This window comes from Schistocerca piceifrons, chromosome 7 (genome assembly GCF_021461385.2).
Source record: "Schistocerca piceifrons isolate TAMUIC-IGC-003096 chromosome 7, iqSchPice1.1, whole genome shotgun sequence".
In the NCBI taxonomy this organism is placed as follows: Eukaryota; Metazoa; Arthropoda; class Insecta; order Orthoptera; family Acrididae; genus Schistocerca; species Schistocerca piceifrons.
In genome coordinates this window covers 28,050,966-28,123,054 of record NC_060144.1, presented here as the reverse complement: position 1 = coordinate 28,123,054, position 72,089 = coordinate 28,050,966, and positions in this window count along the sequence as shown.

Sequence of the window (72,089 nt, the reverse complement as noted above, 5' to 3'; positions counted from 1 at the left end):
AAGTTTTTATTTCTTCTCCATGGATTTTAATACCTACTCCGAATTTTTCTTTTGTTTCGTTTACTGCTTGCTCAATATACAGATTGAATAACTTCGGGGAGAAGCTACAACCCTGTCTCACTCCCTTCCCAACAGCTGTTTCCCTTTCATGCCCCTCGACTCTTATAACTGCCATCTGGTTTCTGTGGTGACGTATAGTGGTACGTATTTTGACACAGTATTCTCGGGATGCGATTTTTTTGTCTCTCTCGGTGAGGTAACGGCAGTTTTGATGCTTTTTGATCAACTTCTTTAGTGGAGTGCATTAGAGTGAAATCCTATTTTGGAAATTTATTTGCAATCCCAAATTTTCCTCTGCCTTTTCTTTTCATGCATTATTTCGATTTATCTGTAGTGTATGTGATTTAAAAACTGAAAATTAAAATAAAGATGTTTTCGCTTAGGGAGAGGTCGCCACGACGTTCGGACTATCTTTCGGTGCAGTCTTTTCCGCTGCGCCAACCGCTGCCTACAGACCACTTTGAAGTCAATCGCCCGCGTCAAATATGTTGTCTCTTTGTAGAAGACTGGCCACGTGGAATACCAGGTCCTGTCACTTTCATTTCCGGCCAAGCCCTGCATATACCACAAATACTGCAGAAATTTGTGGTAACGAGTACGACTGGTCCCCTTGGAAGCCTAAAGATGATAGTATTAGACAGATATGGGATATACGCTCAAAACTGTTTATTACTTTATTGGGGCATAAGATGTGTCCCATTAACCATAAAATGGTTAAAGAAAGTAACAAATAAGCTCCAAGAGTTATCTGTCAAAGCAAATAAGAACCTGCACATTTTGAAACTTTCACAGGACATAGAAATTAAAGAAAATTCGAATGTATAAAGATGTAACAGAACGATGCGTGCACTTATTCGCACTTCAATTGTACCCACACCATCTTTAATGGTGTTAAACTCCTTTTCTGTAATAAGGGTTCTGCTGTCAACAAAATACTTCTTTTGGATACATTACAGATAACAATAAGGAGGCGATAAAATATTGTGACGCAATATAATGTTTTAATTGAGTAGAGATGTGGGAACTCGGGTTCCTTTCCTTCGTAATTTTGTTTTTATCTAGCGGAAATAATGTGAAATACATGGCACTGCCATTTGAAAATGGTGTGTTTTTTTAACAATGCAATTCATGATGAATATAGCGATTTAAAAGCGGAATTTTCAAGTCCATTCGATAGAGAGGTCCCTCATTAATCTAGAGCGACATTCGTTGCATCGATACGTAGTAGCGCGGACGTTAAAAGTCGAAGAATAAACAGCGGTCCAGCATGCGACTCAGTTGCACTGCATGCTTGGTGCTAGGAGTCAGCGAGTGCCAGGCAGTGCTGTCGGTGGTGGAGTACTGGCTGTTGTTCGAGTTTTGCTGTCCCATTAAGGGTGAACGACAGGGTGATGATAAAAAAAACTTGATTTTTTTTACGGATTTCGATTGTATATACGTTGGAGAATTAATCCCCAAAGTATTATGCGCGAACTCCAAAAAGTAACGATTCTGCGAGCGTTTGAAGCGGAGCGTTCACACGGCACGCCTCGACGTCGGAGAACCGCTTGCCACAAGTCGTTATCTGTGCCATCACCCCTGTTTACACCGATTTGAGTAAACCTCATTTGCTGGAGCGTTGTTTGGGAGGTTTTACTCAAAATGTGAGCCGGTCGCAGTGGCCGAGCGGTTCTAGGCGCTTAGTACTGAACCGCGCGACCGCAACGGTCGCAGGTTCGAATCCTGCCTCGGGCATGGATGTGTGTGATGTCCTTAGGTTGGTTAGGTTTAAGTAGTTCTAAGTTCTAGGGGACTGATGACCTCAGATGTTAAGTCCCATAGTGCTCAGAGCCATTTGCGCCATCTGAACCCAAAATGTGAAAAGTTTCAATAGATACAAGCTCCAAAAATAACTTCCAAACGAAGCGAAATTGTCAGCATTGTCTCAAATTTGGTCGTATATACATTCAATGTAGGGCATACTGCATTAATGCGCGTGCCAAATGTTCTTAAAATCAAAATCTCCGATGAAATACGCAGATTCTGTGAAGACAGAGAGATACCACCGGCGATGCGCTCAGACATGAAAACGGCTTTGAGGAGGAAAATGAGGGCTTATCAGATGAAAGTAGCAGAAAGCGAGCAATCATTAGCCGGGGATGATAGTCATATGGGGCAGGGATCGATGATATCCTGTGTTTCAAGCTTTGTCCCTTTTTTCATATGATAAACACTTGTCAAACTTTAAATGCGGTTTTCTCAAAACCATGTGTTTCGCCATGATTGTCGTCGCCCACGATACAATTTTCATCCGATTTTAATGATTTTTGGTCACCTCTGAAGCAAACTGAATTATCTTCAGTTCATCGTTGCCGATTTTTTTATGTTTAGTATTTTCTCAGCCTAAAAAGAGAGGTTCAAAAATGTTTTTTTCAGATGTCTATAATTTTACCAAAAACGTTTTTTTTAATCCCTACGTCAACTAAAATTACATCTGAAAGGATCAGTGTGATATGTTAATTTCGTGTTGCAGATAACCACAAGCGGAGTTACCTCCTTTAAGACCTGCCTCTGGAGAATCCCAATTACACAGTGAAGATATTAATATTTTTGAATAAAAATACCTATAAAAACTTCAGTGTATAAGTAATTATTGAGAACATTTCTCTTGGAGCCGAGCGGTTTTTTTATTGCTTAAAAATGAACAGTCACAACCGCAAGAAACTTCTTTTTTTATGAAGAAGTTTCTTGGGGTTGTGACTGTTCATGTTCATTTGTAAGCAACTGCAATGTTTGCTTTATTCGTTGCAGCAAACCCCATTTATCTACGGCATTCCTGTACGGAGGAAAAAAAAAAAAAAGGACGGAATATTTTCGTCCGTCACCCTGTCGTTCCTCCATAATACATATCGATGGAACAAATGTCGCACTAGACTAATCTGGGACCGCTCTGCCGAATGGACACTTAAAATTCCGCTTTGAAAATCACTTTGTAACCGGAAACAAACCGACGCTTTCCGTCGTAACTGAGCGTCACATGAAAGACGTGGTGAGCACTGTTTGTTAGGGCTGACTCCAACGACACAATGCAGAAACGAAATTGCCAGTATCTGCTGAAACACCAGAGAAAATGCGCCTGGAGACTCTTCGGAGAGGCAACCTGTGTATTTTCTCTAAAAAATTGATGAAAGATTTGGGCGACATTTTTCCTGTTCTTTCAGTTCTCAGGGATGTAGAAAACTTACCGTACGACGATTGTGAAGAACGTCCAATACGAATTTTGCTGAGGTCATTAATAAGTTCCATTGTCATTGCTTGTTCGCACATTCTGTTACTACATATTTCTCGTAAATAGGATGATCCCTGATAATGTCAGTTTCACCGTTCTGGTGCCAAACTGCACAGCAGACATCTCTCACAACACACGCAACTCTGGCGCTGACGTGTAAACGAAAACGGCCAATCGCGATATGACAGACTCAGTGCAGGAATAACACGCCAAGGGCTGTAGTAGACTTAATTGGCGGGTGTCAGACGAGACGAGAAAGTCGCTCGTTTAAAAGGGGATTAAGCCACGTGGCGATGGCGCCATTAGGCTCCTAGCATCCCCAGCGAGAACCACCGAGTTCTGCTGCGCGAGTGGTGTGGGCTGAAGCCGTCGGCACACGGACCGTGCATCCGAACGTTGAGCGTGCCGAGTTTCTGACGTCATAGCACGTTCGGGAGTTTTTCAGAACGTGCAGAGCAATATCTGGCATGTCAGATATTCTGAGCGTGCGTCTGAGCGTTGACCAATGAGATGGCACAACGCCACCTACGTCACACGCACGCCGTTTCCCTTCAGTACAGAGTTGTGAGGCGCCATATTGGCGTTCATTTCAAGCCTATATGTATATATGCCGTTTCTGAGCACCAGCAAATTGAGAATCAGTGGAAAACCCGTTGTTAGTTGTGTGATTCGTTCCAATAAATTAATGAGAAACATCATATTCGTGGCAAAAGAATTATTGTAACTTGCGTATCATGAGAGTAGGCTATTTGAAGGCAGCGACACCTGAAGATCCACTCAAAACGCATTGTTCTTGGTGCAATTTGTTATAATTAAATTTCAATTAGTATCATAATTATCTACTATTAACGTTTTTAGCAAGAGTAAGACATGATGATTAAGCAGACGGACTGCCTTGTTGGTTTAGCGTAATCAGTTGCATGTCTGTTTTGTAATGAATTTTCGTTGGGGCGGTGGTTCGCGTCGTAACACTTCCATATTTTTTTCCCCTAACATTCGCGTTTTTATTAGGTTCTGATACTTTATTATTAGTTTAATATATGCTATAATGTTTGATGTTATGTAAATGTATGTTACCTTTTTTTGAGGGGTGACTGTTCGATTGGCTTAATCTACAGGACAGCTTGCGCTACTTGTATAAAGATATTTTGCTCCTTTTTCTTTTACGCTTTGTAATTCACATGTTGCAAAGATTCTGCTTCTAGGTAGGAACAGTGATCAAGTAAGACTGACCTTGGGGTTTTACTAAAATGTGGGAATGATGAAATAATGTTTATATTATGCGGAGAAGTATTCTAAAATTGTACCGCACTGTTTGTAATGGAACTTTTATAAGCCTGTGTCCTTATGGAATGGACACGGTACTTTCCTTTTCTTGGGCTATGGAGTAAATGTGCGTTTTAATAGAGCTAACGTGGGAATTTTACGCGCGTCTGTTGAGTGTCATTTACGAACCAGAAACATCCCTCAACTGCCGCTGGAGTGCGTTGCGATCGCGTATACCACGTTGGGGCCCACGTACCGTATGCACAAGTCGCATCGTTCCAGAGCGTTCAGCAGCACGTTGAACTTGACACGCTCAACGTTAACGTTCGGCAGCACGGTCCGTGTGCCGACGGCTTAAGGGAGGCAGCGAGCGAGCGCAGCGGGTCACGTATCTGTGCTGTGGCGCCCCTGGACTGCTGTCGGCCGTACAGCGCTGTGGACACGGCGGTCGGCGGTTGACGGAGCGGATGGCGGTGCGCCGGAAGTTGACTCCGGGCTTTCCTTCCGGGAGGTCAGTGGAACACGCGAGCGTTCTCTTGCTGCCGCCGTGGTAGTTCTCCTGCAGTCCAGGAGCGCACTACCAAAACAGCAAGGGGCGCCGCTTGCTTCTTGCTGCTCGCTCTGGGAACCGTACTGGCGTAACCACAAGCGCCGGAACGAAGGTGAAGAACGCAAGAGAAAAGAAGGCGGTGAAACGACGTCGATAGCAGTTATTAGCGATCAACAAACTGTGTGTCGAACTTGCACGATCAATGTATATAGCAAAGGACTCGGATTTAAGTTGCATGTCGCCCATCGCTTGCGACACCATTGTCAGTTCCAAGTATTGTCAATCTCCTTATTTGTAATAAAAACTATTAATGAAACTTCCTGGCAGATTAAAACTGTGTGCCCGACCGAGACTCGAACTCGGGACCCTTTGCCTTTCGCGGGCAAGTGCTCTACCATCTGAGCTACCGAAGCACGACTCACGCCCGGTCCTCACAGCTTTACTTCTGCCAGTATCTCGTCTCCTACCTTCCAAACTTTACAGAAGCTCTCCTGCGAACCTTGCAGAACTAGCACTCCTGAAAGGAAGGATACTGCGGAGACATGGCTTAGCCACAGCCTGGGGGAGGTTTCCAGAATGAGATTTTCACTCTGCAGCGGAGTGTGCGCTGATATGAAACTGAGTCGTGCTTCGGTAGCTCAAATGGTAGAGCACTTGCCCGCGAAAAGCAAAAAGATCCCGAGTTCGAGTCTCGGTCGGGCACACAGTTTTAATCTGCCAGGAAGTTTCATATCAGCGCTTATATCCCGGACAGCTGGTGCCACGAGTTCAAGTCACCTTCCACCGTAGGCGTAGGTCATGCCAGTAGAGTGATGTGTATGTGCCAGACGGTTGTTTGGGATCTGCATAGTAAGATCGGTGGACGTTCAAACGTGGTGGAATGGAGATGGATACCTTTACCATCCACAGTAAACGGTACCCCTACATACCTACTCCGCGAGCCACGGTATGGTGCGTGCCGGAGCATTCCCTGTTCCGCTACTAGTCCTTTCCTTTCCCGTTCCATTCGCACATACAGCGAGGGAAAAATGACTGTCTGTATGCCTCCGTATGAGCCCAAGTAGAATCACGCGGCAGTCAGCTTCACGTGCCGGTCGTAAAACTCGGCACTGCAGTGTACCACTGCTTGTCATTTCCTTTCCTGTCCCACTCGAAAATAGAGCGAGGGACAAACGACTGCCTACACGCCTCCCTATCACCCCCAATTTCTCGTATCTTATTTTCGTGATCCTTACGCGCAATCTACACTACTGGCCATTAAAATTGCTACACCACGAAGATGACGTGCTACAGACGCGAAATGTAACCGACAGGAAGAAGATGCTGTGATATGTAAATGATTAGCTTTTCAGAGCATTCACACAAGGTTGGCGCCGGTGGTGACACCTACAACGTACTGACATGAGGAAAGTTTCCAACCGATTTCTCATACACAAACAGCAGTTGACCGGCGTTGGCTGGCGAAACGTTGTTGTGATGCCTCGTGTAAAGAGGAGAAATGCGTACCATCAGGTTTCCGACTTTGATAAAGGTCGGGTTGAAGCCTATCGCGTTGGTCGACATCCAATGACTGTTAGCAGAATATGGAATCTGTGGGTTCAGGAGGGTAATACGGAATGCCTTGCTGGATCCCAACGGCCTCGTATCACTAGCAGTCGAGATGACAGGCATATTATTCGCATGGCTGTAACGGATTGTGCAGCCACGTCTCGATCCCTGAGTCAACAGATGGGGACGATTACAAGACAACAACCATCTGCACTAACAGTTCGACGACGTTTGCAGCAGCATGGACTATCAGCTCGGAGATCGTGGCTGCGGTTACCCTTGACGTTGCATCACAGACAGGAGCGCCTGCGATGGTGTACTCAGCGAGGAACCTGCGTGCACGAATGGCAAAACGTAATTCATTTCGGATGAATCCAGGTTCTGTTTACAGCATCATGGTGGTCGCATCCGTGTTTGGCGACATCGCGGTGAACGCACATTGGAAGCGTGTATTCGTCATCGCCATACTGGCGCATCACCCGGCGTGTGGTATGGGGTGCCATTGGTTACACGTCTCGGTCAACTCTTGTTCGCATTGACGGCACTTTGAACAGTGGACGTTACATTTCAGATGTGTTACGACCCGTGGCTCTACCCTTCATTCGATCGCTGCGGAACCCTACATTTCAGCAGGATAATGCACGACCACATGTAGCAGGTCCTGTACGGGCCTTTCTGGATACAGAAAATGTTCGACTGCTACCCTGGCCGGCACATTCTCCACATCTCTCACCAATTGAAAACGTCTGGTCAATGGTGCCCGAGCAGCTGGTTCGTCACAATACGCCAGTCACTACTCTTGATCAACTGTGGTACCGTGTTGAAGCTGCATGGGCAGCTGTACCAGTATACGCCATCCAAGCTCTGACTCAATGCTCAGGCGTATCAAGGCCGTTATTACGGCCATAGGTGGTTGTTCTGGGTATTGATTTCTCAGTGTCTATGCACCCAAATTGCGTGAAAATTTAATCACATGTCAATTTTAGTATAAGATACTTGTCCAATGAATACCCGTTTATCATCTGCATTTCTTCTTGGTGCAGCACTTTTAATAGCCAGTAGTGTATGTTGGCGGCAGCAGAACCGTTCTATTGTGTGCTTCAGTTGCTGGTTCCCTTAAGTTTCTCAATGGTGTTTCTCGAAAATAACCTCGCTTTCCCTCCAGGGATTCTCACTCAACTTCCCGAAGGATCTCCGTAACATTTGCGTGTTGTTTGAATCTATCGATAATAAATCTGGAAGCCCGCCTGTGTATTGCTTCGAAGGCTTCCTTTAATTTTATCTGGTACGCATTGCAGGCACTCGAGCAGTACACAAGAGTATGCCCCACTAGTGATATGGGCTGGGCAAATGCACAGTGGGCAGGGCATTTGTAAATAGGCATTTGTCAGGGAATTTGCCTAAAGCAGTTTTAAATGCCCAAAACATGGGCATTTATATTAAAAAGTACTTTTTTAAAGTTTTTCCTGCTAGAATGTATAATTTACCAATTAAAGTAGAGGAATGGGTCGATACTCCCGATATTAAAAGTTAGTAAATGTTTTCACTTGCCTTTTTTTTACTAAGAACGAAAGAAAGGAAGAGAGAATTATTTTTTTTTCCAAGCACTCTTCCATCTTACTGTGCCAAGGAAGGGCGCGTATTGCTGACGCTGTTTATTATTTATATGTCTCTGAACACTATGGGACTTAACATCTGCGGGCCCGCCCAGTTGGCCGTGCGGTCTAACGCACCGCTTTCCGGGCGGGAAGGAGCGCCTGGTCCCCAGCACGAATCCGCCCGGCGGACTTGTGTCGAGGTCCGGTGAACCGGCCAATCTGTGGATGGTTTTTAGGCGGTTTTCCATCTGCCTCGGCGAATGCAGGCTGGTTCCCCTTATTCCGCCTCAGTTACACTACGTCGGCGATTGCTGCGCAAACAAGTTCTCCACGTACGCGTACACCACCATTACTCTACAACGCAATCATTGGGGTTACACTCGTCTGGTGTGAGACGTTTCCTGTGGGGGTCCACCGTGGGCCGAACCGCACAATAACCCTGGGTTCGGTGTGGGGCGGCGAAGGGGTGAAGTGGACTGCGGTAGCCGTCGTGGGGTTGTGGACCACTGCGGGTGCGGCGGAGACGGAGCCTCTCCGTCGTTTCTAGGTCCCCAGTTAACATACAATACAATACAACACCTGAGGTCATCAGTCCCCTAGACTTAGAACTACTTAATTCTAACTAACCTAAGGACATCACACCCATCAATGCCCGAGGCAGGATTCGAACCTGCGACCGTAGCAGCAGCGCGATTCCGGACTGAAGCGCCTAGAACCGCTCGGCCACAGAGGCCGGCTATTATTTATAATAATGTAATTTTTACCATTTCACACACACACACACACACACCGCGTTAGCTGTGTAGTGATAAGCCAGTACATAAAAAAATTGTTGTTAGGTTATTGCTTTGTAATGTAACACACTTAATAATGCTTCTCAAATCTCTGAATATTGTTGAAGAATAATTATTGATGACAAAATTATTTCTGAATGTATTAAACAGCTGGCATGTATTTCTTGATGGTAAATGTATTCTTAAATGTAAAATTGCTTTCAGTGAAAAAACAAATATATATATGTTTACTGTCAGATGCAGGACTATGAGAGACGGACTATAGTTTTCTGTTGTGCTCCTTTCTTTATCTACTTTCGTATGACTGAACTGCTGTGAAGATAAAACGAGAACACTTACATAAAACAGATTTAATAACAAAGAATCGATGACCAAAAACTGTTGGTTGGAGAAAATCGACAAGTGCATCCTAAATGTGACAACCATGCATCAAGTGTCATGTTGCGATCGCGGGGAACGAGAAAACTGACCCATTGGCAAAGAGCGCAACAGAGATTGGAATGGGTTGGAATGCATTCTGGCTGAAGATGTAACTGCTGTAGTCAGTGAAATGGTCAAAAGCGAATGGAGCATGGCGCGGAGGTCCAAGTGCTGCACAAGAGCACCTTGTACAGACAAATCCACCCACATTTACCGAAGGCGCAGTGGTACGCTGAAAAATCGGATATGAAATTTAGCTCAACTCACCGGGAGTACAAAGAGGCCGCTTGTAAGGATTGCAACTTACGTCCTCAAGTATTTGGTGGATATATTCCAATCTACAGCTTCCTCTAGGACCACTAAATTGTTATCTGTAGCCTTAACAGATGTCCTATCGTCCTGTCCCTTCCTCTTCTCAGTGTTATCCATATACTCCCGTTCTCTCCGATTCTACGCGGAACCTTCTCATTTATTACCTTATCAGTGTGCCTAATTTTCAGCATTCTTTAGTAGCACGACTTCTCAAATGTTTTGATTCTCTTCTGTTCCAGTTTTCCCACAGTCCCTTGTTTTACTACCATACAATGCTGTGCTCCAAACGGACATTCTCAGAAATATTTCCCCCAAATTAAGGCCTCTGTTTGATACTAGTAGACTCCTCTTGGTTAGCAATGCCATTTTGCTAGTGCTAGTCTGCTTTTGACATCCTCCTTGCTCCGTCCGTAACGGGTTATTTTATGCCTAGATAACAGAATTCCTTGACTGCACCTACTTCTTGACCGTCAATTCTGATGTTAAGTTTCTCGCAGTTGTCATCTCTGCAACATTTCATTACTTTCGTCTTTCTTAGATTTACTCTCAGTCCATATTCTGTACTCATTAGATTGTTCATTCCATCCAGCAGATCATGTAATTCTTCTTTACTTTCACCCAGGATAGCAAAGTCATCAGCGAATCGTATTATTGGTATCCTTCCAACTTGAATTCTAATTCCGCTCCTGAACCTTCCTTTTATTTCCGTCATTGCTTCTTCACTGAACAGGTGGAACAGTAGGGACGAAAGACTACATTCCTGTCTTACATCTTTTTTCAACCCGATCACTTCGTTCTTGGTTGTCCACTCTTATTATTCCCTCTTGGCTACATTGTATGCTACCCGTCTCTCCCTATAGATTACCCTACTTTCCTCAGAATTGTTACCGAGTTGAAATTCAACCGCAGCTGCTACCGTGAAGACTTATATGGAATTATCGTCATACCGTCACCGTAGTGCGTCTGTGGGCAGACCAGGACGTGAGCAACATCCAGTTTGGCTGCCCTACGTACGGAAGAAAATGACAGTGTCTACATAAGGAGCTGGTCCACTTGAATCCAGAAGATGCTGCGAATGTGTTATCGTTCTCGACTGCAATAACAATTGCCAATTGCTTTTCTAATTTCGTGTTAAAAGTTTAAATTGTAGCCGTTCGATATATGTGTATGTATGTATGTGTGTGTGTTTATTACGATTTATTAGCTGGAGAGGCCGCTGTACATACACTACTGGCCATTAAAATTGCTACACCACGAAGATGACGTGCTACAGAGGCGAAATTTAACCGACAGGAAGAAGATGCTGTGATATGCATTCACACAAGTTTGGCGCAGGTGCTAACATGAGGAAAGTTTCCAACCGTTTCTCATACACAAAACAGCAGTTGATCGGCGTTGCGTGGTGAAACGTTGTTGTGATGCCTCGTGTAAGGAGGGGAAATGCGTACCATCACGTTTCCTACTTTGATAAAGGTCGGATTGTAGCCTATCGCGATTGCGGTTTATCGTATCGCGACATTGGTGCTCGCATTAGTCGAGATCCAATGACTGTTAGTAGAATATGGAATCGGTGGGTTCAGGAGGGTAATACGGAACGCCGTGCTGGATCCCAGGCATCTTATCCGCATGGCTGTAACGGATCGTGCAACAACGTCTGGATCCCTGAGTCAACAGATGGGGACTTTTGAAAGACAACAACCATCAGCACGAACAGTTGGACGACGTCTGCAGCAACATAGACTATCAGCTCGGAGATCATGGCTGCGGTTAGCCTTGACGCTACATCACAGACAGGAGCGCCTGCGATGGTGTACTCAACGACGAACCTGGGTGCACGAATGGCAAAACGTCATTTTTTCAGATGAATCCAGGTTCTGTTTACAGCATCATGATGGTCGCATCCGTGTTTGGCGACATCGCGGTGAACGTACATTGGAAGCATGTATTCGTCATCGCCATACTGGCGTATCACCCGGCGTGATGGTATGGGGTGCCATGGGTTACACGTCTCGGTGAACTGTTGTTCGCATTGACGGCACTTTGAACAGTGGACGTTGCATTTCAGATGTGTTACGACCCGTGGCTCTACCCTTCATTCGATGCATGCGAAACCCTACATTTCAGGAGGATAATGCGCGACCGCGTGTTACAGGTCCTGTACGGGCCCTTATGGATACAGAAAATGTTCGACTGCTGCCCTGCCCAGAACATTCTCCAGATCTCTCACCAATTGAAAACGTGTGGTCAATGGTGGCCGAGCAACTGGCTCGTCACAACACGCCAATGGACTGTGGTACCGTGTTGAAGTTACACGGGCAGCTGTACCTGTACACGCCATCCAAGCTCTGTTTGACTGAATGCCCAGGCGTATCAAGGCCGTTATTACGGCCAGAGGTGGTTGTTCTGGGTACTGATTTCTCAGGATCTATGCACCCAAATTGCGTGAAAATGTAATGTCAGTTCTAGTATAGTATATTTGTCCAATGAATACCGGTTTATCATCTGCATTTCTTTTTGGTGTAGCAATTTTAATGGCCAGTAGTGTATATAATTACGTATTATTAATTATATCAATGAAATGTATTTTAAATCTCTCCACAATTGAAGAGACGACAGACTCATGCCTTCGAATGATAGGTAGGACGGTAAGCGTGGACTGGCTGTATTGATGTAGAAAGAGGCCAACTAAGAAGTGCTGCCTAAATATGACAACCAGTATTCGAGTTTCTGCACGACTGCTGGTTGTCTGCACGCTGGGGACGAGAGAGGTATTCCTCCTGGACGAAGCGACGGGAGAAGAGCGGCGAAGCGATGCAGCCGCCGGCAGCCGAGTAGGCGGGGACACGTGCGCCGGCCCGGCCGCGAGATAATTGGCTTCCGGCGGCGCGGGGCGCGGAATCGCGTCCACCGCAGCGCAGCGCCGCGCGGCTCTGCTCTGCCGTCCGCAGCCAGCCAGCCAGCCCAGCCAGTGGCGTGCTGCGCTGCCCTGGGAACCTCGCCGTGGGCTCTCAGCGTCCCACTTCACCTCTCTACCCCCCTCCTCGTGACCCAGCCGCTGCGCAGCGACACTGTTGCGCATGTGTACGGAGATAACTCGAGGCAGTATGTTCTTCCTGCGGTGGTCGTATGTGGGTGCGCTCCCCTCTTTTTCCGCTCTCGCTCGGAGTACATTTACAAAGCGTGTTTCGATAAGAAAATTACAATGTGTGTCCGGAAGTGCTTGCTTTTCGAGTTATGACTTGAATGTTGTTGTGGTCTTCAGTCCTGAGACTGGTTTGATGCAGCTCTCCATGATACTCTATCCTGTGCAAGCTTCTTCATCTCCCATTTCCTACTGCAGCCTACATCCTTCTGAATCTGCTTAGTGTATTCATCTCTTGGTCTCCCTCTACGATTTTTACCCTCCACGCTGCCTTCCAATACTAAATTGGTGATCCCTTGATGCCTCAGGACATGTCCTACCAACCGATCCCTTCTTCTTCTCAAGTTGTGCCACAAACTCCTCTTCTCCCCAATTCTACTCAACACCTCCTCATTAGTTATGTCATCTACCCATCTAATCTTCAGCATTCTTCTGTAGCACCACATTTCGAAAGCTTCTATTCTCTTCTCCTCCAAACTACACTCCTGGAAATTGAAATAAGAACACCGTGAATTCATTGTCCCAGGAAGGGGAAACTTTATTGACACATTCCTGGGGTCAGATACATCACATGATCACACTGACAGAACCACAGGCACATAGACACAGGCAACAGAGCATGCACAATGTCGGCACTAGTACAGTGTATATCCACCTTTCGCAGCAATGCAGGCTGCTATTCTCCCATGGAGACGATCGTAGAGATGCTGGATGTAGTCATGTGGAACGGCTTGCCATGCCATTTCCACCTGGCGCCTCAGTTGGACCAGCGTTCGCGCTGGACGTGCAGACCGCGTGAGACGACGCTTCATCCAGTCCCAAACATGCTCAATGAGGGACAGATACGGAGATCTTGCTGGCCAGGGTAGTTGACTTACACCTTCTAGAGCACGTTGGGTGGCACGGGATACATGCGGACGTGCATTGTCCTGTTGGAACAGCAAGTTCCCTTGCCGGTCTAGGAATGGTAGAACGATGGGTTCGATGACGGTTTGGATGTACCGTGCACTATTCAGTGTCCCCTCGACGATCACCAGTGGTGTACGGCCAGTGTAGGAGATCGCTCCCCACACCATGATGCCGGGTGTTGGCCCTGTGTGCCTCGGTCGTATGCAGTCCTGATTGTGGCGCTCACCTGCACGGTGCCAAACACGCATACGACCATCATTGGCACCAAGGCAGAAGCGACTCTCATCGCTGAAGACGACACGTCTCCATTCGTCCCTCCATTCACGCCTGTCGCGACACCACTGGAGGCGGGCTGCACGATGTTGGGGCGTGAGCGAAAGACGGCCTAACGGTGTGCGGGACCGTAGCCCAGCTTCATGGAGACGGTTGCGAATGGTCCTCGCCGATACCCCAGGAGCAACAGTGTCCCTAATTTGCTGGGAAGTGGCGGTGCGGTCCCCTACGGCACTGCGTAGGAACCTACGGTCTTGGCGTGCATCCGTGCGTCGCTGCGGTCCGGTCCCAGGTCGACGGGCACGTGCACCTTCCGCCGACCACTGGCGACAACATCGATGTACTGTGGAGACCTCACGCCCCACGTGTTGAGCAATTCGGAGGTACGTCCACCCGGCCTCCCGCATGCCCACTATACGCCCTCGCTCAAAGTCCGTCAACTGCATATACGGTTCACGTCCACGCTGTCGCGGCATGCTACCAGTGTTAAAGACTGCGATGGAGCTCCGTATGCCACGGCAAACTGGCTGACACTGACGGCGGCGGTGCACAAATGCTGCGCAGCTAGCGCCATTCGACGGCCAACACCGCGGTTCCTGGTGTGTCCGCTGTGCCGTGCGTGTGATCATTGCTTGTACAGCCCTCTCGCAGTGTCCGGAGCAAGTATGGTGGGTCTGACACACCGGTGTCAATGTGTTCTTTTTTCCATTTCCAGGAGTGTTTTTATCGTCCATGTTTCGCTTCCATACATGGCAACACTCCATACAAATACTTTCATAAATGACTTCCTGACACTTAAACATATACTCGATGTTAACAAATTTCTCTTCTTCAGAAACGCTTTCCTTGCTATTGCCAGTCTACATTTTATATCCTCTCTTCTTCTACCATCATCAGTTATTTTGCTCCCCAAATAGCAAAACTCTTTTACTACTTTAAGCCTCTCATTTCCTAACCTAATTCCCCCAGCATCACCCGAGTTAATTCGACTACATTCCATTATCCTCGTTTTGCTTTTGTTGATGTTCATCTTATACCCTCCTTTCAAGACACTGTCCATTCCGTTCAACTGCTCTTCCAAGTCCTTTGCTGTCTCTGACAGAATTACAATGTCATCCGCGAACCTGAAAGTTTTTATTTCTTCTCCGTGGATTTTAATACCTACTCGGAACTTTTCTTTTGTTTCCTTCACTGCTTGCTCAATATACAGATTGAACAGCATCGCATATAGGCTACAACCCTGTCTCACTCCCTTCCCAACCACTCCTTCCCTTTCATGTCCCTCGCCTCTTATAACTGCCATCTGGTTTCTGTACAAATTGTAAATAGCCTTTCGCTCCCTGTATTTTACCCCTGCCACCTTCAGAATTTGAAAGAGAGTATTCCAGTCAACATTGTCAAAAGCTTTCTCTAAGTCGACAAATACTAGAAATGTAGGTTTGCCTTTCCTTAGTCTTTCTTCTCATGAAATAGGGTAGCAAGTAAGTAGCCTGGAGTGGCAAGGCGCCAAGTCACAAAACGTAACATTTCAACCAGAGAAGAGAATTTGATTTATAAAAGGGTACTCAAATCTTTAACATGAGAAACTCAAACGAATGCGAGCAAAGGAACAGTGCAATTTAGAACCGGAAACTTAATAATGTAACGTAAGATTTCAAACTGTTGAGTTCCACTACAGTCTCTTGGTTCTGTTTGGACATAGATTATATAAATTAGCCGTGCGGTTCTAGGCGCTGCAGTCTGGAACCGCGAGACCGCTACGGTCGCAGGTTCGAATCCTGCCTCGGGCATGGATGTGTGTGATGTCCTTAGGTTAGTTAGGTTTAAGTAGTTCTAAGTTATAGGCGACTCATGACCTCAGAAGTTAAGTCGCATAGTGCTCAGAGCCATTTGAACCATTATATAAATTATAATATGAACTACGAGACAAAAAAACATTTCAGTTAACAGGTATTCCAATAATATTAGATCGTATTAATTGTAATTTTAATTTTAATAATGAACAGCCTCAGTTGCTCCGTTTACCTAGAATTTTACCTAGGTTTGAGTCGGGATAACCCAACCTTCTTCAGAATGACAGTATCCACAGTTCGTCCATGGTGGATATTGTCAAGCTAAAACTACAAATCCATAAATTATCGTCAAACAGTAAAACCTATCTGGCACTGCCTCGGGCCCACTTCGCGACAGCGGCAGCGACGAGCGCTGCACTGGAGTTCCAGTACAGCACTCGATATCGATGATCAACGTCTGAAGGCGTTAAGTCGGCTCGACAGAGGAACCTATCGGCCTCTGGCGGAATGCGAAAAAGGCGGTTGCTTAATTACGGGTAAAGAGGTTGTATCGCGCTTTCGATTACTTGTCGAAACACCGTACAAGTCAACTGATACTCACTGGAACGTTTTTTTTTTCTTTTCCATAAGTAGTTTCCTTTACAGAGGATGTCCAAACTGTCAGCCTCCTCCTTGATGCCTCGTAACCCTGCGAACACTGTATCAAATTCCAGGACTGTTGCGTATTTCCTCACAGACTGCCACAACGCTATTCCGAAAGGTATTCCGTACCAGGCACCGGAGACAAATACACTAATGATTTTAAATAGCCCAACACCTAGATATCTGCAGAGTTCAAATCAGGTGAGCGTGGAAGCCAAATAATTGGTCCACCTCCAGCCATGCATCGATCAGGAAACATTCGGTTCAAGCGCAGGTGAGCCGTGCGACTGAAATATGCAAGAGTGCCTTCATGCAAGACGTGAGGTTGTTGTCGAATGATCGGTGGAGAGTCTTCAAAAGCACGAGGTGTGGTATTTTTCGGTAGCTTTGTGTACATCTGTCCCTTAAGTCTATTTACAACGACATGGAGACAAACTAACCGATCGGCAATGACACCGACCCACATTTTGAGGGAGAACCGCACTTAGTGATGACGTAGAAAAAAATTCATGTCAGTTTTCGTATACCCATACAAGCTGGCCATGGAAGTACGTAATGCCATCTCGTGTGAACTGTGTGTAATCTGTCAATAACATTAAGGGGGGAACTTTCGGATTTGTAGCACACATTGCTGCAAGATCACTGACCAAACATAACTTACGTTGGGTAATCCGCTGGTGACAGGGCCTGTACACGTAGCAAATGATAGGGATATAACTGTTGCTCCTGTAACAGCATCGTATCAGGGACATTCGCTTCCGGGCCACACGCTCGTTGTCTGGTAGAAGAGGTCCTACAGAATCTCCTTCCTTTACATCTGGAGTTGCAGATCTTGCTTGTCCCCTCTCCAAACCATGACATTTAGACTTCCCATGAGCAGACAGACGGCTCTGGACACCAGCGCTGTGGGTACCTCTCTTGGTACAAGCAGCGCAGCGCTTCCGTCCGCCTTCCTGTACACGGAACGAGCTCCTGTCAGCTCCAGACCTGAGAATACATCGAACACCTAAGGCAACACTCAGTGCACCCTTCTCGTCGGAATTAAATGTCCTGTTAATTTTCTGAAAGAGAAATCTTGCGATGAATATCACTGTTTTGAAGGCCGCATTTTCGGACACGCGTTGTAATGAGCGTTTCTATTGTCTACGTATACGGAATACATACCTGAAATATGCCTTCAGTTTCAGAAACACCCCTTATAGCCTGTGGTAAACTGAAGAGCAATCAGCGCTTTGCTGCCCAAATACACTCCTGGAAATGGAAAAAAGAACACATTGACACCGGTGTGTCAGACCCACCATACTTGCTCCGGACACTGCGAGAGGGCTGTACAAGCAATGATCACACGCACGGCACAGCGGACACACCAGGAACCGCGGTGTTGGCCGTCGAATGGCGCTAGCTGCGCAGCATTTGTGCACCGCCGCCGTCAGTGTCAGCCAGTTTGCCGTGACATACGGAGCTCCATCGCAGTCTTTAACACTGGTAGCATGCCGCGACAGCGTGGACGTGAACCGTATGTGCAGTTGACGGACTTTGAGCGAGGGCGTATAGTGGGCATGCGGGAGGCCGGGTGGACGTACCGCCGAATTGCTCAACACGTGGGGCGTGAGGTCTCCACAGTACATCGATGTTGTCGCCAGTGGTCGGCGGAAGGTGCACGTGCCCGTCGACCTGGGACCGGACCGCAGCGACGCACGGATGCACGCCAAGACCGTAGGATCCTACGCAGTGCCGTAGGGGACCGCACCGCCACTTCCCAGCAAATTAGGGACACTGTTGCTCCTGGGGTATCATCGAGGACCATTCGCAACCGTCTCCATGAAGCTGGGCTACGGTCCCGCACACCGTTAGGCCGTCTTCCGCTCACGCCCCAACATCGTGCAGCCCGCCTCCAGTGGTGTCGCGACAGGCGTGAATGGAGGGACGAATGGAGACGTGTCGTCTTCAGCGATGAGAGTCGCTTCTGCCTTGGTGCCAATGATGGTCGTATGCGTGTTTGGCGCCGTGCAGGTGAGCGCCACAATCAGGACTGCATACGACCAAGGCACACAGGGCCAACACCCGGCATCATGGTGTGGGGAGCGATCTCCTACACTGGCCGTACACCACTGGTGATCGTCGAGGGGACACTGAATAGTGCACAATACATCCAAACCGTCATCGAACCCATCGTTCTACCATTCCTAGACCGGCAAGGGAACTTGCTGTTCCAACAGGACAATGCACGTCCGCATGTATCCCGTGCCACCCAACGTGCTCTAGAAGGTGTAAGTCAACTACCCTGGCCAGCAAGATCTCCGGATCTGTCCCCTATTGAGCATGTTTGGGACTGGATGAAGCGTCGTCTCACGCGGTCTGCACGTCCAGCACGAACGCTGGTACAACTGAGGCGCCAGGTGGAAATGGCATGGCAAGCCGTTCCACAGGACTACATCCAGCATCTCTACGATCGTCTCCATGGGAGAATAGCAGCCTGCATTGCTGCGAAAGGTGGATATACACTGTACTAGTGCCGACATTGTGCATGCTCTGTTGCCTGTGTCTATGTGCCTGTGGTTCTGTCAGTGTGATCATGTGATGTATCTGACCCCAGGAATGTGTCAGTAAAGTTTCCCCTTCCTGGGACAATGAATTCGCGGTGTTCTTATTTCAATTTCCAGGAGTGTATATGCGGCCATGGGATTTACGGAGACCGGAGATTTGCGGAGCAACAAATACTTAGTAGTTCTTAGACATCTTGGCTTCTTGAAATCGTGTTTCGAAACGAAAATAATGACGTAACTGCTGATAGTGTGATGGAGACTTTAATAGAGTGAAGAACTGGCAATACAATATTCATATGAACGTGTGGACGCCCGTTACATACTGGCGGCATCTGACACCGCTAGGTGGAGGACTGGATGTGTGTTGCAGCTACCTGGAACAGCTAGTGTCTACAAAGATCCAGCAAAGCCCACTGTTCACATACCTCCGCGTCTGCATATCTCTGCCTTTCAAGCGCTTCTGGTGGATGAAGAGATCTTTCCCAGAAGAACGCCGAAATTGCTGCACAGGAAGACTGAGAATCCGTTTTCTGTATAGCAACGTAGTGCGTTACTTGCAATAGTTACCAAATTTCTGTTTTTCGTACAGCGTCCACAAATTTATTATTATTATTATTATTATTATTATTATTATTATTAGGTACTACTATTATTAGTCACAGGGCGTGACTTGTTTCACTCTGACGTGACTTATATTGAGTTATAAGTGACTTAGAAATGAAGTAATTAGGAAGTGCAGGGAAGCCAAGGCGAAGTGGCTGCAGGAAAAAATGTGCAGAAATGGAAAAAGAAATGTGGACGGAACGACTGATTCAGCTTAGAGAGAAGCCAAAAGAACATCCGATAAAATTAAAAGTAATTGCATCAGCAATAAGAGAGCAACGGGAATTCCACTGTGAAGTGCCGAGGAGTAGATAGGTGGAAAGAGTACGTTGAAGGACTCAGAGCTTAATAGACCTTTGGTAGACTTGTGAACAAATAAGAGCTGCAGGAGAGGTAAATAATGTCCCTTCGAAATTTCTGAAATCATTGGGGGATGTGGCAACCGAACGGCTACTGAAGTTAGTGTGTGAAATTTGAGAGACAGGACACATACAGTCAGCCTTTCGTAAAAGTGCCACCCACATAATCACGACGATTGCAAGGGCAAATTAAGCGCGAGTACTATCGAACAATCAGATTAACGGTTCATGCACGCAAGTTGCGTTGCAGAGAAGAATAACATGCAGAATGGTTGGAAAAGAAAATTTAGGATCTGTTGGATGGTGATCGCTTTGGCTTTCAGAAAGCTAAAGGCACCACAGAGGCGACGTTTCGATTTATAATGGAAGGAAGACTTCAGAAAAATCAAGAAACGTCTATAGGATTTATCAGTCTAAAAAAAGCGTTCAGCAGTGTAAAATGGTGCAAAATGTTAGAATTTGTGAGAGAAATGGGAGTTGGCATAAAGAAAGATGGATAATATGCAGTACGTACAAGAAGCAAAAGGAAAGAATGAGAAGATAAGACTAAGAGCGAAGTGCACGGATTACAAAGGCTGTATGACAGGGACGTAGTCTTTCTATACGACTACATCGAAGAAGCCATCTCATCCCGTAACTTTCCGCCTGAACAATGTGCACTATTCGCATGGGGCAAAAATATAATCGAAAATAGACCACCAGATGAAGAACAGGATATTGTCAAAACCGGTCATAGTTAAACGAAAAAAAGTTCATTAAGCACAGCTTACTCTTTTGTCAATACAGTAAGTACTGATGAATTGTTGCAATATCGTCTGTGACAGAGACGGCAATAGAAAGCACACAGTTAAAGTTTAATTTATCTTCTGGTAAACCTTCCGGGATGTAAGGTCGTGGTGCATGAAACTCTTCAGCTCCTAACGTTTCGTCCAGAGCTGCGCTGGACATCTTCAGAGGGGTGTTTCTCCTCCGGTGAGTCTTGCCGGAGGAGAAACACCCCTCTGAAGATGTCCAGCGCAGCTCTGGACGAAACGTTAGGAGCTGAAGAGTTTCATGGACCACGACCTTACATCCCGGAAGGTTTACCAGAAGATATGTCATCCGGTCGTGAAAGCCTTCATACTATGATAAAGTTTAATTTATTTCACTGTCACACTTTTTTACGAATGATTATTGTGTTTGGAGCACGTGTCCACCTTTGGAGCCACTGAACACATTATGTTACGAAGTAACACGTAGCAATACAACGCTTGGTAGTCATCACCCGACCTCTATGAAAACCGCAGTACAGCCAGCTGTACTCAGCCAGTAAGTACTCGCACCACGCTGCTCAGAAGAAAGTACAGAGGGCGTGGGTCATCCCCTCCGCCCCTTCCATTTAACTCACTGAGTGATGAATACTTCAGAACAGCCGCTGATTTACTGGAGAGACGCACATTACTAGGGGCACATTCTACGTGCAGTTCTATGGATAATTAGGTATTTCGAACGGGGACGATTCGCAAACGCTGAGACGATCGCGCTGCTGCAGCCGACGAGTATAAATCACATCTTCAAAGCACGCCGCAAGCAAGCGCTGAAGAACCCCGCGTCAGCTAAGAATCTCGTTCACACTGGATCGATCCTATCCGGGTGGTAAGTACAGGTTTGGAGGAGTACGTCATTAGATTTGAGCTGTCCGAGGCGCGGTCACGTGGCGGAGAATCATCGTAAAGATTTGTGAGGGCCAGCACTGACCTGACAGTTCATTATTCATGCTTCCCAGAAGTGAGTCTGAAGGTAAATTGGCGCGCGCTGCCGCTTAAATAACGACCGGCAGGCCTCGCTCATGATTTTTGTAGGCGCCTCAGGAAGTCGGCGACAAGGCGGTGAGCACGTGCAGCAGCTGCGCCTCCGGGAATCCTTGACCCGCGGCTGGTGACCACGTAATGAAATCGGATTCGTGCAGCCTCGCCACGGCGTGGGGCGCGGAAGTAATCAATAGCGTTCGGTTAATTAGCACGCCACTGAATCATGCATCTCCTTTGAACGACTCCATTCGGCTGGCGTACCCCGAGCATCGGCCGTAAGTGACTGCCAGTGGCGCTGATGGGTTATATGCCACGTTTGCGTCGTGACACCGCCTGCACGATAATGTCTCGGCATGCGGTAAAGCCTGTCCCCGCAAGACGCGGCGCGGTATGCGGTGGAGGGTGCCATATTCCTCCTTTCATAATCAGTTCTTAGACTGGCGCAAAAGACTTCCACTACACCACCGTGAAAGCAAAAATTTCTTTAATTCTGTCGTCGTCGTCATCATTAAGCGAGATGTAGTTTGAACGAAGTGGTCTGTCAGCGACACGAGTTGTAATGGGATTTTTGCTGGCTGCACTTTGGGACACGAATTTATACAGCAAACGTCATTGGGAGCGCTTTGGGACAGTTGCAGTTATACGGCCACTCAAGTTTGGATCTTTGATTGTGGCCACCTTCCAGAGTGTCCTTAAAAACAACAATATTTAAGTTCTCTGTGAAAACCCCATGAAAATTGGTCCAGCAGTTTTGGAGAGCAGCGTGTTCAAACAGACAGAGTCGACGGTTTTACTGTTTTATTATTAGTACATGCAGCCAGTATACGCAGTCAGAATCAGGCATCCTCGTTGGCCATTTCCTGCTCACAACGCTTAGGTAAGGTGCTTTCTGCTGGCACGACTTGAGGACTTTTTCTGCAGCTGATGCTGGAAACACTGGCCGCCACGGGGAAATTACTCTCCCTGTAGGCTCCGGCCGCGACCAACTTAGGACGATTGGGGAAAGACCGACCCATCAGCTCCAGGCTGAAGAACCTCATCCACCCAGAACCCGAACCTGTCATAGGCAACAGCCATACAGCCATGGCCAGGAAATGGGATGTTACACTGTCAGTAGCGAAATATGAATATGCAGCCTAGCAACTGAATGCTGAAATATGGCTTTATTAGCATGTCACAACAATACGTGGAGAGTTACAGTCATGATAAGAGCAAGATATAGGAGAGATGGTCTTAATTTATCTTTAGCAACTAAAAGTAGGAACACGAGTATCTCTCGTAATCGATGCTGCTGTTATTGTTTGTTGTGTTCGGCCCAAAGCCTGCTTTGAAGCAGCTCTCCACGCCAGACTATACCTACACTGTGAATTTCTATTCGTCTCTGCACTCTGCATGACTACTGCAATCTACATCCAATTGAACCTGCTCACTCTGTTCTAGCCTTCGTCTCCCTGTACAATTTTTACCCTCCACACTACTCTCCATTATCAAAGTGACGATTCCCTAATGCCTCAAGGTATGCCCTTCCATCCGATCCCTTCCTTTAGTCAAGTTGTGCCATAAATATGTTTCTCCCCCAATTAGATTCATTGCCTTCTCACTAGCCTTCCGTCCTACCAATGTAATCTTTAGGATGCCGTGCAGTACCACATTTCAACAGCGTCAATTCTGTTGTTGTCTCAACTGCTTATTGTCCACGTTTCATTCCCGTAGATGGCTACACTGCAGAAAAATACCCACAGAAAAGACATCCTGACACTTAAATCTATGTTCGATTTTAACAAATTTCTCTTTTGCACAAATGCTTACCTTGCTATTGTCAATCCGTATTTTATAACCTCTCTGCTTCGGTCATCGTCACTTATTTAGCTGACAAAATATGAAAACTCACCTAGTACTCTTAGTATCCACTCTCTTAAGCCGATTTCTTCACCATCGCCAAATTCAATTCTATTACATCCATTGCACTTGTTTTACTTTCGTCGTTATCATTCATAAATGTAATTTTTGTCAACTTGTTTCTCTAGCTCGATAACGTAATAAACCGAGCACCACATAAATAATCTCTCAAAGTGCAATTTTTTTACTTGATCTCCGGAGTTTGTACTCTATTTATCGATGTAAGACACGTGTTGACATTGTATTCTTAATTGCAGGGTGAAAATACATAAAGGCATGTTTACGCATTTAAAAAGCTCAACCTGTCACAATTATCCCCATAGTAAATTATTAACAAATAGCATTCAAGTGCAACAGACATTTTTTGTTCTACCAATTCACACTATTCCTTAAATTTAATCATAATCGATACATAAAAGTATGAATACTATTAAGACATAAAGATTTTTCCCTATACTCTTAAGGAAATTAACAACCACTTTACAAAGAGGAATGACTTTATTAAATAAATTAAAAGAAGCTAATTGAGGGAGATAAAAACCCATATTCATCAATTTCTTCAAAAATTCCGATCTTTCTCAGCCAAATCGGGCCACGTAAACTAGATGTTGTTTACATAAGCTTGTAACTCAGAATCACACTCACATGCAGGAGGAACGTAAATGTTAATTGTATGTACATCTAGAGGGAGGGAGGGACATGGTTAAAGCGATGTCGGTTGATGACCGAAATCGTTTCTCGGTCTAAATGTGTATTGCCGTATACTATGCACCTTTCGTTTGTTTCGATACGTTCCACAATTCTTGCCACTGCTGACCGTGTCACTTGATCTAACTTAAGTAGTCTGTACAGTTCTCATACATACAGCTTGCTTCGTTATACGTCAACTTCCTCATTATAGCACGTACAAAAATGGGAATACACCCACTGTAGACGGATTTGCATAACTGCTTCCCCGTGTATTTCCAATCTGCATTCTATAACCTCTCCATCTCCGATGGCTTCTTCTAGTCAGGTAGTGCCACAAATTTCTTTTCTCCCCAGTTATATTCAGTGCCTCCTCATTAGCTAGGTGATCTACCTACCTAGTCTTCAGCATTCTTCTGCATCACCACATTTCAAAAGTGTTTATTATCTACGTTTCACTTCCATACATCGCTACACTCCAGACAAATATACTCTCAGAAAAGACTTCCTAACAGTTAAGTCTATATTCGATATTTTTATATTCTCTTCGGCCATCATTAGTTATTTTGCTGCCCAAATAGCAAAACTAATGAACTACTTTAAGTATCTCGTTTGCTAATCTAATTCCCTCGGCGTCACCTTATTTAATTACACTACATTCCTTTAATCCTTATCTTGCTTTTGTTAATGTTCAGCTTATATCCTCTTTTCAAGACAGTCCATTTCGTTCAACTGCTCTTCCAAGTCTTTTGCTGTCTCTGACAGAATTACGTCATCGACAAACCTCAAGATTTTTATTTCTTCTCCCTGAACTTAATCCCCACTCCAAATTTATCGTTGGTTCCCTTTACTGCCTGGTTAATGTACTGTTTGCTCAATGTACAGATTTAATAATATCTGGGATAGGCTACAACCCTGTCTCACTCCCTTCTCAGCCACTGCTTCCCTTTCATGCCCCTCGACTCTTGGAACTGCCGTCTCGTTTCTCTACAAATTGTAAATAGCGTTTTGCTCTCTGTATTTTATCTTTACTGCCTGCTGAAGATATCTGAACGTAGCAACTCGAGCGTAAATTTGCGCGTCTTGTAGGCTATATTTCATCATATCAGAAAAAACAGATATCGTAATATAAACTCTGTCTGTTACGTTTTTTCGACTAGACCTCCGAACCGATTTTCGTGGAATGTGGTACGGAGGTAGCTTGAACACTATCACATAGGCTACTTTACAAAGTGTATACTAAAAGATATTTATTGATTTGATGAATATTACACGAATTAGTCAACAATAGTTACTCTCTGGAAAAGCTGTTTGGTCTGCGCCTTTTTAACTTTATGATATTAGTAATTGCAAATTTGTAGTAAGGTCTTATGGGACCAAACTGCTGAGGTTATCGGTCCCTAAGCTTACGCACTACTTAAGCTAACTTAAAACTAATTTACACTAAGGACGACACACACTCACACACACACACACACACACACACACACACACCCATATGATATTAGCGAAAATGTTTTTATTGGTTGATATGGTCTTCGGAATATTATTCAACGTATTGAGTACAATGCTGACATAATCCTCAACATGTTTGATCCGTACTGCCTTACTAATGTTATTAAGTGAGAAAGTAACTCTTGTTACGTTTTCACGACGAAACCGCTGAACCGATTTCGATGAAATTTGGTGTGGATATAGTTCGAACCTTGAGAAAGGACATAGGCTATCGTAGAAAAAAAAAAAACCTCTAAGAGGGACTGGAATACTTTTTTTGACATGACATAAGCCATGTAAAAATGTTATTAAATTTGCAGTTAATGTACACGTTGAATAAAGTGTAGCTCCTTCAGCAGCATGATGCATAAGATGCGCGCTCCTGCGTACGCCATTTCGCGCACGCATTGCTCGGAAGCGACGTGGGACGCCGTGCGTGCCGTAGCGGGGGATGAGGCACGTCACGACTATGCTTAATGCTTACACGAACAGACAGAAATGTGAGGGGAGCTGACGTTATTGCACATACAAGAGCTTTCCGACTCCCCATTCATAACAAAACTACTGACACGCGAGTGCAGTTGCGGGTAATAGCTGGTGTCAAAACTTTCGTGGAGCAGTGTGGAGGTCGCGAATGAGAGGGTGCTGGCGTGAGCCACCATGGCGGTGAGACAGCGAGTTGTGGGCCCTCTGGGACGGAGTTTGTCTTATTAAGTGCTTATCGTTTCGAAAGTCTTGGGTCTGTGATCAACGAAATTCTTTCTTCACTACAGAGAGCTTACATAGCATTCAAAAGTGTTTCCCAATGCGTGCACGTCGAATTCTGCTTTGGCAATTTTACATTTTCTCTCCGCAAGTGTGGCGGATTAATGGTCATGGACTTATTCGGCAAAAGAAGGCTTGACAGAACAGTATGGAGACATCTACATCTACATGACTACCCTGCAATTCACATTTAAGTGCTTGTCAGAGGGTTCATCGAACCACAATCATACTGTCTCTCTACCATTCCAATCCCGAACAGCGCGCGGGAAAAACGAACACCTAAACCTTTCTGTTCGAGCTCTGATTTCTCTTATTTTATTTTGATGATCATTCCTACCTATGTAGGTTGGGCTCTACAAAATATTATCGCATTCGGAAAAGAAAGTTGGTGAGTGAAATTTCGTAAATAGATCTCGCCGCGACGAAAAACGTCTTTGCTTTAATGACTTCCATCCCAACTCGCGTATCATATCTGCCACACTCTCTCCCCTATTACGTGATAATACAAAACGAGCTGCCCTTTTTTGCACACTTTCGATGTCCTCTGTCAATCCCACCTGGTAAAGATCCCACACCGCGCAGCAGTATTCTAACGGAGGACGAACGAGTGTAGTGTAAGCTGTCTCTTTAGTGGACTTGTTGCATCTTCTAAGTGTCCTGCCAATGAAACGCAACGTTTGGCTCGCCTTCCCCACAATATTATCTATGTGGTCCCTCCAACGCCCAGGTACTTAGTTGAATTGACAGCCTTGAGAATTGTACTATTTATCGAGTAATCGATTTCCAACGACTTTCTTTTGGAACTCATGTGGATCACCCCACACTATTCGTTATTTAGCGTCAACTGCCACCTGCCACACCATACAGCAATCTTTTCTAAATCGCTTTGCAACTGATTCTGGTCTTCGGATGACCTTACTAGACGGTAAATTACAGCATCATCTGCGACCAACCTAAGAGAACTGCTCAGATTGTCACCCAGGTCATTTATATAGATCAGGAACAGCAGAGGTCCCAGGACGCTTCCCTGGGGAACACTTGGTATCACTTCAGTTTTACTCGATGATTTTCCGTCTATTACTACGAACTGCGACCTTCTTGATAGGAAATCACGAATCCAGTCACACAACTGAGACGATACCCCATAGGCCCACAGCTTGATTAGAAATCGCTTGTGAGGAACGGTGCCGAAAGCTTTCCGGAAATCCAGAAATACAGAATCAACATTAGGTAACTGTAGCTGTTGTTGGATAATAGTGTCAGACATGGCAAGTGTAAATTGATGCAAATAAATTTCATTTGTTAGTGTGTGAGTTTGAGCATCATGTTTTTTGAGTGATTGTTGACTGAACTGTTTTTCTATTTTTGTAGTTTACGTGATTGTCGGCATGGGTCGCTACTAACCAGCTGGCTTGACTGATAGATTGTGCTTATGTCATCCAAATGAAGCAGAACTGATTCATTTGCAACCGCCAAGAAAAGAAAGTCATTACCAGTGGAATTTGAACAATGTTATCAAAGAATTTTATGCAAAAGATAAAATTTGTGAACTGATAAACAAGTATGATCTACTGGAATCAACAATCGGAACAGCTATAAAAGGTAAAGAACAAATTCTCGAAACTGTGAAAGATGCTCAGTCTTAGAATTCTAGTATCACATGTAAATGCCATGGTATCATCGGCCAGATGGAATTAATGTTAAAATTGTATTGTGATAATCAAATAAGAGTGAAAAATTGTACTGTTAATGAGAACACAGTGTGTGCTCATGCAAAGCTGAGAGATTGAAAGCAGAATCAGGGGAAGCAGCCAAAGGTGAAATGTTTAAACAAGTAACGGTTGGTGTAACCGATTCAAAAGTCGTCGTCATTGCCATAACATCGCAGAAAGTGGAGAGGTGACAAGCGCTGATAAAAAGACTTTGTCGGCTTTCTATCTTTTAAGACAATAATAGAAGAAGGTGATCACGCGTGAAGAGAAAAACTTTCCAGGTTTTAAATCCGCGAAAGATCGATTGACATGGACATATCTGGTGATTGTAAATTAAAACTTCTCTCAGTCTATCGCTCAGAAACGCCTACAACTTTAAAAAAGATATCCAAAGATGGTTTCCCCAGTGATTTGGAAGTCGAAAGCTAAAGCATAGGTAACAGCTTCCATATCTGTAGGCTGGTTTGGTCACCACTTCATACCTGAAGTCGAACATTATTGCCAATTAACACAAATCGCATTTAAAGTGATGCTATTAACTGACAACGCACCAGGTCATCGTCTGTTACTCTAATTAGTTTTGACCTCGTCTGCAAGTTGAATTTTTATCACCGAATACAACCAGCTTGCTTTAGCCGATGGACAAGGCTGTCCTTAAAACGCATAAAGCTTACTATGCGAGTCGATAATTTGCGCATATGTATGAAGCTATGAGAAAAAAACGAACTCTCTGTTAAATAATTTTGGAATTCAATGTTTTAGATGCCGTGAGAATTATTTGACAGTCTTGCAACGAAATTTCATAAAAAAAACTTTAAATGGCGTCTGGAAAACAACTGTATCCATTTTTTCAGCATTGAAACCAAAGGGCAATCAGCACCAGATGGTGACCAAATTGATAATGTAATTGAAGGAGTGGTCGATGTGGCCAAACAATTAAATTTAGAAATGGATGATGATAACATTCAAGAAATGCTAGATCCACATAATCTGGAACTGACAATTGTTGAGCGTACAGAAATGCATGAGCAATAGCAAAGCATTGAACAGCCTTATTCTTTAGACACAGTTCAATCAGAAAATCAAATGACGCCTCAGTTCAATCGAGAAAGCGGTAAAAATTTTAGAAAAAAATCAACGATGTGCGTATTTCTGCTACAAAACGAGGATTGACAAATTTATTAGCATGCTAAGATGGCGATTTGCGTGAGAAGAAGCAAAAATTTTACTCGTCAGACGACATATTTAGATTTTATGAAGTCTTCTTACGTCACAATAACTTCGGTTTACATTGTTGCAATGCGTGCTACTATATTCTAATACAATTTACTGTGTTGTTGAACTTTTCATTAAATATTTTTCTCCTACATTTCGTTCTTGTAAGTAGTCGCTGGTCCAAATTGAACATAATTTGTGTGGACCCTCGAGTTACGCGAATTCGACTTAATAGTGGTATCGCTCGGTCCGGCCGACCGCATAATACCAGCGTATTAATGCATTGCCTTTGTAATGGTGAGAAGTTTAACCCTGTGTCGCAGGTCAAAACGAGATTGGCGACCCTTATTCTTACATGAGTAATAGTGCAGAGGGTTAGTCCGGGTCCGCGGATAAACGTTTGCGATTAAATCTCTGGAGCAGTATATCGCATAATGTGTATTGTGCGACAGGTATGGGCAAAAATATCGATATATCGAAGTAAGACATTTCTTCGTAATGGTATAGATATTAATAGGGGACATTTAAGAAACTTCCTGGCACACTGAAACTGTGTGCCGGGGCGGGACTCTAACTCGGGACCTTTGCCGTTCGCGGGCAAGTGCTCTACCACCTGAGCTATCCAAGCACGACTCACGCCCCGTCCTCACAGCTTTACTTCTGCCAGTTCCTCGTCTCCAACCTTCCAAACTTTACAGAAGCTCTCCTGCGAACCTTGCAGAACTAGCACTCCTGAAAGAAAGGATATTGCGGAGACATGGCTTAGCCACAGTCTCGGGGATGTTACCAGAACGGGATTTTCACTCTGCCGTGGAGTGTACGTTGATATGAAACTTTCTGGCAGATTAAAACTGTGTGCCGGACGGAGACTCGAACTTGGGACACTCCACTGCAGAGTTAAAATCTCATTTTCGAAACATCCCCGAGGCTGTGGCTAAGCCATGTCTCCGAAGTATCCTTTCCTTCAGGAGTGCTAGTTCTGCAAGGTTCGCAGGAGAGCTTCTGTAAAGTTTGGAAGGTTGGAGACTAGATATTGACAGAAGTAAAGCTGTGAGGACGGGGCGTGAGTCGTGCTTGGGTAGCTCAGATGGTGGAGCACTTGCCCGCGAAGGCAAAGGTCCCGAATTCGAGTCTCGGTCCGGCACACAGTTTTAAGCTGCCAGGAAGTATCATATCAGCGCACACTCCGCTGCAGAGTGAAAATCTCAATCTGGAGGGGACATTTAAATTATCTATATGTCGATTTATTGACATTAGACAGAGAACAGCGAAACATATTTTTAATTTCTGTTGGTCCATCACGGCCAAGTGACAGCTGGTAAGTACTTTTAATGTTGATAAACTTCACCAACAGCCATACACTTTAAGATATTTTAGTTTACTTTGAAAGCAATAAGTTTCGGCAATTCATTTTGCCATCTTCAGGCTCCATACGCTGTCATCCAAATAAATGAACTTATTGTATAGCACCATAAAACACGGTATATCGTGAATTCAAACCCTTATGCTGTCACGTTTTCGTGTGAAGCATTTGTATAACGGTTTGAATTCAAGATATCCAGTGTTTTATGGAGCTATATGGTAAGTTCGTTTATTTGGATGAAAGCATATGGGGCCTGAAGAAGAAAAAGGAATTGTCAAAACTGGTTGATTTCAGAGTAAAATAAAATATCTTAAAGTTTACGGCTGTTGGTGAAGTTAATTGACACTGTGAAGTGATATTTTGTTCTCTGTCTTTTCTTGACTTATAGGCACTGTAGGTCTCATCAGTAGATTTCTCACCCAATCCAGCCACTACCAGTCTTCACAATCTAGCAGTAAATCTCTTACAATGCCCTTAATTTAATTTCATAATGAGTAATACAACTGAGCACCAGGTCTGAACATGGAGTATCTGTACTGCATATTCATGAAAGTCTGTTACTTCCGTGTGTCAGATCCATCAATGCAGATGATAGGTACAAGGTGCGAAACGAGCACGTCTAGTGACGAAGTACTGTATGAGAATGGTGAAAATTACCACTCGAAAATTACCACACCCTGCTCCCAGCTATGAGGCAGAATGTGCACTCTCTTTACCCCCTAATTGCAGCTCGGCGCAAAAGTCACACACATTACTGCACTGTTGTTTAATGGAAAATGGTCTTATTGTCTGAAATGCTTAGAAGTACGATATTTCGTGCACAGAAAACGTATCAGAAGTTTTTCATTACCAACACTACTCTCGCATAGGGGGATGTGCTAAAAATATCGATATACAAAAATATGATATCGATGAATTTCAGAAAAGTCGGTACAACATACACTGAAGAGCTAAAGAAACTGGTACACTTCCTAATATCGTGTACGCAACACGACGTGGCATGGACTCGACCAATGTCTGAAGTAGCGCTGGAGGGAACTGACACCATGAATCCTGGAGGGCTGTCCATAAATCCGTAAGAATACGAGGAGGTGGAGATCTCTTCCAAACGGCACGTCGCAAGGTATCCCAGATATGCTCAATAATGTTCATGTCTGGGGAGTATGGTCGGCAGCGTAAGTGTTTAAACTTAGAAGAGTGTTCTTGGAGCCACTCTGTAGCAACTCTAGATGTATGGGGTGTCGCTTTGTCCTGCTGGAGTTGCCCAAGTCCTTCGGAACGCACACAACTCTAGATGTATGGGGTGTCGCTTTGTCCTGCTGGAGTTGCCCAAGTCCTTCGGAACGCACAATGGACATGAATGGATCCATGCTTACGTACGTGTCACCTGTCAGAGTCGTATCTAGACGTATCAGGGGCCCCATATCACTCCAACTGCACACGGCCTACGCAATTACAGAGGCTCCACCAGCTCGAACACTCCCCTGCTGACATACAGGGTCCATGGATTCATGAGGTTGTCTCCATACCCGTACTCGTCCGTCCGCTCGATACAATTTGAAACAAGACACGTCCGACCAGTCCAATGTCGGTGTTGACGGACCCAGAGGAGGTGTAAAGTTTTGTGTCGTGCATTGATCAAGGGTACATGAGTCGGCCTTCGGCTCCGAAAGCCCATATCGAAGATGTTTCGGTGAATGGTTCGTACGCTGACACTTGTTGATGGCCCAGCATTTAAATATGCAGGGATTTGTCACGTTGAACGATTCTCTTCAGTCGTTGGTCCCGTTCTTGCAGGATCTTTTTCCGGCCGCAGCGATGTCGCTGATATTTTACCTGATTCCTGATATTCAGATGCTGTGTCCCATAGTTGGTGCGCCGACTATAGCACCACGTTTAATCTCACTTAAATCTTGATAACCTGCCATTGTAACAGCAGTAACAGATCTACCAACTACACCATACACTTGTCTTATGTAGGCGTTGATGACCGGAGCGCCGTATTCTGCCTGTTTATATATCTCTGTATTTGAATACGCAGTGAAGGAAACAAAAGAAAAATTCGGAGTAGGTATTAAAATCCAGGGAGAAGAAATAAAAACTTTGCGGTTCGCCGATGACATTGTAATTCTGTCAGAGACAGCAAAGGACCTGTAAGAGCAGCTGAACGGAATGGACGGTGTCTTGAAAGGAGGGTGTAGGATGAATATCAACAAAATCAACACGAGGATAATGGAATGTGGTCGAATTAAATCAGATGATGGTGAGCAAATTAGATTAGGAAATGAGACACTTAAAGTAGTAGGTGAGTTATTAGGAAATGAGACACTTAAAGTAGTAGGTGAGTTTTGGTATTTGGGGAGCAAAATCAGCGATGATGGTCGAAATAGAGAGGGTATAAATTGTAGACTGGCAATGGCAAGGAAAGCGTTTCTGGAGAAGAAAATTTGTTAATATCGAGGATAGATTTAAATTTCAGTAAGTCGTTTCTGAAAGTATTTGTGTGCAGTGCAGCCACGTATGGAAGTGAAACATGGATCATAAATAGTTTAGATGGTTCAAATGGCTCTGAGCACTATGCGACTTAACTTCTGAGGTCATCAGTCGGCTAGAACTTAGAACTAATTAAACCTAACTAACCTAAGGACATCACACACATCCATCCCCGAGGCAGGATTCGAACCTGCGACCGTAGCGTTCGCTCAGCTCCAGACTGTAGCGCCTAGAAACGCACGGCCACTCCGGCCGGCTAAATAGTTTGGACAAGAAGAGAATAGAAGCTTTCGAAATGTGGTGCTACAGAAGAATGCTGAAGATTAGATGGGTAGACCACATAACTAATGAGGAGGTGTTGAACAGAATTGGGGAGAAGAGAAATTTGTGGCACAACTTGACTAGAAGAAGGGATCAGTTGGTAGGACATGTTCTGAGGCATCAAGGGATTACCAATTTAGTATTGGAGGATAGTGTGGAGGGTAAACATCATAGAGGGAGACCAAGAAATGAATACACTAAGCAGATTGAGAAGTGTGTAGGTTGCAGTAGGTACTGGGAGATGAAGAAGCTTGCACAGGATAGAGTAGCATGGAGAGCTGCATCAAGCCAGTCTCTGGACTGAAGACGACCACAGCAACCAGTTTCTTCGACGCTTCAGTGTATATGTATGTATATTTTTAAAAATTTGCCACGTCTCTATCGCGCGAACCACCCGGCCAAGGCTGTGTGATTCCTCACCACGGCCGCAAGTGTGATTTCGCGCTTCGCCACAGACGCTTCGGCGAGGGGTGGAAGTAATGTTGTAAAAGCTGGTACGAAGTACTGTCTGACGTGAGCACTGCATACGATGACAGCTGGGCCTTGTTAGCCAGACCTGGGCTATCGTGCGGGCTTATGAAGCTGCGCACCGCACCCAGCAGCAGAGCCAGCCCGTGGGAAAGTGACCTGATTAGTGTGGTCTCCAGGGACTGCGCAGTTCCGCGAAGGCCAGAGGGCGTGCTAATTAGCGGAAGCTGCGATGTGCCGGCTTGCGTGACGAAATCGTCTGCGACTGCACGAATGCTGCGCGTGCGTGTGCGCGCAGCGACGCGCCGCGGCAAACACAAAGGCCCGGCAGTGGCTGAGTTACGTGTTGCTCAACTCGGCGTCGCCCATTCAGGCTGCTGTCGCAGGCGCTGGGGAGAAACTGAGATTAGTCCAGCGCATCCGACGAGCAGTTCTCGCTATATTCGGTGTATAGCGTATCTACATACGGGGTGACAATTATTAAACCCCTTAAAAAAAGTAAATTAGTTACAAACTACGGCGTGCACACACTTTATTCAATGTGTAAACGTCACTCCAGATATTCGGATTTACGTTATGACGTGGTCGATATGCCTGCCATGATTAGCGATGATGTGGCGCAGACGAATAGCGAAATTCTGCGTGATATCCTGAAGTATGGGAACATCGATGCTGTCGTCGACCTCCTGAATGGCTGTTTTCAGCTCAGTATTGGTTTTGGGATTATTGCTGTACACCTTGTCTTTAGTATAGCCCCACAAAGAGGAGTCACATGTGTTCAGATCCGGAGAAAATGGCGGCCAATCGAGGACCATGCCAGTGGCCTCTGGGTGTCCCAGAGCCAGAATGCGGCCCCCAAAGACCTCCTCCAAGATATCTCCTGCTTCGACGGGGTCGAGAGCTCTGTCTTGCATGAACCACATATTGCCGAAATCAGGGTCGCTTTGAACAATGGGGATAAAATCATCTTCCAAACCTTCACGTACCTTTCGGTAGTCACCATGCCATCAAGGAATATCGCACCGTTTCCAGAATGAGATGTTCACTCTGCAGCGGAGTGTGCGCTGATATGAAACTTCCTGGCAGATTAAAACTGTGTGCCGGACCGAGACTCGAACTCGGGAGCTTTGCCTTTCGCGGGCAACTGTTCTACCAACTGAGCTACCCAAGCACGACTCACGCCCCGTCCTCACAGCTTTACTTCCGCCAGTACCTCGCCTCCTACCTTCCAAACTTTACAGAAGCCCTCCTGTGAACCTTGCAGAACTAGCACTCCTGAAAGAAAGGAGAGCTTCGTATCACTCGCTGCCCAGATGACAGGCATCTTATCCGCATGGTTGTAACGGATCGTGCAGCCACGTCTCGATCCCTGAGTCAACAGATGGGGACGTCTGCAAGACAACAACCATCTGCACGAACAGTTCGACGACGTTTGCAACAGCACGGACTATCAGCTGAGACACCATGGCTGAGGTTACCCTTGACGCTGCATAACAGACGGGAGAGACTGCGATGGTGTACTCTACGGCGAACCTGGGTGCACGAATGGCAAAACGTCATTTTTTCGGATGAATCCAGGTTCTGTTTACAGCATCATGATGGTCGCATCCGTGTTTGGCGACATCGCGGTGAACGCAAAGTGGAAGCGTGCATTCGTCATCGCCATACTGGCGTATCGCCCGGCGTCATGGGATGGGGCGTCATTGGTTACACGTCTCGGTCAACTCTTGTTCGCATTGACGGCACTTTGAACAGTGGATGTTACATTTCAGATGTGTTACGACCCGTGGCTCTACCCTTCATTCGATCCCCGCGAAGCCCTACATTTCAGCTGGATAATGCACGACCGCGTGTTGCAGGTCCTGTACGGGCCGTTCTGGATACAAAAAATGTTCGACTGCTGCCCTGGCCAGCACATTATACAGATCTCTCACCAATTGGAAACGTCTGGTCAATGGTGGCCGAGCAACTGGCTCGTCACAATACGCCAGTCACTACCCTTGATGAACTGTGGTATCGTGTTGAAGCTGCATGGGCAGCTGTACGTGTACACGCCATCCAAGCTCTGTTTGACTCAATGGCCAGGTGTATCAAGGCCGTTATTACGGCCACAGGTGGTTGTTCTGGGTACTGATTTCTCAGGATCTATGCACTCAATGTAATGCGTGAAAATGTAATGACATGTCAGTTCTAGTATAATATATTTGTCCAATGAATACCCATTTATCATGTGCATTTCTTCTTGGTATAGCAATTTTAATGGCCAGTAGTGTGTTAGTTGGAGGTCATAGCGTACAAAACTTAAAGGGCAGGATAGTAGTAATACCAGAGAGCACAGCAGTTTCTAAAACACAGTGAAAACAAAAATTACAATTCAGAAACAGTTTATTCTCTCGCATAAAGCAGTTTAAAAACAAACGCAAAATTACAAAAAAGCCAGATAATTTATCGGCTCCTGATACGATTATAAGTGAAAGCTGGGCACAGCGTTAACCATGAAAAATGTTTAGAGAGAACGCTGGCCAGCAGGTTAGCACAAGTCACTTCAAAAAACACACACAGCGGAGAGGGCAATAAAATTGTCCCAGTATCACTTATAGTCAAACAACAAAGGCGTGCATGATGACTCAGTGAACAGCTTGCAGAGCGGGCAATGGGTGCACAGACGTGAGTAACCAAATACGTGCGGCACAGGCGAACCAAAGCTTTGCCTTCTGCCCAATCCTGGCGGAGAAAAGTGGACGATGACCGGCAGAAGAAGTCGCGCCGGTGCGCGCCGCTTGTCCTTTGACTCGAGCACTGCCGCTGGCGCCGTCCGCACACTGCACGGAGACAACACACGTGAAGTACCTGCACTGCGCTGTTCCAAGGCCTTCCTCCACGCCGCTCTAGCGGTCTATTTTGAAGCGTAGCCGAGGCAGCGGTAACCGCTAAAGGGAGTAATATGCGCCAGCTGGTGAGACGGCAGCTAGAAGCTATCCATAACGAGAAGATGAAATGAGCCGTCGCTGCTCTCCAGGCGTCTGGTGTGAGCTACGACACTTGATATTTTTAAAAATGTTGGGAATCCTATACAGGGTGTTACAAAAAGGTACGGCCAAACTTTCAGGAAACATTCCTCACACACAAAGAAAGAAAATATGTTATGTGGACATGCGTCCGGAAACGCTTACTTTCCATGTTAGAGCTCATTTTATTACTTCTCTTCAAATCACATTAATCATGGAATGGAAACACACAGCAACAGAACATAGCAGCGTGACTTCACTTTCTTACAGGAAATGTTCAAAATGTCCTCCGTTAGCGAGGATACATGCATCCACCCTCCGTCGCATGGAATCCCTGATGCGCTGATGCAGCCCTGGAGTTTGGCGTATTGTATCACAGCCGTCCACAATACGAGCACGAAGAGTCTCTACATTTGGTACCGATGTTGCGTAGACAAGAGCTTTCAAATGCCCCCATAAATGAAAGTCAAGAGGGTTGAGGTCAGGAGAGCGTGAAGGCCATGGAATTGGTCCGCCTCTACCAATCCATCGGTCACCGAATCTGTTGTTGAGAAGCGTACGAACACTTCGACTGAAATGTGCTGGTGCTCCATCGTGCATGAACCACATGTTGTGTCGTACTTGTAAAGGCACATGTTCTAGCAGCACAGGTAGAGTATCCCGTATGAAATCATGATAACGTGCTCCATTGAGCGTAGCTGGAAGAACATGGGGCCCAATCGAGACATCACTAACAATGCCTGCGCAAACGTTCACAGAAAATCTGTGTTGATGAAGTGATTGCACAATTGCGTGCGGATTCTCGTCAGCCCACACATGTTGACTGTGAAAATTTACAATTTCATCACGTTGGAATGAAGCCTCATCCGTAAAGAGAACATTTGCACTAAAATGTGGATCGACACATTTTTGGAGGAACCATTCGCAGAAGTGTACCCGTGGAGGCCAATCAGCTGCTGATAGTGCCTGCACACGCCGTACATGGTACGGAAACAACTGGTTCTCCCGTAGCACTCTCCATACAGTGACCTGGTCAACGTTACCTTGTGCAGCAGCAACTTCTCCGACGCTGACATTAGGTTTATCGTCAACTGCACGAAGAATTGCCTCGTCCATTGCAGGTGTCCTCGTCGTTCCAGGTCTTCCCCAGTCGCGAGTCATAGGCTGGAATGTTCCGTGCTCCCTAAGACTAAAATGAGCTCTAACATGGAAATCAAGCGTTTCCGGACACATGTCCACATAACATCTTTTCTTTATTTGTGTGTGAGGAATGTTTCCTGAAAGTTTGGCCGTACCTTTTTGTAACACTCTGTATATCGATATTTAGAATGGCTATTGAAAGTATCCATATTTAAAAAGGTATCGTCGACGGCTATAGGCATATCCAGGAAAAGTATCGTTCTATCGATATTTCGACTGAAGTAATATCGACGTATGGGTCTACAAATATATCGGCTGCACATTGTGAATATATTCTCGATTTTAGAGTTGTTTATTTAAGTATTGATTTACTGTCATATATTTTGTACATCAACAACCCTTAGAGCAAGAACTGAAAGGAAAACGATGCACGTTCGCAATCAGCGATTATCACTTTGCTAAGGATGGTAACTGCATGTAAGTAGCACAGTACAACATGTCCAGTGGATCCGTCGTTCGGTTTCGTCACATGTCGGATTTGTCCCGAACACTTCACGTCGACCTCCGTTTTTTCGTTCCTGCTAAGGCCAGCGACCTAGCAGTTGTAATGTCAAAACTGCGTGATGAAATTACACGTTACACTTTCTGTTGGTAGCGTCGAGCACCGATTACGTCAGCATTTCTCCTCGCACGCCTCCTCCTACGGCAAAGATTTTTGTTCATCGGTTTCAGCATCTGTTTTTGAGGAATGCCGATGTGAAGAAATAACACATTATTTGCCTTAAAATTTTTTTAACGCAACTGGTGTGTTATTTCTTCACATCGGTAATCTTGTTGTTATTCCATTAACATGGCCACCCCCACCTCAGTGCTATGGGATTACATCTTTCTGCACCAATAGTTGCTTCACACAGTAACAGAGGAAGAATGGTCATCAGGAAAGCCTGAAAGTAGCAAAACACCTTCACACCGTGAAAGTAAAATTCTGCTCTACTACAATTTCAAAAGAAGAAACGTTTACCGAAAATTGCGAGAAAAATATAATATAAAATAAAAATATTGGCACTCGATATTGCGATTTCGGTATATCGCGACAGAATGTCGGCGATACATATCGATAATTTTTCAAAGGATACCGATATATCGATATTTTATCAACAGCTCTAGTGTAAACCCACTGCAACATTCCTGAAAATGAGACAACAGACAAGCTGTCCAAAGCAGCCACTTACGAGGAAGAGAGGGAATACGTACGAGTGGTAACGAAGTCCCATGCTTCTTGACAGAGCGTATGGGAACGATGCGGGAGACCCGCGCCGCCGTACTAGGCAAGGCCGTAGGAGGTGGTTTGCCGTTTCCTTCCTCCAACCGTAATGGGGATGAATGATGATGATGAAGACGACACAACAACACCCAGTCTTCTCGGGCGGGGGAAAATCCCCGACTCCTTTGGGAATCGAACCCGGGACCCTGTGCTCGGGAAGCGAGTACCGCGAGACCACGAGCTGTACGAGTACCAGCTGAAAATCTTTTAAAAAAGCTCACTGTAGCAATGAGAGAGAAATGAACCTATAATGACAAGTCATCCAAAGGCAGAGTTCATACCAAAATAAGCCATGTTGCTATGGGGGCTTAATTAAAAATGATTGAAAATATTTTTAGTTTTTTAGTAGCTGTATGTCCGATTACGCTGTGTCTCGTAATCGGTTGGCCCTGACTAGTATTATTACGCAATCTGACTGCAAAGAACAACAACAAAGAATGAAATGAAAATTTTCATAAACACAGTTAATTAATTAAGTCCCCAGCAACTATAAAACCTACTAAACCAAAGCACAAGTATAACTGTTCTGTATGTGGGAGTGTGACTCAACGTACATCTCTGGCACGGTTCTTCTTCAACAAGACAAGAATTTTTAAATACCAATTATACTGACGTGATAAAAGTAAATTAGAAATACGATAATTGCGTAAGGAAAGCAGAATTACACTCTAATACAAGAACACACGCCAGATGCTTTGTTGACTGAACCTGTAATGACGCATTATTTAGGACACTGAAATAAAAACAAACGTAGTTACCTCATTTATATTGATGAAAATCATTCTAATCCTTACATTATATCTCAACCAGAACTCTCCAATATCACATCTCAGCAAGCACTGCCTAATAGCACATCTCAACAAACACTCTCTGCTACAACATCTCAGCACAGACTACCACGAGACCTCGACAGGCACTGACTGCTACGATTTCTTAACAGGCACTGACTACTACGAGTTCTTAACAGGCACAGACTTCTACGAGCTCTCTCCTAGCACTGTGGAGGCGGCTTGATAATACTCTTTGGCGCAATCTCTGGCGCAGTGGCTCAGTGTAGCCACCTTTCAATGTATTATGGTACAAGAAATATCACTGCCGCAGAAAATTAAATATAATAAGCCTCCCGGCACAGCTATGCCTGCTACAGAAAACGCCTTCATCGCATTTGCTTGGTGACCTCCCCATGAAGCGACACTGCGGTATAGAAGAGAATGACAACCATATCGTTTTGGTTGCCCAGACAGATACATCCAGTAACCCCCTTCCCCCCCACCACTACTCAGTTGCGATGCGTTGAAGGAGGCACGGGCAACCTCTGGTGACCCGCGGGCCTCATTCACTTACGTGATTCAGCTCGCGGGCCTCCTCGTCACGTGACGCAACAGCAGCGCTCGTAGCGCATCAGTTGAAAACTATAGCGTCCGTGACGTTAACATGTTTGTGTAACGCACCGATGTGACGGGTACCCCTTTCCCGGCACGCCACGCCACCAAATTATGTCTCAGAACACGCGTTTTTGAGAGGACATTCGTTTTATGTTCTCCCCGTTTTCAAGTGTTTACATGTTTTTACGTGTCTTTATTTAACTACGTTTCGCAATAGATGTCGTAAAAACTTCCGTTGCAAAATTCTGCAACGTCGTTAGTGAACAAAAACTTTCGACACGTCAATAAATACAAACATCTCAATGTGGGGTGCCAGTCACTTTGAAGTGTTATCACGAAAAAATAAACGCCTTTGACAACAACTGGTTGCGGCCAATTCATTACAGATTACCTTTTCAACAGTTGCAGTATTCACTGCATCTCTCCCATGAATTGCCCACCCGTGCTTCAACGAGTCCACATCTCGTGCACAAAAAAGCTTCAAACGTTTCTACATCCCTTTCTACGTGACTACTCTGCTATTCACAATAAAGTGCCTGGCAGAGGGTTCAATGAACCACCTTCAAGCTCTCTGCCGTTCCACTCTCGAATGGCGCGCGGGAAAAACCAGCACTTAAATTTTTCTGTGCGAGCCCTGATTTCTCTTCTTTTATGGTGATGATCATTTCTCCCTATGTAGGTGGGTGCCAACAGAATGTTTTCGCAATCGCGGGAGTAAACTGGTGATTGAAATTTCATGAGAAGATCCTGTCGCAACGAAAAACGCATTTGTATTAATGATGGCTGTGGTGTCACCGCCAGACACCACACTTGCTAGGTGGTAGCTTTAAATCGGCCGCGGTCCATTAGTACATGTCGGACCCGCGTGTCGCCACTGTCAGTGATAGCAGACCGAGCGCCACCACACGGCAGGTCTAGAGAGACGTACTAGCACTCGCCCCAGTTGTACGGACGACGTAGCTAGCGATGCACACTGACGAAGCCTCGCTCATTTGCAGAGCAGATAGTTAGAATAGCCTTCAGCTAAGTCCATGGCTACGACCTAGCAAGGCGCCATTAGCAGCATATTGTCTGAAACTATAGAGTCTGACTTGTATAGTCAAGAGCGATGTACCAAGGATGGATTAAAGTTAAGTATTCCAGAAGCTACGTACTTTTCTTTATAGCATTCATTACGTATCCTGTTACAGACCTATCTCTTGCCTGCGTGAGCTAAACGCGTGCCTTTCGGCTTCCTCGCATTGTGTCTAGGCCGTCTTGCCTAGACACAACAATGGCCATTCCAATTCACGTATCATGTCTGTAGCACTATCTCCCCTACTTCGAGATAGTACAAAACGAGCTGCCCTTCTTTGTACTTTTTCGATGTCATCCGTCAGTCCCATCTGATGCGGATCCCACACCGCACATCAAAAAATGGTTCAAATGGCTGTGAGCACTATGGGACTTAACATCTGAGGTCATCAGTCCCCTAGAACTTAGAGCTACTCAAACGTAATTAACCTAAGGGCATCACACACATTCATGTCCGAGATAGGATTCGAACCTGCGACCGTAGCGGTCGCGCGGTTCCAGACTGAAGTGTCTAGAACCGCTCGTCCATACCGACCGGCACACCGCACAGCAATGCTCCAGAATAGGGCGGACAAGCGTGGTGAAAGCAGTCTCTTTAGTAGACCTGTTGCACCTTCTAAGTCTTCTGACAATAAACCGCAGTCTTTAGTTACTTTACAAATTAATTGAAGTCTTACATATCTATATCTAAGTCTGTAAGACCTTTATGAACACACACAACAGTAATTCCGTTACTTTTATTAGTTTGGGAATATTCACCCATGGACTAATGAAAAAGTCGGAACGAAAACTTTTGTGGGGCTACAAGCGAGGTAAAAGCTTGGAAAAGGTTTGGGATTATGTTTGAAGTTTGCTGGAAGTTCCTAACGCGCAAACCTCCAGATGTGAGACACTCAGATCGGTGTCGAACGTTGTGCGTCGACAGAGTACCAACCAAAACACCGATTTAGTTCGTGCTGTGCGCTGTCGTCGAGTAGAACATGCGTAAGCGGCAATTCAAAGTGACGGAGCACAGGAAAAGCATGTCAGTGAGCGTTAGTTTCGTAGATCTCGCGTGGGCTAGTTGTTAGCGTGTGACACCGTCGTACCAATAGCCCCACGTCCAAACTGCGCTGGTGACAGTTTGTGTTAACTATTTACGCGTGGAACTATTGTAAGGGAGAACACTTTCCTGATATGTAAAGGGACTTCGGAGTTTGTGCCAATGTTCATTTGGCAGTCTGCTTTCGCTTCGTTAGTTGAAAGTAGCAAACCTGTAGACTACATTTGTAGAGACGGGTGTGGTATTCTGTCGGACAAGTGCGACTGAACAGACGCTACTCGTGATGAAGCAGCTGGTGCATTTGTAGTTTCACAGAATAAACATAAACAATCCGAACAATAGAAAACAACTGCATCACACGTGCGGAAGTATTAATAGTCCCTTATAACACTTTCACGCACGATACAGTAAAAAAAGTTATCGTTATAGTTTGAACCCAGGACCCTCTAGCAACTTCCCCACGGAAGCTACATGAATAAGTTATTCACAGTTGTGTTTTCTTGTGCTCCATATTTCTGGAATTACTTTTAATTAACGTTTACGCCCGTTCTGCTGCACGAAAGCACATAGTACGAACTACTAATTTGTAGTTTTGGTTGATACTCTGTCGACATACCACGCTTGGTACCGAAGTGAGTGTCTGACAACGGGAAGTGCTCTGAGTATCAAACACTGGATGAATGTGGTCTGGGTAATTTGTGCTCCGTTTTAAGAAAACGTTATATTTGTGACGTCATATGTCTTGGACAAAGTGCCGTGCGATGATATGGTATTGCAGGTAAATTCAGTGATATATGTGAAAACTGTCTGCAAAATGTATTGCCAATAGAGTTAGAAGTAATGAAGTAATAAATTAGAACGTCATACCTGATGCTGAAGTTTTAACGCAAGAACAGCGAAAATGTAGTAAGACATAAACTTTCTTCCTCCATTATTTGGGGACGGTGTCAGCGAGAAAAAGATTCGAAAAGGTTTGAAGCTATTTGTAAAATTTGTTGGAAGTCGCTACGAGCTTTCACTACCAAATAGTGGACGAATATAGTCTGAATAATTTGCGCGTACTGATTTACGTTGTTTGAAGACATACACACTGTTTCTAACTGCAATACATGTTTTTTTTGTATCAAACCTTTTAAGATTATGCATCTTAATGAGTCAATTATGGCAGCATTTTAAATTAGGTCAATCATTAAATGAAACGCTGAAAATAAATTTTTTGTTGCCACCGGAAGCCATTAGATAGACGGCCCGCAACTCAGATCGGATGCCATGAATCGGCCGTTTCATAATGAAATTTACAAAAATTACGATAAAAATCGGACGCAATAACAGTGACAATACGTGAGGCTCGCGCCACAGCTTGTGACTAGATGCTCGACAATGCGACCCGTCTTCAAAGGTATCACATGTTCTCCCCGTAATCGGCTGTTGCATGAGAAGAGCAAAATATAGTTCTTGTAGTCACATAACAAATGCAAATACTAACGTATCACGCAATTTGTAAAATGCCTTGTACATACATTACACATTACAGGAAGCTAGTGTCACCGATAAATTTTGACACAGCATCAGCCATCTACAGAACTGCATAACTTGTAAGTTTAAAGGTTAAAAGAGAAGTCATAGGGAGGAATTATCATCATAATAAAGTGAGAGAAACCAAAGTTCGCACGGAAAGATTTTAATGTTCATTCTCCCGCGCGCTGTTCGATAGTGGAACTGTAGAGAAGTAGCTTGAAGGTGGTTCGATGATCCCTCTACCACACACTTAACTGAGAGTTGCGCAGTAATCATTTAGATGCAGATGTAATATGCGTTTGTGTTGTCTGAAGTTTACTGTATTCATTTTTAAATGCACGAGTTGAACAGTCAATTCTAGCCTATATCCGGCGCAGCTACACTGTTGAGGTGAGGTCTGGTGGAGTGGTGCCCGAACATGAATTGGTTTTGTTCAGGTACGTGGGTTCTAGGATTTCTGTCAAATAATTCTCATTCAGATGCTTTGTTTTTGCATCCACCGTGTAGAGATAAATACCTACTTGGGGAAACAGTCCTATAGTATTCCCGATCACTCCACGCGTGGAGTTAAGTCAAATTAGTCACACGTGTTACTTCGTGAAGTTGCCTTCTCATGTACTCTGGAGTATAATATATGTCGTGTCACCGCCAGACACCACACTTGCTAGGTGGTAGCCTTTAAATCGGCCACGGTCCGTTAGTATACGTCGGACCCGCGTGTCGCCACTATCAGTGATTACAGACCGAGCGCCGCCACACGGCAGGTCTAGAGAGACTTCCTAGCACTCGCCCCAGTTGTACAGCCGACTTTGCTAGCGATGGTTCACTGACAAATTACGCTCTCATTTGCCGAGACGATAGTTAGCATAGCCTTCACCTACGTCATTTGCTACGACCTAGCAAGGCGCCATTATCATTTGCTATTAATCTTGTGATGCATGTACCGTCAGACCGATGTTTACCAATTATGGATTAAAATTAAGTATTCCAGAAGCTACGTACTTATTTTACTAGTCTTTAACTGTTCCAGACCTCACGCCAGCCTGCGTGAGTTCAAACGCGTGCCTTTCGGCTTCCTCCTAGTGGATTGGCCGTCTTGCCAGTCCACAAAAATATATATGCTGTATTGCCCGTTGCGCTTAATTACACTCAAGCGCCAAAGAAACTGGTATAGGCATGCGTATTCAAATATCTAAAAATGAAGGAAGCGGCGCTGTGGTCAGCAACAAGTGTCTGGCGCAGCTCTTACATCGGTTACTGCTGTTACAATGGCAGGTTATCAAGATTTAAGTGAGGTTGGACGTGGTGTTATAATCGGCGCATGAGCGATGCTACACAGCATCTCCGAGGTAACGATGAAGTGGGAATAATCCCGTACGACCATTTCACGAATGCACTGTGAATATCAGGAATCCAGTAAAACATCAAATCTCCGACATCGCTGCGTCCGGATAAAGATCCTCAAGAACGGGACCATCGACGACCCAAGAGAATCGTTCAGCGTGACAGAAGTGCAGCCCTTCCGCAAACTGCTGCAGATTTCAATAATGGGCCATCAACAACTGTCAGTGTGCGAAACATTCAACGAAATATTATCGATATGGGCTTTCGGAGCCAAAGGCCCACTCGTGTACCCTTGCTGACTGCACGATACTAAGCTTTTACCTCGCCTGGGCGGGTCAACACCGACATTGGAGTGTTGATGACCAGAAAAATGTTGCTGGTCGGATGAGGCTCGTTTCAAATTGTATTTAGTGGAGTGACGTGTACGGATATGGAGACAACCTCATGAATACATAGACCCTGTATGTTAGCAGGGGACTGTTCAAGCTGGTGGACACTCTGTAATGGTGTGCGGCGTGTGCAGTTGGAGTGATATGGGACCCCTGATATGTCTAGATACGACCCTGACACGTGAGACATACGTAAGCATCCTGTCTGATCACCTGCATCCATCCATGTCCATTGTGCAGTCCCATGGACTTGGGCAATTACAGCAGGACAATGCGACACCCCACACGTTCAGATTTGTTACGGAGTGGCTCCAGGAACACTCTTCTGAGTTGAAACACTTCCGCTGGCCACCAAACTCCCCAGACATTGACATTATTGAGCATATCTGGGATGCCTTGCAACGTGCTGTTCCGAAGAGATGTCCACCCCCTCGTATTCTTACGGATTTATGGAGAGCCCTGCAGGATCCATGGTTTCAATTCCCTCCACCACTACTTTAGACGTTAGTCGAGCCCACACGATTTCGTGTTTCGGCACTTCTGCGTGCTCGCGGGGGCCGTACACGATATTAGGCATGTGTACCAGTTGTTTTGGCCCTTCAGTGTATGTGAAGGGGTGCTGTGTGATGACTTCTGTGGTATTGCTTCGGATGAGGTAGCGTTATTAATCTTTAAAGGGGTAATAGAATTTTCATTTCTACTTATGATTATAATATCAGGTTTCGTGCATCACACTATCTCTGAGAGTAATTGATACTTTTTAAACAACACAAACGTCTTTTATATGGTTCAAATCCCTCTCCAACCTTTCATACGATTTTCAGTGGTTTCTCTAAATGACCTCGGGTAAACTCCGAAATGGCTCGTTTGAAAATGCTGCCCCTCTCCTCCAACCTATTTGTCGTATGCGAGCTTGTGGCCCGCATCGACGGACTTCGACGCCAATTTGACAATTCTCCCACCCACCCTATCACCTGTAATCCCAATTTATTTCTACTGCATGCAATTGAGGAAATTCTGCCTTCTCCGTCCATACAATGGTCCAAACCAAACTGGTGTCAACTCGTCATTGCGACTCAGCAAAGTTCGACGTAAGTCGGCTCACTGGTATACGCCCCATCGTATCTGTTCCGCCGTAAAAGTCGAGCGCCGGAACGACGGTCAGGAACGGTGGAACAGAGGGCGCTGTGAAAACGTCGGCCAACAGTACGCTGACAGACCCCTGTCTAGGACGACACCGAGACAGTAGCGGCCTCTAGGCGAAGAGAACATAAGCACCGCAGACGCTCCCGTTTGGACAAAACCAACAACCCTCCACAAAGCCCTGGAGATGGACACTGTTGAAAGAACAGTAAAGAAGCTAGCCACAACAATCTACAAAATGCTGGATATGTACAGAGAAAACAGCAGACACCTACAAAACATCGGCACAATCAAACCCAAGACATGGCGGAAACAGGGAGCATCATAGAGCCAGCAACCTAAAAAACAGGCCCACCAACAGCAGAAGACACCACACTCTCATATGTAATCACCTAGGATAACACTTAAAACTTCCGGGCTGATAGGCCGTGGTCGAAGTATAAAACTCTCTCCTGAAGTTTCGTCTCCGACTGCGGGAGACATCCTCGGCCGCTTTACCTCCGAGGATGTCTCCCGCAGTCGGAGACGCAACGTCAGGAGAGAGTTTTATACTTCGACCACGGCCTATCATCCCGGACGTTTTAAGTGAAGACAATACCGGCTGTGGAAGTTTACATTGTATTACCTAGGATAAGCTATTTACACCTTCATATTAGATGAACAGGACGTATGATAAATTCATTGTTACATAATCACACATAATAGGTTATCTACACACCCACGCTAGAAGATTAGGAAATCAGACCAAGTGCCGGCTGGAGTGGCCGTGCGGTTCTAGGCGCTACAGTCTGGAACCGCGAGACCGCTACGGTCGCAGGTTCGAATCCTGCCTCGGGCATGGATGTGTGTGATGTCCTTAGGTTAATTAGGTTTAAGTAGTTATAAATTATAGGGGACTGATGACCTCATTAGTTAAGTCCCATAGTGCTCAGAGCCATTTGAACCAAGCCAATCAGACTAAGTCATGTGAGATAATAAGTCAAGATAACAAGGGAATTGTGACCTAGTCAACAACGCTAGAAAACGCATGGAGGAAACAAAACGGAAGCTTCATCCCGACGAGGCACAGAACCCCACCTATGGCGGCGGATTGGCGAACTTTTAAGTTCGAAAATTCACGATCATGTCCCCAAAAGTTTAAATGAAAGGTGCCACCTCAGCACACAAAACCAAATAATACCACAAAAAAAAAACACGTCAAACCGGCGAAGTCGGTGTGAATGATCTCCCGTAAAATGACCAAAAAATGTCCGCGGCCATTTGAAGACCAGCCGTTCTACGAGCTCTACAGCAGCGACTTAGGAACTATATTGTTTCACTTGTATTAGGAGTTGTGCATACTGAAGAGACTTTCTTATTTTGCCTGTCGCCCATTTTTGCGACACACCATTTTAAATTCTCATAGTTAAATATTGTCATTTATGTTACTGTAATAAAAATTCATTAATACGAGTTGTTTGAATTGTTGTCTAGCGTATGAGACAGGTGAAATTCCCTCAGACTTCAAGAAGAATATAATAATTCCAATCCCAAAGAAAGCAGGTGTTGACAGATGGGAAAATTACTGAACTATCAGTTTAATAAGTCACAGCTGCAAAATACTAACGCGAATTCTTTACAGACGAATGGAAAACTCGTAGAAGCTGACCTCGGGGAAGATCAGTTTGGATTCCGTAGAAATGTTGGAACACGTGAGGCAATACTGACCCTACGACTTATCTTAGAAGAAAGTTAAGGAAAGGCAAACTACGTTTCTAGCATTTGTAGACTTAGAGAAAGCTTTTGACAATGTTGACTGGAAATTCTCTTTCAAATTCTGAAGGTGGCAGGGGTAAAATACAGGGAGCGAAAGGCTATTTACAATTTGTACAGAAACCAGATGGCGGTTATAAGAGTCGAGGGAAATGAAAGGGAAGCAGTGGTTGGGAAGGGAGTGAGACATGGTTGTAGCCTCTCCCCGATGCTATTCAATCTGTACATTGAGCAAACAGTACAGGAAACAAAAGAAAAGTTCGGAGTAGGTATTAAAATCCATGAAGAAGAAATAAAAACGTTGAGGTTCGCTGATGACATTGTAATTCTGTCAGAGACAGCAAAGGACTTGGAAGAGCAGTTGAACGGAATGGACAGTGTCTTGAAAGGAGGATATAAGATGAACATCAACAAAAGCAAAACGAGGATAATGAAATGTAGTCGAATTAAGTCGGGTGATGCTGAGGGAATTAGATTAGGAAATGAGACACTTAAAGTAGTAAAGGAGTTTTGCTATTTGGCAAGGAAAGCGTTTCTGAATAAGAGAAATTTGTTAACATCGAGTATTGGAAGTGATTCCTGAAGGTATTTGTATGGAGCGTAGCCATGTATGGAAGTGAAACATGGACGATAAATAGTTTGGACAAGAAGAGAATAGAAGCTTTCGAAATGTGGTGCTACAGAAGAATGCTGAAGATTAGATGGGTAGATCACATAACCAATGAGGAGGTGTTGAATAGAATTGGGGAGAAGAGAAATTTGTGGCACAACTTGACTAGAAGAAGGGATCGGTTGGTAGGACATGTTTGAGGCATGAAGGGATCACCAATTTAGTACTTGAGGGCAGCGTGGAGGGTAAAAATCGTAGAGGGAGACCAAGAGATAAATACACTAAGTAGATTCAGAAGGATGTAGGCTGCAGTAGGTACTGGGAGATGAAGAAGCTTGCACAGGATAGGGTAGCATGGAGAGCTGCATCAAACCAGTCTCAGGACTGAAGACCACAACAACAACATGAATTGTTTGAATTGTTGTCTAGCGATCCGAGAAAGCAGGTCTCCTGGGCACCCCATATTCGACAAGTAGGCAGGACATGAGAGTATCACCTGGGGTGGACACTGGATCTTACAGCGAAACCCCTCCTGTACAGAAGTGGATCGGAGTGCTATGGTGCAGTGACGGCGGTCGCCTACCGTCGGACCCCATAGTCATCACGTCCGACGCTGTGTCTTTCCAAACACGTTCTAGCAGAAATTACCAATATTCTCGTGTCATTTACCGTGCCAAACCACGAACGCGTATACCCGCTTAAGCTCTTTATGCATTGCTGATCATTACTTAGGCTTCGATGTGATAAGGTATTCAGGGCTGACGTGTTTCGCGTACTAACAGTGTATTCAAATCTAATTCATATTTTACTGTTCCTTTCAGCTCAGCCCTGTTATTTTGTCCTCGCTGCAACTCTGTCAGAGGGGCGTGTTCCCCCTGTCGTTAGGGCTTCTGAAGTCAACAATGGGAGTCCAACGTTGTCCTGGCTCTCTGATCATGCATGCGAGTGCCGAAGTAAGACTAATGGAGGACGTGACTGAGAGCGAAGATGTTTAGAAGAACGATCCAGGAGAAGGGTTTCCCGTGATCTATGAACTTTATGCATCAGGCGAAACTATTTGTGCATTACGTTGTTTTCCTGCGCTGCTGCTGGAAGATGAAGACAGCAAGGTTCAAAATGGCTTTGAGCACTATGGGACTCAACTGCTGAGGTCATTAGTCCCCTAGAACTTAGAACTAGTTAAACCTAACTAACCTAAGGACATCACAAACATCCATGCCCGAGGCAGGATTCGAACCGGCGACCGTAGCGGTCTTGCGGTTCCAGATTGCAGCGCCTTTAACCGCACGGCCACTTCGGCCGGCAAGACAGCAAGTTACGACTCTACAAAAAATAGGCCTCGCATCGATTAGCTGCAGCCGGCCGGAGTGGCCGAGCGGTTAAAGGCGCTTCAGTCTGGAACCGCACGACCGCTACGGTCGCAGGTTCGAATCCTGCCTCGGGCATGGATGTGTGTGATGTCCTTAGGTTAGTTAGGTTTAATTAGTTCTAAGTTCTAGGGGACTTATGACCACAGCAGTTGAGTCCCATAGTGCTCAGAGCCATTTGATTAGCTGCATAATCAAGCCTGTCAAAACGTGGCCCGCGAGTATTAAAATTTTTATTTCTATTTGGCTATTTCTTTCAAACTTTTATTATGTAAACTTGTGGGATAGATTAGATTTATTTAACTTGGTCTTGTCAAGTTCTACAATGTCGATTTCAATTTTCGTTGTACTGAAACGAATTTCATGTTCCATTGACTCATCTGCCAGTGCGCAGTCTAAGCAAATTTAATGCACTCCACTCAAGAAAGAGTACTTTCACGAATATGTGTTGCTCTGAAAAATGTTTATTTCAAGAGAAGTCAGTTATTGGTACCGATCTTGTGGTATGACTTCAAAAATTGCAAGATGTCTTTCTGTTGTGGATAATATGAACGGATCATTTTTTTAATTGCACAGTTCTTCTTGAAGATCATCTGTATCACTTCCCATACTAATTTTCATTGGATTGTTAAAGACAATCATACCAATTTCTAGAAATTTAATATCTTTAAAACGGTGTGAAATTCATTGGCTTCGTCATCGATACTACAAGTAAGTCTTTGCTTTGAGACTTGATGGTTCAGGGTCTCTTGTAATTTTTTTTAACTTATCCACTATAACGCATTATTCGTCATTGGAATAACGTCTGTGTGTTTCATCATTGAGCGAAGAGAAATATCAAGCAAATTTACTATCTTTTTTTTGACTTAATCATTTTTTGCCTATTAAACATTCGCGTTTATCATAGGATTTATGTACAAAAACAAATACTTAATCTACTACTCCTCAATGGAAAGACGGTTTCCAGTATTTTTTTTATTCTTAAGAATCGTAATACAAAAAAAAAAAAAAAAACCACAGTCACCGTCACTATACAGACCGGAGTAATAGTCAAGAGCAATAATCAAAATGACAACCTGAGCGACAGCACAACATAAAGGCGAGTAATTCTGAACAAGTAAATCGCCGAGAGTACACGGACCAACGAAACAGCGACGCCTGTTAAGATTCGGATGGCGAGTGGTGAACCGTAGGCATAGTGAAGGGACAACCGAATGGTATTAACATCCCAGTTGGCTCTTCGATCGTTTTTTCGTTGAGTCGGTTTGTTAAGTAAAATGAAACAACCGAATGAAACTAGTCGCTGCGGCCACGGCAACGGTGTGAGTGTTTTTCCCTCAGTCTCCGGGTTTGAGTGGTTTAACTTAACTGAGCCAACTGACAGACGCACGTCTCTGACAGTTACGATAGTTAAATTAATGTCTTTCCGAATCTGTGGATCTGAGTGTTTTTTAGCCTTTTGGGTTATACACTGAAGAGCCAAAGAAACTGGCACGCCTGCCTAATATCGTGTAGGGCGCCCGCTAGCACGCAGAAGTGCCGCAAATAGACGTGGCATGCACTCGTAGTAATGTCTGAAGTAGTGCTGGAGCGCACTGACACCTTGAATCATGCAAAGCTGTCCATGAATCCGTAAGAGTACGAGAGAGTGGAGATCTCTTCTAAATAGAAAGTTGCAAAGAATACCCAGATATGCTCAACGATATTCATGTCCGGGGAGTTTGGCGGCCAGCGGAACTGTCTAAACTCAGGAGAATGTTCCTGGACGCGTGGGGTGCCGCATTGTCCTGCTGGAATTGCCCAATGGACAATGCACAATGGACATGAATGAGTGCAGGTGATCAGACAGGTTGCGTACGTACGTGTCACTGTCAGAGGCGAATCGAGACGTAGCAGGGGTCCCATATCACTCCAACAGCACACCCCCACACCATTACAGTACCTCCACCAGCTTGGACAGTCCCCTGCTGACATTCAGCAAATCTGCAGCAATTTACGGAAGGGTTGCACTTCTGTCACGAACGATTCTCTTCAGTTGTCGTTGGACCCGTTCTTGTGGGATCTCTTTCCAGCCGCAGTGATGTCGGAGATTTGATGTATTACTGAATTCCTGATACTCATGGTACACTCGTGAAATGGTCGTACGGGAAAATAGCCACTTCATCGCTACATCGGAGATGCTGTCCCATCGCTCGTGCGCCGGCTATAACACCACGTTCAAACTCACTTAAATCTTGATAACCTGCCATTGTAGCAGCAGAAACCAATGTAACTGCGTCAGACGCTTGTCTTGAATACGCTTGCCGTTACCAGTTTCTGGTAGGTAATTTCCTGTGGGACCAAACGGCTGAAGTCATCGGTCCCTAGGCTTACACACTACTTCATCTAAGTTAAACCAACTTATACTAAGGACAACACACACACCCATGACCGAGGGAGGACTCGAAGCTCCGACGGGGGGAATCCGCACGAACCGTGGCCAAGGCGCCTAAGATCGCGCTGCTACAGTTCGCGGCTACCAGTTTCTTTGGCGCTTCAGTGTATATGAAGCATGACTAGGGTTGCCAACTGTTTTTGGAGGCAGATAACCTACATGTTTTATTTAAAATTGACGCAAATGAAAAGCATATTTCTAAAAATGATGTATTTTAAAAATTTATGTATTTGTTTACTTTAATACGATTTTTTCGTACTTCTATGATTAAGTAGAGATTTTTAGTTGGTTTTGCAAGGTTAATAACTGGTGCTCTAATGTAAAACGAACAGTCTGGTTTGATTCAGCAGCTTCCTACCTATCAATAAATACGGTGGTCGTGTGTGTTAAAGAGAGGATTGGAACTAACAAAAGTAACAGCACTTCGCATGTCCGATCAATTGTGAACAGTAAGCAAGCTCGTGCTAAACGACTTGATCAGACGAAGAAGGTTGTAAACAGGTATGGCTACTCGGAAAACAAACCTTATTTTCTCGGAAGAAGACATCGAGCACTCCCCACATCATTATGGCAGCGTGGAGGGACGGGTCGTGTTAAGTCTGCAGTCGACATGAGTCGCAAAAGCAGCGGCTGTCACAATCGATCAGACACGGGGCCGACTTCACGTCGCTCACATTCCTCTAACTGGCAGAGCCGGCACCTTTGTTTCACTAACGACGTTTCAGCACGTTAATTTGTTCCTTATCCGTGGCTCTTCTTCGCCCAGTGGCACACGATTTGAAAATGGCGGACCAGAATACCTCGGCGCGACTGACACCTATTTCTTCCTTCATGTTGTTCAGCTTCCCGTACAAAGGCAGAGGATGGGAGAGTACGTAGCGTAAGTATTAAAGTAATGCTTACTATTGCACCTATTAAGCAAATATCAAGCTCCCAGACGCACCCTTTGTTAACAGAATTACAAAAGATATTCTCGGTTTTGTTTTTATAGATATTGTTTCCGAATTTTTTTTTTCAGTTACATATTTCTGCTTCAGGAAACACAAACAGCTATCTTTACCAGTTTCGACTTCTCAGCAAGTCATACAACAAATGATAAAATCGTTTAGAAGAGGTCCAAAATTTTCCCCCTAAAATGGTTCAAATGGCTCTGAGCACTATGGGACTCAACTGCTAAGGTCGTTAGTCCCCTAGAACTTAGAACTAGTTAAACCTAACTAACCTAAGAACATCACATACATCCATGCCCGAGACAGGATTCGAACCTGCGACCATAGCGGTCTCGCGGTTCCAGACTGCAGCGCCTAGAACCGCACGGCCACTTCTGCCGGCTTTCCCCCTAAGATGCTTAGTTTTGTGAGAGTTTGTTTCTCTGATATTTGTAGCTGTAATGGATCACATATAATCCGGATTTCCATTAAATAATTACAGAAGTTCTGACTAAACGAAGTACTTTACTAAGCAGTTTACTCCATTCCTATCGATTAGAAAATATCGAAAAGGGTAAGATCTCTTATTAACATTTCATTAAAGAAGTTTCTCTTATTTATGAAAGAAGTGTTCAAATTTCATGATAGTGATAGTAAATATTCTTTGTAACTTGGGTCATTAAAATAAATGGAAACATAGTAAAAAATTTCGTCCGCTGCTTTTACAGAATTTTTATTAGGCCAGTGTAGGTTTCGAAGTCATACCTTCATCATTAAAGCCTTAGGTTACTACGTAAGAACCTCCATTGCAATGTCAATACGCCCGAGACGTGTACCTCAGGGAATTATACTGCGTCTTAATTGAAATTTGCGAAACTGTGGTCCAAAATATAGCAAAAAACGCTCAAAAGCTTAAGTTGTGCCGTATAACATGTAAAATATGTATTGTATTCGTAATGCTGATGTATTCATTGTAGTGTCATTTTTGAAAACTGTGGACGTTGAACATAGGGATACCATACATAAAAGAAGTCAACAATTTTCACACCTGTACTATTAAGTTTCAACAAAAAATTGCCTTCAATGTTTTGAAACTATGTATACACCATGTGATAAAAAGTATCCGGTCATGTATTAGCGAACTTTATGATGGGCTGTGTCCACCCTTCGCCTGCTGGAGACACTTTCAATGAGGTGTCGGAATGTGTGTGGACACGTTGGACGAACCAAAGAGGACATAAAAAGCAAATTAGCACAGGAAAAAGGACATTCCTGACCAAGAGAAGTCTAGTGATATCAAACATCGACCTTAATCTGAGGAAGAAATTTCTGAGAATGTATTTTTGGGAGCCCTGCATTGTATGGTAATGAGTCATAGACTGTTACGAAAATGGAAAAGCAGAAAACCGAAGTGTTTGAGATGTGGCGCTACAGAAGGACGTTGAAAAGTAGGTGGACTGGTACACAATGAGGAGGTACTCTGCAGAAACCGTGAAGAACATATGGAAAACACTGACAAGAAGAAGGAACAGGATGATAGGACATCTCTTGAGACATCATGGAGTAAACGTCGGTTCTAGAGTCAGCTGTCGAGGGTGAAAACTGAAGGGTAAGACAGAGATTGTAACACATCCAACAAAAATTGGCGACATTGGATTCAAGTACTACTCTGACACGAAACGAATCGAGCGAGGTGACGCAGTGGTTAGCACACTGGACTCACATTCGGGAGGACGACGGTTCAAACCCACTTCCGGCCATCCTGATTTAGGTTTTCCGTGATTTCCGTAAATTGCTTCAGGCAAATGTCGGGATGGTTCTTCTGAAAGGGCACGGCCGACTTCCTTCGCCATTCTTCCCTAATCCAATGGGACCGATGACCTCGCTGGATGGTCCTCTCCCCAAATTCAACTAACATGAAAAGAATGGCGCACTAGAGGAATCAGTGCTGGACCGCATCGAAGCAGTCAGAAGACTGATGACTCATAGGGAGATATGCCCTTCAGTCCAGGTCGTTCCTCATTCAACTTTCTTCACCAAATACGGTGCACTGTCAAGCGGTGATCCCTGAACAGCAAGTCAGTATTGTGTTACGGTCGGGGCGCTGCGCGAATGGAGCGTGCAGCGACGTAACTCGGCGGCGGGTTCCGTGGCTTTTTAGTGGCCGTTACGTATGTGAAGGGCAGAGCAGTCGGCCGCGGCTGTGTACGGGGTCAGCCGGTGTTTACCTCCGTAATCGTTAGTGCAGGCAAACATGGGCCAGCCCACACGCCGCTGCGGTTGACGGAGAGTCGCGCAATTCATCCCGGAAAAACACGCCAGACGTGGCCTTCTGCACGCACAAAGGACGCCCGCCACTCCAAGTAAGTCAAGACGTCCACCAACTCATATCCTCGTTCATAAACGCCAAAAGGATTGAGGACCAAACTTGTTTGAACACTAATGTAGCTTGTACAAGGGAGCAAAGATGACAGCTTGACGTTTACCTAACCCTTCCTTGAGCGATCAGTCTTGTGACTTCGGTGCGGCCCGCCACGAATTCCTTTTCTGCGCCAACCTCTTTCTTTCAGAGTAGCAATTGCACCCTAAGTCTCTGTCTTCACCTACGGTTAATACTCCCTACAAGTCCCTCTAGTACCATGTTGGTTATTCTTTGATGTTTCAAGACAGGTCCTATCGTCCTGTCCCTTCTTGTTGCAGTGTTTTCCATGTGTTCCTTTCTTCGCCAATTCTGCGGAGACCCCCATCATTCCTTACCTTATTAATCCACCCAATTTTCAACATTTTTCTGTAGCACCATATCTCAAAGGCTTCATTTCCCAATAGTACATGATTCACTTCCTACAAAGCTGCGCTCTGTACATTCTCAGAAATTATTTCCTATGAATTACGACCAATGTTTGATACTAGTAGTCTTCTTTTAGCCATAAATGTCTGTATAATCTGATTTTTATGCCCTCCTTGGTTCGTCCGTCTTGAGTAATTTTGCTATCAAGATAATGGAATTTTTTTATTTCGTCTACTTCGTAGCTCCCAATTTTGATGGTAAATTTAATGCTAATCTCATTTCTGCTACTTCTCATTATCTTTACCTTTTTCCAATTCACTCTCAATCCACACTCTCTGCATATAAGACTACGCATTCCATTCAACAGATCCTGTAATTGTCCTTCACTTTCACTGAGGTTACCAATGTCATCAGCGAGTCTTATCAGCGATATCCTTGCACCCTGAAATTTAATACTACTCCTGAACCTTTCTTTTACTTCCGTCACTGCTTCTTCGATCTATAGATTGAACAATAGGGGCGAAAGATTACATTTCTTTCTTATACCTTTTCTAATCTGGCTACTTCTTTCTTTGTCTTCCTCACTTGGTTCTTGTGTATGTTGTATTTTAATCGTTTTTCCCGTAGCTTACTCCGATTTTGCTCAGAGATTGGAAGTTTTTACAGTTGGAACGTTTTTTCTAGTTTGCCCAGTCTTATGAGCATGTTTTGATTCCAATATCAATTTAACTGCCTCTCACATACCCTTCCTTTCCTAAAACCAATCTGATCTTCTAGGAGATCCTCCATTTTGCTGTTGCTCTTTCTGTATCTGATTCTCGTGAGCATGAGATATGAAGCTGATTTTATTACAGTTGTCGAACCTGTCTGCTGTTGCTATCTTTGGGGCTGTGGCTGATATTTCTTGTGAACATCTGTCGGTTTGTCTCCAGACTGATCGAACCTACAAACCTTCCCTCACAGTGTGAAAATTTTTATTTTAGAGTGTTACTTCTGTTTCCTGCAAGTGCACGTCTTCTCTGTTAGTTCCTGTTTCATGTTCCCGAAGTGTATTACCTTATTTGTGCAGATTTTTTTATGCTGGATCGGTAATAAGGACGAGATGAATTGTTTTCCCCTGCGGCCCACCTGTTTTCAAATTATGGCTCTGGGACTATCTTCACCTGGGGCTCCTAAATTCAGTTTTGTTTAACCCATTTCTCAATGCAGCTCCTGGTTGGTCGTGTAAACAGTCCATTGTTGATTCTGTAACTGCAGTTCTACCTGCCGAATTTCCTCTGCCAGAACAAATATGCGCTCCTATTCAAACACTGTATACTATGACAACAGGGGTGGCCAAGAATCGTGCTCGTGAGCCGCGACCTGACACTTGTGCCATAGCGCTCAGCCTGTCCACGCGCTTCCCCCACCACCACGTCACGCAGTCTGGGTGAGAGAAATGTGAATGCGCCGCATTTACATGGCAGTGCAGTCACGCTGCATGCAACTTGGTTTTATCAACAACACAGACATCAAACAAAACAAATGTTCACTGTTATTTAATTATTTTTGGCGCACTGAAGAAATAATATGAATTTTTATGTAGTACAACCTGTCAGTGTATGGACAGACACAGACAATTTCAAAAGTCCCCTTACAAAAAAAAAAAATGAATGACTGTGCTGATAAACATCTTAAATTATTTGATTTTCAAACAGCTGAGCAGAACTGAACGTACTCTGACATTAATCTCTTTACTTATTCTGAACAACACTAAACTGACACACAATTTTTTTTTTAGCGCAACGCAATCTGACCTTCAAAAATCCCTGCAAAAGAATGGCCCTGACTAACAATAACCTATACCTTTCATTAATCACTTACCTCACAAAAATCTTCGTTACTCGAACTTCTGCAATACAGCGAGCGCCAATACTGCCAGCTAAATAAAAGATTCTAACTACTGAAGTCACCAACTACTGATAGGCATAGGCAGCTAATGAAAGATTTTGATAGAGAACAAACAATGTATTTACCTTAATAGTGTTCAAAAGTCATATATATATATATATATATATATATATATATATATATATATATAAGTTCATAACATCCAGTCTTACAAATTTACTGTCTCTGATGGACACACGTCCAGATCATCCGCTCTCAAAACTCCGCCATCTCTCTTCCCACATCCACCACTGCTGGCGGCTCACCTCCAACTGCGCAATGCTACGCGCTGTTCACACCCAACTTCCCAACACACAATAGCAAATATCCCAACAATGCAAAACACCCACAGACTTCACACAGCACAGTCACTGATTTTGATACTGAGAGGTGACGTTACCAACATAAAAACCTAAACAGCCTACTTACAAATTTCACAGATTTTCGCACTCAGGTTGCCACATAATTGTGAATTATTTAGTTTCGTAATCGAAAGAAGGTCTTTCACACTTATGTGTGGATCGAAATGCTGTAGCATTTTTGCGACCTCGTTACAGCGACGTGGAAACCTACCTGAGGAAAACAATGTAGATTTCCTTGGGCAGGTGGAGGCAGTATGCTTCTACATTGAAGCGTATTGTTGAAGGAAGACCTGTGACTGTAAATGTAAAAAATAAACCCGGTATGGTTATAAATCATCGTGGACTGGTCATATTTGTATCAAATGAATTTAGTATCTGTGACGAAGCTCTTATTTCACGTTTGAATGTTGTTCACGCAGACTGTCAGATTTTGCATTGTTGTTCTTTGAAGGCGGAACTGAATGCGTCGGACACGTCGGGTGTGGAAACCCTGCAGGAGATCATTTGTATATCGTCGGATGAGGATGATCCGCCGGCCGAAGTGGCCGTGCGGTTAAAGGCGCTGCAGTCTGGAACCGCAAGACCGCTACGGTCGCAGGTTCGAATCCTGCCTCGGGCATGGATGTTTGTGATGTCCTTAGGTTAGTTAGGTTTAACTAGTTCTCAGTTCTAGGGGACTAATGACCTCAGCAGTTGAGTCCCATAGTGCTCAGAGCCATTTGAACCATTTTTTTGAGGATGATCCGCAAGTTTCGCGCTGCACGCCCGAGGCGTTGGATACGCCGACGGACGAATCTGAGTAGGCCTTATTTTGGTCGTATGTGTAGATGGCGTACCGAATTTACGCAAACCGATGGTGTTAGATTCGAGTATGGTAAAATGGGTATTAGTGAGAAACATGACGAAAAGGCGAAGAACTTTGCAAAATTGCAGCATTATGATATTACAGATGAAATTTAAGTTTTTTTCTAATAAATATGCTTCAGTAATAATTAATAAAGTAGTTACATATGTGTATAGAATTAATGTTAGAATAGAACGAATGGGAACCACCTTGCAGATCAGAGAGCTACATCTGCGCGTGCACAGAGAGCTTTCACCTGAAATGGGAAACCGTCTCGAAAACAGTTCGAAAACCAAATGTAAGATTGACAATGTTCCCAAAACGCTTGGAAAACTATCTTTGTAACTCTTTCAAGGCCACAATCAGTTGTTTAGATTCTATAGTGCCGGTGACCTTAGACAACTGGCCTGTATTTGTCAGAATTTGTCCCTTCTGCTAGCAGATTTTCTTTTTAAAAGCAAGCCCATAGAATCAGAAACAAGCTATTTCTCGCCTTACACTGTCTTACTGTGGCGACCGGGGTAGCCGAGCGGTTCTAGGCGCTACAGTCTGGAACCGCGAGACCGCTACGGTCGCAGGTTCGAATCCTGAATCGGGCATGGATGTGTGTGATGTCCTTAGGTTAGTTAGGTTTAAGTATTTCTAAGTTCTAGGGGACTGATGACTTCAGCAGTTAAGTCGCATTGTGCTCAGAGCCATTTTTTTTTTGTCTTACTGTGGGCGGTGTGTTGTCAAATCCACATAAAATGTCAGCTCTGCAATCCACTCTGGATGTTCTAATTTTAGTTCTTGCTCTCGTTTTTCTTTTATTAGATCAACAATAGCGGGTTTTAAATCGAAAAATCGTCCGCGACCTGCCCGTTGACTTAATTTATGTACTTTGCAGTAATATATAAAATTTCCGTAGTCTTCATTTGGTTCCAACTGATAGGAGACTAATGCGTGTGACCAGAAATTCACACCTCCAATTCCTTATGTTCCATACCTGCAAATTTAGCACAAAAAATTTGAAAAGTGTGAGTGTAAAGTGTTGTTTAATTTTACGTCGTGAACTGTGAGACTTAAAGCAAACTAAGGGTCTCTTCTTAGCATTTACTGTGGGCCTCGCTCTGCCTTTCATAGAACAATTTGCAGTACTTGTCGATTATGCAGCTGCATAATGGATAATGAGAACTTTCATCGATCCTTTCTCTCTATAGCATTCAGTTTTAAAGGCTTGTAACGTTACATTGCTAGACTGCCTCTTTTTGTGTAAACAGCCATTGGACCTGTTAACGACCTTCATAGCACGAACAAATAGTGAGGGATATACCGCGCTCACAACTCGATTCTGCCGAACTGAAGAGAGTTGTGCCGACCGGAAAATAGTACAACGCAACACTACACTACTAGCCATTAAAATTGCTACACCAAGACGAATTGCCGATGATAAACGGGTATTCATTGGACAAATATGTTATACTAGAACTGTGAGAAATCAGTACCGAGAACAACCACCTCTGGCCGTAATAACGGCTTTGATACGCCTGGGCATTGAGTCAAACAGAGCTTGGATGGCGTGTGCAGGTACAGCTGCTCATGCAGATTCAACACGATACCACAGTTCATCAAGAGTATTGGCTGGCGTATTGTGACGAGCCAGTTGATCGGCCACCATTGACCAGACGTTTTCGATTGGTGAGAGATCTGGAGAATGTTCTGGCCAGGACAGCAGTCGAACATTTTCTGTATCCAGAATGGCCCATACAGGACCTGCAACATGCGGTCGTGCACTATCCTGCTGAAATGTAGGGTTTCGCAGGGATCGAATGAAGGGTAGAGCCACGGGTCGTAACACATCTGAAATGTAACGTCCACTGTTCAAAGTGCCGTCAATGCGAACAAGAGGTGACCGAGACATGTAACCAATGGCACCCCATACCATCACGCCGGCTGATACGCAAGTATGACGATGACGAATACACGCTTCCAATGTGCGTTCACGGTGATGTCGCCAAACACAGATGCGACCATCATGATGCTGTAAACAGAACCTGGATTCATCCGAAAAAATGACGTTTTGCCATTTGTGCACCCAGGTTCGTTGAGTACACCATCGCAGGCGCTCCTGTCTGTGATGCGGCGTCAAGGGTAATCGCAGCCACGGAGAGCTGATAGTCCATGCTGCTGCAAATGTGGTCGAACTGTTCGTGCTGATGGTTGTCGTCTTGCAAACGTCCCCATCTGTTGACTCAGGGATCGAGACGTGGCTGCACGATCCGTCACAGCCATCCGGATAAGATGCCTGTCATCTCGACTGCTAGTGATACGAGGCCGTTGGGATCCAGCACGGCGTTCCGTATTACCCTCCTGAACCCACCGATTCCATATTCTGCTAACAGCTATTGGATCTCGACCAACGCGAGCAGCAGTGTCGCGATACGATAAACCGCAATCGCGATAGGCTACAATCCGACCTTTATCCAAGTCGGAAATGTGATGGTACGCATTTCTCCTCCTTACACGAGGCATCACAACAACGTTTCACCAGGCAACTCCGGTCAACTGCTGTCTGTGTATGAGAAATCGGCTGGAAACTTTCCTCATGTCAGCTCGTTTATTGTAGGTGTCGCCACCGGCGCGAACCTTGTGTGAATGCTCTGAAAAGCTAATGATTTGCATATGACAGTGTCTTCTTCCTGTCGGTTAAATTTCGCGTCTGGTCAATGGTGGCCGATCAACTGGCTCGTCACAATACGCCAGTCACTACTCTTGATGAACTGTGGTATCGTGTTGAAGCTGCATGGGCAGCTGTACCTGTACACGCCATCCAAGCTCTGTTTGACTCAATTCCCAGGCGTATCAAGGCCGTTATTACGGCCAGAGGTGGTTGTTCTGGGTACTGATTTCTCAGGATCTATGCACCCAAACCGCGTCAAAATGTATCGCATGTCAGTTGTAGTGTAATATATTTGCCCAATGGATACCGGTTTATCATCTGCATTTCTTCTTGGTGTAGCAATTTTAATGGCCGGTAGTGTATTTTGTTTGTTTGTGTGTGTGTGTGTGTGTGTGTGTGTGTGTGTGTGTTGGATGATGATGATGAGAGAGAGTAGAGGGTGAAATACGGTGCTGTCACGTAGTCTACTCCTCGCGAATTGGCCAGGGGGAACGCTAAGCTTAACGTCTCCATCCGACGAACGGATGACCATCAACAATGTGACGCGCCCTCACCTCACCGTGGACAGGTATGGTGTTCAAACCAGGGCACTGGCGCAAAGCCTGCTGATCAGAAACCTTACGCCACCACCCATCCTCCCCTTGTTGGCAGTGAAAACTTTTTCCGTCATCAGAATTCCAACAAGCTTACCCGCCGAGTCGAGCGCCACCGCATATTCACACGTTAGCGGCCACGGCCACGGAGGCGGGTGCAAAGTCTGTTTGGAGAATACATTACTATAACGAAATTAACGCAAAAGTTAGGACTGCGTAAATATTGTAATTTGCATATACAAGTTTCAGAAAGATGCATGCGCATCCGACATATTTTATGTCTCGCAAATAAAGTCAGGCTGGCATGTAAGCAGCGAGGCTAAAGAGAAATGGAGAGCCATTCAGAACTCGAGGAGACGTAAAGCAAAATTGGGTGTCGACACAACATTCTAAATTCATTGTCGCCATACACCAGGTCATCATTTCGTATTTTCGTATTTGGTACTAACAAGGGAACCTCCCCATCGCACCCCCCTCAGATTTAGTTATAAGTTGGCACAGGGATAGGCCTTGAAAAACTGAACACATATCAATCGAGAAAACAGGAAGAAATTGTGTGGAACTATGAAAAAAATAAGCAAAATATACAAACTGAGTGGTCCATGTGCAACGTAGGCAACATCAAGGAGAAAGTGAGCTTAGGTGCGCCGTGGTACCGTGGTTAACGTGAGCAGCTGCGGAACGAGAGGTCCTTGGTTCAAGTCTTCCCTCGAGTGAAAAGTTTACTTTCTTTATTTTCGCAAAGTTACGATCCGTCCGTTCATTCATTGACGTCTCTGTTCACTGTAATAACTTTAGTGTCTGTGTTTTGCGACCGCACCGCAAGACCGTGCGATTCGTAGACGAAAGGACGTGCCACTCCAATGGGAACCGAAAACATTTGATCGCAAGGTCATAGGTCAACCGATTCCTCCACAGGAAAACACGTCTGATATATTCTATACGACACTGGTGACGGCGTGTGCGACACATGACAGGAATATGTTGTCGACCCACCTAACTTGCACACTTGCCGAATGGGTAAAAAGATTCTTCTACCTTGCCCGATTTAGGTTTTCTTGTGTATTTGATAATCACTCCCAAGAAAGTGATGAAAACATAAGAGTTTGTCACATAAACTGCAGCAAATGAATGCAACAGTTTCACAGTCGCACAGTTTTCCCTGTGCTCTGTCAAAACATATGTTTTTTACGTTATCAAATGTTTCCGTGTGTAGGCCTCAAATCCTGCATATGTCCACGCAAATCTGAACATGTCCTGGAATTTTGGAGAGCGAAGTTGATTGTGTGTGTGTGTGTGCCTGAACTTTGATAATTGTCTGAAAATAAAAAATTAAAATTTTCACGTGAGAGAAGACTTGAATCAAGGACCTCTCGTTCGGCAGCTGCTCACGCTAACCACGGGATCACGGTGCTCCTGTGCCCAAATAATCCTTGATGTTGCCTATGTTGCCCATGGACTACTCAGTTTGTATATTTTGCTTATTTTTTTCATAGTTCCACACAACTTTTTCCTGTTTTCTCGATTGATCTGTGTTCAGTTTTTCAAGGCCTATCCCTATGCCAACTTATAACTAAATCTGAAGGGGGTGCGATGGGGAGGTTCCCTTGTAAGTATGATAAAGCTCACATTTCTTCCCTTCAAGATCAATATTTGCCACATGCGATAAACTCTAAGATTCTCCCGTAGTGTGTAAATACTGCCCGCTGCGAACTCGACGCCGGCACGAATACTCGATCAACCGGTTCGAATATCAGCGGTGGAAGGAATTTGCAACTCAGGAATGTTGGCTGCGCCCCTCAGGCAAGTCACGTGTCCGGCAGAATAAGTCTGCGTGACTCGGGATCCCTCTCTACGCCACACAACCTTCACGTCTACAGTTTATGTGCTTGTGTCGTTGAATTAGTCAAGAATCTACCCTTAGCTCCTGAAGCACAGTAAACGCATCTGCTGAAGTCCCTAACGATTCCGCACACCTAATCTCACAAACCAAAGGAAGAAGGCGTCACGTGATCCAGGATATGTGTGGCTACCACTGTGTTATATTCGTGTTACTATTAGTCGTGCCCCGCCTCCAAGATAAACTTTGACAGTTGTAGATTATGGTACAGAGACAGTAATCTCATCTAGATTAAAACGTCGCCATTTGGTAACCTAGCTTAATTAGTGTCTTTTCCACACAAATCTTGCGTTACAATCCAAAGATGAAAATGATAAAACGTAGTAAAAAGGAGAATGAGGAAGTTTAAAGAGTGAAACTGGGGAAGTAAGCGGAACAGATTCAATAGCTCTTAAATGGAAAGTGTGAAGCACAGCATTTTGTGCGTGTCAGACTTCAGCAAAAGGAAAATCAGAGGAAGACAACCCGGAAGCTTTTGTGATATAGATGGATGTTGTGGTCCGTCTGAAAATGTTATTATCTGTAAAGTGTTTTCTTTGTCACTACTAACCAGTGTAGACCACATTGTCATTATCAAGCTTCTGTTGATATGTACTCGTCCTACAACTAATGTGTGATGTGTTACTACGTGCTGGATGCAGCCAGATCTATTTTTTATGTGTATGACCGTAGGTACATACAAGTACAAAGTTTCAACTAGACTTACTAATATGTTTTTATTTATTTTTACACACACGTAAGTGCAAGGGTGTACCCGGCCAAGAGCAAATGAGGGATCATAGCTTTCCGGCTCATCCCTTTCACCCATAGGCCTAGAAAAATATCTTCGCAGATTGGGATTGCATCCTGATCCGCCAAACAGACGTATCACTCCAGGGGAATTTATCTCGAAATTTCGAACCTATTTCGCGCGTGTGTGTGTGTGTGGGTGTGTGTGTATGTGTGTGTGTGTGTGTGTGTGTGTGTGTGTGTGTGTGTGTTTGGAGCTTATGGGCGCTCAACGGCGATGTTATCAGCTCCCTGGATCTACTTCGTCATTCACATCCAAACTAACAGGAGTTCACCTCCCCGAACACAGATCCTGGGTCCGCCTTTGCTGTACTGTATAACCTTGTTGGTTATCACTTTGTATGCACACACAGTGTAATTATCCTCACATAGGGTGGGCAAAATGAAACAGCCGTGGAGAATATTTCATGCACCTTAATATAGGCAACACAATTCAATTCATCTGCACCTGGGTTGCCTATCTTAAGGTGCATGAAACATTTTCCAGGTGTTTCATTTTCCCCAACCTGTCTATGTCAATTTCTATGTTCACTAGGACAGCTGTTAACTATGTGGTTGAAACTAGTCAATAGCGGAAAATAAAACATTTTTTTCAAGCAATAAACAGCATTAATCGAATCATGGCGTCTTTTACTCGATATCTGATGGATGTAAACCCAAGCACAATAGAAGTTTTTGTAATTTGATAATATAGGTTGACGTTAAAAATCAATTACCACAAAACAATAACTGCAAGTGTGTTACATAAAACATAAGTCAAAAAAGTGTGTGGAAAACGTTTATCAACAGAAGGGACGGGTTGACGAGATAGAATGATGTACCTACAAGCGGTCCAGTGATAGTGCAGCACATATTATCCTTCTTACAAATTTCTGACTGAAACATGCTCGCCATGTCAATGAAGAACTGGCTATTAATGTAATGTTGTAAGACGATAATGGATGAACACTTTTATCATATCGGCGGTCAGCTTGTTGCCCAGGGGAAATAATACTGCTAAGTCGTTGCAATATGTTTTGAAGAGACGCGTTTACATCTCGTGCAAAAGACAAGCATTACGCAATATTAATTTTCGAAAATATTTGTAAGTAACATTTCGTATGAGTGAAGAGGAATAGCCTAATCTCTGAATAACGGATGTAGGCAAAGTAAAATTTCTTGTGAGTACATCTGTTTATCACTACAACAGCACTCTGCTGTTTTAATAATGGAATTATGTCATTCAAACAGTAATAATTGTGAAAAGATGAGTTTTTTCTCAGAAGGTCGATAGAAACATGCCAGCCTCTTCTTTCGCACAGACCCACAGCGGAATTCGTGTCGCTTCTAAACAAGAATTTTTTTTTTTTTTTTTTTTTTTTTAATAACCTCACCACCTGTAGGCGAGACACTGAATGCTGCCCTCCATCATTTTGAACTGTGAGGTTTGAATATGTCTTTTGTGTTCGTTCCAGGTAAGCTGCCCCTCGCATCAGAATGGCAGTGTAGTCGGGAGCGGCTGCAAAAGAAGCAGCCTGAAATATCGTGAATTTCAACTTTTTACGTGAGTATCTTAGAAATATTCTCTGCAATGAGGTATTGTCAGTGTCTGAAAGAACAATAACGGTTTTAATCACTGGCCTGCACTGTTAACAAGAAAGAAGGAAGTTGTAACACACAAATCACATATTCACAAATAATGCCGCTAGAGTCTGTCCTTTAGAAGATTTCGCTAAAGTGCTACTGCGAGGTTATGTTCTGACTGCATGAGCTATTTCAAGAAAACGTGTAAGAAACATTAACACAACGGAGACAAAGATATTACAGACGTTACAGAAAACGTCAAGTCCTATAGCTACGAAGGGCTGTAATCGACGCTACATTTAAAATGCATACCTTCTCCATTTAAGTTATTTCGTTTCGGTTACAAATCGCTGAATCGGTGATGGACCTTTCATGTTTCACTTCAGAGTTAGTACAAATACGAGGACATTTACCATGCTTTGGTCAAATATTAATAAGTATTGCTTATTCGTATGATCTTCACTTAAAAGTACTGTATGTTCTGTGTCAGTAATACGAATACATTAGCAGAATCGCATCTCGTGTATCGAACTGAAACTGAATATATAACTAAAGCAAAAGCAAGAAAAGCATTTCTGCAAAATATAAATTTCCTAACGTCGAATATAAATTTCAACGTTAGGAAGCTTTTTCTCAAGATATTTATCGGGGTTTTAACCTTGTGCAAAAGTGAAAAAGTTCAGACAAGAAGACAGTACAAACTTTTGAAATTTAGTGCTACTGGAGAGTACTGCGGATTATATAGGTATATCGGATAACAGAAGAAGAGGTACTAGAGCAAATTAGGGAGAATATGAATTTATGGCGCAACCCGATTATCTGGTGATAGGATACATTCTGGGGTATCAAGGAATCAGTTTGACAACTGGGGGAAGGGGGGTAAAAATTGTAGAGGGAGACCTAGCCACGAATACAGTATGCAGGTTCAGATGGATGTAGGCTGCAGTATTTACGTAGAGATGAGGAGTCTTGGAAGGGTTAGATTAGCGTGGAGTGCTGTATCCTGTGAGACTGTGAAGACCACGTATATTACAAGGGTCACTCCAAAAGAAATGCACACTATTCTTTTTTAAACACATCTTTTATTCTACATGTTTGAAAGTTCTACAGTGTGTAGATACATCCTTTAGGAACAATGTTTTCATTTCTCCACATAATTTCCATCCCTCTCAACTGCCTTACGCCATCTTGGAACCAGCGCCTGTATACCAGCACGGTAAAATTCTGGACCAACCTGTTGGAGCCACTGTTTGGCAGCGTGCACAGGGGAGTCATCATCTCCAAACGTTGTTCCACGAAGAGAGTCTCTCAGTTTCCCATAGAGATGATAGTCACATGGAGCCACGTCAGGACTGTAAGGTGGGTGTTTCAGTGTTGTCCATCCAAGTTTTGTGATCGCTTCCATGGTTTTTGACTGACATGTGGCCGAGCATTGTCGTGCAACAGCAAAACATTCTGCTTTTGCCGATGTGGTCGAACACGACTCAGTCGAGCTTGAAGTTTCTTCAGTGTCGTCACATATGCATCAGAATTTATGGTGGTTCCACTTGGCGTGATGTCCACAGGCAAGAGTCCTTCGGAATTGGAAAACACCGTAGCCATAACTTTTCCAGTAGAAGGTGTGGTTTTGAATTTTTTTCTTGGGTGAATTTGCATGATGCCACTCCATTGATTGCCTCTTCGTCTCTGGTGAAAAATGGTGGAGCCATGTTTCATCGTCTGTCACAATTCTTCCAAGAAATTCATCTCCACCATTCTCGTACTGTTCCAAAAGTTCGCTGCTTACCGTTTTTCTTGTTTCTTTGTGGGCCACTGTCAACATCCTGGGAACCCACTTGGCACAAACCTTTTTTAACGCCAACACTTTCAGTATTCTGCAAACACTTCCTTCCCCTATCCCAAAGTAGCATGACAATTCGTTCACTGTGATGCGTCTGTCAGCAGTCACCAATTCGAGGACAATCCTCAATATTACCGTGCCCGCTTTCATCACGTAACCTGCTTCTCCACCGACTAACTGTACCGCGATCGACAGCAACATCTCCATACACCTTTTTCAACCTCTTGTGGATGTTTGCCACTGTCTCGTCTTCACAGCACAGGAATTCTATGACAGCACGTTGCTTCTGACATGCTGTGATAGGGCCACTCACGGGAACAGGTTGAACTAAATTTGAAAATAAGCGGGAAGGATATATCTACATACTGTAAAACTTTCACACATGCAGAATAAAAACTGTATTTTTACAAAAATAGTGTGCATTTCTTTTGCAGTGACCCTCGTACTTATATTAACCAATTGTTAGTCCTTTTTTGTCAGTTCTGGTGACGCAGTGAGTTTGAAGACACGGCTCTCGTCACCACAAGTTACATTAGCATAGAAAATGAAGAACACATGAGGAGTAAGTTGATATAAAGGTAGCCGGTCGGTGTGGCCGAGCGGTTCTAGGCGCTTCAGTCTGGAACCGCGCGACCGCTATGATCGCAGGTTCGAATCCTGCCTCGGGATGTGTGTGATGTTCTTAGGTTAGTTAGGTTTAAGTAGTTCTAATTTCTAGGGGATCAGTCCCTCAGATGTTAAGTCCCATAGTGCTGACAGCCATTTGAACCATTTGATATAATTTTCTCTGTTAACTGACAGTAAGATGGCAGATCAAAACCAAGGGCGGATCATCTTCTAACCTGATTTTTCGCTGTATCGACATATCGACACTGATTGTGAGGCTCAGCATATATTGCAAACTTTATGACTGATTGCGTCTCATATTGCCAGGGCACTGCGAGTAGAAAAAAATGGAGGAGGGGGGAAAGACGCATCACGACGGAATTATTCGAATGGGACGGAAATCGGTAGCTCTGTTGTACATGTACATATAAACAAATGATTACAGTTTCAGAAAAATTGAATGATTAATTCAAGTCAACAAGTGCACTGGACGTTATGCAAGCAGTTATTCAGTTTGGCAGTCCGCTGCTTAGCTGAGTGGTTGCGCGCTTGCCTATCATGCAGTGGACCCGGGTTAGATTCTCGCCCGGGTTTGAGATTTTCTCCGCTTGTGGACTGAGTGTTGTATACAATGAAGGCTTTCACGACCGGATGGTACTGTTGTTGATAATTCTTCCGGGTTGTATGGCCGTGGACCATGGAATTCTTCTATTCCTAACGTTTCGTCCAATACTACGTTGGACATCTTCAGAGGTATGGCTGGGCCTGTTGAGTCAGCAGCACTCAGCAGGACCAGCCATACCTCTGAAGATGTCCAACGTAGTATTGGACGAAACGTTAGGAATAGATGAATTCCATGGACCACGGCCATATAATCCGGAAGAATTATCAACACTGAGTGTTGTGTTGTCGTCATCATCATCATCATCCCATCACGCAAGTCACCCAATGTGGTGTCACCTGAAATAAGACTTGCACCCCGGCGGCCGAACTTCCCCGGATGCGACCTCGCGGCCGACAATGCCACGCTATCATTTCATTCAGTTTGGCCTTGAATGACTAGGCAGAATTGCCGCATGTCCTCCCGAGCAATGTCGTGGCAAATTCCGTCCAGTTGGCGCGTTAGATCGTCAAAATACCGAACTGGTTGGAGGAGCCTGACCACAATCTTCTAAACGGTTTGAGTTGGGGTAAGGTCCGGCGACATTGCTGGCCGAGATAGGGTTTGGTAAGCACGAAGACAAACAGTAGAAACACTCGCCTCGGCGGGTGGGCATTGTCTTGCTGAAATGTAAGCTCGCGATGGCTTGTCATCAAGGGCAACAATCCGCACTGCAGAATACCGTCGACTTACCGCTGTGCGGTAAGGGTGCGACGGATGACAAGAAAAGGGGTCCTGTTATGAAGAGAAACGGCACCCCATATAATCACTTCCGACTGTCGGTGGGTATGGTGGGCAATAATCAG